Source organism: Hippoglossus stenolepis, chromosome 7 (genome assembly GCF_022539355.2).
Source record: "Hippoglossus stenolepis isolate QCI-W04-F060 chromosome 7, HSTE1.2, whole genome shotgun sequence".
NCBI lineage: Eukaryota > Metazoa > Chordata > Actinopteri > Pleuronectiformes > Pleuronectidae > Hippoglossus > Hippoglossus stenolepis.
In genome coordinates, this window is record NC_061489.1 from 25,390,682 (window position 1) to 25,462,770 (window position 72,089).

Below are 72,089 nucleotides of genomic sequence, written 5' to 3' on the forward strand. Positions count from 1 at the left end.
CAGAGCAGATATTGTTTATATATTCTTATCCCTCCATAAATGAGAAAATACTGCCAACAGCCATAACATTTTTTGCATATGTGCCATAAATGATATATAACACAGTTATTTTCTTTGGAATGAATGAGTAAGTTGTGTATGGGGGGGGGGACTGTCACACCGACATGCAGGGTCCAGTCGTCCCCAGGCAACGGGAACACGTCACGGCTGGAGACGGACGACAGGTGACAGAAGAAGGTGGGAAGGTCCGAGGGGCATCTGGTGGACAGGTTGTAAACAACAAGAGAAATGCATCAACCTGAGGGAAATCACAAACGTGTGACAGGAGCAGAAATGAACAGGGCTGAGGCCGGTGACACAAAGTGTTGGTAAGTACGACATAACAGCAGCTTTACAGAGAGGTTACAGAAAGTAAAGTGAGTCAGCTTTCAAGGCATTTAGCATATTCAGTATTTAACTAATTAAGCAAATCAATTAACTTGCCTCAAAGAGACAGAGGGACAGGAGAGGATGGGGGGGGGGGGACGTCTCTGAATAGTGAATGATGTGGTTCTTGGATTGAAAATATCAGAGAGACACAGTCTGGGCTGAATTTACATTGATTTGATATCAAACTTCACGGTTTGTACTCGATTGGATCAACTTGAGGGATGCTTGTGTGATTTTAGGGCTCCAGTGCTGCGAATGTAACATCTCTAGTTCCAGGATTCTGCAGCTCTTGGTTAATCCCAGTGGTTTTATTTCCCTTCCCCTTTTCCATATCCCAATTATAAGCCCTCACGCCGCTCCTTCTTGCCACCATTTTGTTGACAGTTAAGGAACTGGAGCATATCTTCTCCTACACCACCCCCCCCCTTCCCAATGTAAGCTCAGCTCACATGTAACATGGCAGCTCACTTAATAATTCGGTGCTCGCCCGGTCAACCTCCTGCTTCTGCTTCAGATCAGGTCTGAACCGTGAGAGTCACTGATGCTGCTGAGAAATTATAACAATCTACATTTATGCATTAAACACGACCAAGTGTTCCAGATGTTTCTACGTCTTGACATATATATTGATATGTATAATAAAGCCAACACCCAATGATTACAGGCGGGTGGCCCCTCCCCAACAGCCGACACTTGTGGGTGAGAATCTACAAAGCTGAGCTCATTTTCAAATCTACGCAAAACTAAACTTCCAAAGGCTCTGGACCGTCTCACTCCTCAGACTCGGGTGCTTCATCCCACGCTGACTCAGCGCTGGACGTCTGTGTCGGAGGGTCGAAGGGTTCAGAGGGAAACTCTGGAGACCTGAAGCCTTTATGCCATTCGACGATTGTGTCGCAAAAGTGTGTGTGTGCTCCCGGAGTCAAGAAAGCTACTTGGTGTGTCGTGTGTGTGTGGGAGGTGGCAAGTAGGTGTTTCCTATTTTTGAAAAAGGTATTTTGAATTTCCAGGGAGGGCCACTTCAGCCAAAACTTAGGAGTGAAGTGAAACTTTCAAGTTGCTCTGCCGTGTCCCTCTAAGTCGGTTTTTAATTAAAATAAAACTTTGTTTTTGTCGACCTTTGTGTTGTGATGTAATTTTCAGGACTTCATGCTGTAGCTGTGAACTGGGATTGATCTGATCTTTCATTTCTGGATCAGAAAATCCCCCCTGATCAATAACCAGTGTGTCGAATAAATAAAAACATCCCTCTGTCCCATTTTAATCTCCAACGTGACTCATCTAACGAGACGCGTCTCTTCATACTTCAAAAAGCAGAGCATGAGTGAATTCAGGTAACTTTACCAAACTTCTGCATTTTAACTTTTTTTAATGATCCAGATAATGATTTTTCCCAGCGGATGTTGAGCTCTCTGGAGATGTGCCGTGCATCAAAAGGTATTTTCTTCTTTGCTCCTCGTCGATGGACTTTGAAAATATCCATTAATGCCGAGCTCCATCAGAGCGTACAAATGAAACGCTGTGTTTGAACACTAAACTTCACTGGGGTTACCGGCACATTAAACTACTGGAAGTAAGTGGAAAATCTGCATTTGAAGCCCACAGATCTCTGACGGTGTCGTGCATCGACAAGGATCTTGGATTAAATGACCTTCTCTTTAACCACTGACTTCAGATTGAACATCTCGAGTTGCTCGGCGCCTCTTCTCACACAAAAGCCAGCGTTTCAACATCAAAGCTGCCCGTTTGCTTGAAGCGGCCCGAGCCCCCTCTGCATAAATCCTGGCTCATCTCTTGACTGTGGAACAAATGAGGCTCTTAAATTAAATTTGCGACAATTAGGCCGCCTGCTTTGTGTAATCAGTTTTCTGGACGGATCAAACGGTCACAGCTCCGGCTGGATGAGAGGAGACGTGGGCGGACTGAAGACACAACAGGGGAAGTCGGGACTGTTGGTTTCATCAAACGCTTCAGTAATAAGATATCACAGAGTTTCACTGGGGACCAGTACAGTCGTTTTATTCAGACTTGCTTTTCCTCCTTTGCTCTTTCCTCCTCTTCACATCACGGCCGAGGCTTTTTTAACCTGCATCTCGAAGCTGATCTGTCTTTTCTGGTCTTCATGGTGGAGAGGAGGTTTTATGTCTGGTTACCAGGACCTGGAAGTCGCCTGATTTACTCCCTGATGATTTTCTTTATTAATGTTTTACAAATCCCGACCTGATTATACTTTAATCTTCTTTGTTGCTGTATTCTCTCCATGAAGACGTTTATTACACATCTGTCCATCCTGTTAGAAACGTTCCTACTCTGACTGATAAGCTCCTTGAGGAAAACTTGTGCTTTTAGACATTGGGCTACATACATACAATTTGCTTTGACTTGTCATAAGGAGAATTATTTACTCCCCACCACTCTCTGTCTGGACTGCTTCAGATGTCAGGCTCAGGGCTTCAGAGTCTATGTTATCAAATATCCATAGAGATGCCTTGCGGTTGAATTCTGCAGCTCAGCAGAGCTTAATGTAAAGAAGTAAAGCTCCAGATTTAGTCCAGTGTGCTGCAATATTCAGAGCATCACAAGACGATGGAGAGGAGAGGATCCAAACCAAGCCTGAGATGCCTTAAGCAGTCACCATGATAAAACTCCCGAACCCCCACAAACAAACAAAGACATTTCTGCTCCACGTTATTTAAATGTGCAGCTCAGCCACTTTCCCAGTGAGCGCACCGGTTGATGGAACGTGAGGCGAGGTCTTTTTTCGCAGACAGGAGGAGCAGCACATCAGCACAGCGTGCGAGTGACATCTTCCCCCGAAGGAAACATTATTGAAGCGCAGCCGTATTTATAGACGGAGCAAAACATCCTGTTTACGGAGGAACATGCAGTATTCATGCTCCCAGTCTGTGTCTTCTGCTCATGGTTTTATATATATAATGCAGGCCTCTGCAGCGGATTAGATGGTTTAGAGGTCGTGTGGCATAGACTTGGCATCATCATATGCCAGCTAGCACCTCAGACTCAGAGGAGAAATGCTCACTAATTGAGGTCAGGAGTTGCTCTATAACCGAACTTTAAAAAAAGAAATCCTTTTCCGCCCATTTGTCTGCTCCCTTTAACACGATGAAATGGAGGAATGTCCCCTCGGAGTCCTGTGCTGAAATTAAATGCCTCATAATACGTGGGACCTCTTGCCACTGAGGTGGATGGAAAAAGCAGGCGGCACGTCCGCTGCTAATACGGTTCGCCGAGGTCTCAGGGCCACTTTATTCATTAAACAGACCTATTAGAGCTTCATTCGCCGCCGCCGCCGCTGTGATCTCGTGTCAATGGACTTGTCAATCAGAGCCGCTCCAGGATGGTGTGATACTTATCGAGGTCCGCTGGATTCAGAGCTGACTGGTGAAGGGTGAGACCTTCCCCGGTGTAACGGGAGTCAGATTGTGGTTCTGACGGGTTTAAAACCACGCTCACCTCCGAGCAAATCATTTGCATACAATCAAAATATGCAGAGCAGTAGTAGAATCTGCATGCACGCATCGGTCTGGAGCCTTTGTGTGCGTCCACTGGATGATGTGAGATGGGGGGGGGGGAAATAAACAAATCTTTTTCAGGATGGTTGATTGTCTGTGTGCATTAGACTTGCTAAATAGAAATCCAGCGCTCTGGTTCATGCACCGCTGGTCACGCTGCACATTTCCATCTACAGCTGAGAACCTGTCGTGTTTCACCCTGCACCCATGCACAGCTACTGGGAGATGTGGAAACACACTGTATGGATACTGGTTACTTGTCTAAAGACCACAGTTTCTTTTACACCTTTAAGAGTAACAATTATGCTACTAGGGAAAAAAGGTTCATTAGGAAAACACCATACAAAACCATTTCCAATAGCTAACACCACTAAATGCACTATTTCAATAAAGCTGCACTTACCCAGTTTGAAGTCAGATGATTTGCTTCTTCTTCTCCTGTTTTGTACCATGTTTGTATTTGCACACAGAATCGACTTCTTTCTTTTGCTTCATGTGATGCAAGGCACCATGTTACGAAGCATTTTCAAAACTTGGTGTGTTCAGAAATACAAGAAGAAGAGGAAGTTATTTCACGATTCGAGGTTCGATCCAGAGTCCTGATTAATATTTACACTAAAATGTTCTCATAGGGGGAAACATCTCCACATCATCCACCTTCCAAATGAGTTAAATAAAAACCTTTCCCAGATTTCAGCTCCCACTCTGCTCACCCTGCTTATTCCATGGGGTCGAAGCCCAGTGGAGCGTTTATTGACACCGACTGCAGCGTGTCTACAGGACACCGATAAAGCTGCGTCTCCCCTGCAGCCCGAGCGCTGCTCAGGGAGCACGAAGGCAGCTCGGTCTGAAAGGCTTCCTCAGAGCATGAATGCTAATGGCATTGATTAATACCTCCATTTGCTTCAGGGAAACTTGCGGACTTCTATTGCAAAAGAGCAGCCGGGACCCTGGAGTGTGCTCGACAGCCCGAAGTGGAGAACAGGCGGCTGCACAGTGAAACCTTCAGAGGCTCGATCGCAAAGTGAGCAGCTAGGAGCCATAATGGAAGTCCAGTGGAGAAATGACAGCGTGAATATAATGACACACGAAAAGGCTGAAGACAAAGAAGATTCCCGACGGCATCACTCAGCTGAAGGTTCAGTGAAGGTGAATGTGATAATAAGGTAGATTTGATCCAAACGTTTTTATTCCTTGGGCAAAGAAAAGTCATCTTTAGTTTTGGTCTCATTTGTAGCTTGAGAACAGTTCAGTTATTAAATGATGAATTATCTCAAGCAGCTGGATGAGGTGAGTATCTACTCATATATCACTTATTTGTATTTTGAGCTCAAACCTTTAGATTTAGTTACATTACGTTTGTAGCCCTGTGATGTCAAGAAGAACAATGTTGTTAACAGTTATAACGCATCGGCTAACGACTTTTTAATTTATCTCTAATCAGATGCAGGCAGCTGTTCGTAGAGATTAGCCAACATGCCACTGTTTGTTTTGTGTGGAGAAACGTTCGACTTGTGATTAAAGAAACTAGTCGGATTGTAAACAGTGTAAACTGTCGACTCTCGACCTGGATGTTTGCTAGTTGCCCCAAAATATAGTCTGTTGCCCCCAGTGACTCAGTAACAAACTTCCTGCACCATCCTGAGGTGGTGGAGACGTCCATTAAAGGTCTTTAACATAATTATTCTGCTGTCGGGGTAATTTAAGGTTGATGATCTTGCCCAGGAGCACTTTGGCACCATGCACCACCGACCTTTGAGTTAGTGAATCATCAGCTTTACCTCTTGAGCCCCCAGTTTTACACATGTAAATTGAAGGAATAATTACATAGAAATCTCCTCCCTGTTGTAGCTCTGTAGGTTTAATGCTCAGATGAAACCTATAAAAGCTAGAGTGGGAGATTGTGAATTTTTTATTAACGCAGTGAAACCTAATAGTCTCATTTCACACACATGGCGTCTACTATCTACAGCAGGCGCCATCCTGACAACGTGTCCAGGATGATGGTGTTGACGAACCGGTGGAGCGTCACTCAACATCTGCCGCAGCGACAGCGAGATTTAGTTTTCTCCGGTGCTCTGAAATCCACACGTGGCTTTTGAAGCAAGACGGCGTAGAACCAGGACGTCTGATGAAAACACTGATTTATGTACCAACCAGTTAATAAAGAAATGTGTTCAATTATCTTTTTTACCAAAAGATTACAAGCTGCACTGCAGGTAAAAATTACAAGTGTGTCAACCTTTAGAAGTGACATTTTCTAGCAAATGCTTTTGCACTGTGTTTGTTGAATAACCTAAAAACAACCAAACTTGAAATCCAAACCTCTGACAACCAATTAAAAAACATGTCAAAGGGTCACAATCGATTAATTTAGTTTGAATGTCGCCCTCCTTCTCCTGCTGGGATTAAAACCAAGTCCCCTAATCCTGGTTTTGAGGATTGGTCTGATGTGAAAGGTTCGCTGATGCCCACATCACACCCCCACTTAGGACCAACACACTGCGTCACTTTGACGCCCCGGCCGAGTCCTCGCCGTGACGCGACCGCCGGTCACAAACCCCTCCAATCACGATTTGAACGACACAGTGCATTCTGTTTACAGCCCTTTTTGCTTTTATTGAAGAGATGTTGAAAGAAACAGTCACATGTGATATAGATACATCGAAGGTCTTTGCACATAACTCCCGTAACGAGCGCCATGCAAGGGTTTGACACGACTGCAGGTTCACGTGTCAGGATGTGACGTGGCCTCCTCAAACCAGAGATACACTGCACGTCTGCTTCCAGATATATATTTTACCAGAACTCAGTTCCTCCTCTATGTTACACACAGAGGCAGCAGCGGCCGCTCGGAAGTGTCTTTGAATGCAGAAACACAAGGACGATGAAAAAAATTATATGAAATCACTTTATTCTCAGTGTGTTCGGTGATTCCATTTTTTGCAGGAAAGTTACAGACTGAAATATCTGTCTAGAATGGCATGCAGTGAGGCTAACAGGTGGAGCTTTGAAAACACACAGAGGACACGCAACGAGTATATCAACAACCTTGCCTACATCGCACACCATAAGCATGCATACATTTTTGTCAACAAATAGGAAGATAGAGAGAGGGGCAGAGAAGGGGGGGGGGGGGAGAGAGAAGATTTCGCAGTAGAAAAAAATGCACCAAATCAACATTGTTTAGTTTTTTTGTGTGTTTTCGTTTTTTTTTTTTCCTCAAAATACCAAACCAGACAGAAACGAGACCGGCTACGGACGAGAAGGAGAAAACCACTGCACCAGCGTAAGAATCTTCTCAACACGCACAGAACAGAGAACAGACGGACGCGAGGGGAGAGAGAGAGAGAGAAACATCGGACAGTTACATTCAAGTCACATCGAAAGGAGTATTTTCTCGTAAAGAGGTGTATTTTTCAGGCAGTATTATTTTTTTTGAAATCACATCAAACGTGTGACTCCGAACTGAAAGTGGGCGGCGTTCTACGAGACGACACGCTAGTGATTACGCACGACTTGGGCAGTGTTGGTTCGGGGCAGTGGTCTCTGAAGCCATTTGGAGCGCGACCAATTGGCGTTTACGAGGTGATGATGAAGGGGGTTTGCGATGGCGTCGGCTGGATGGGATGCGGAGGATGATCTGGGGGTTTTTCAGCGCACGACGGGTTTGGAAAAAAGACTCGCTTGGACACACACGCTGATGAAGTCCTATACAGGGGCAGTAATTGTAGCTTTCTGGAGTATTCTTGGACCAAAACGATAGATATGACATTCGTGGATTAAAGTTGGTTCAAGGAAAACTGCCTAAATATGGTTTAAACGTCTGTTTCAACTTAAAGCTCGATTACCTGAGAACTCTAAAATAAATACGATGCAGAGATTAAATGAGAATGAAACTACTCGCCTACGTCTACCAGCACTATTCTTTGGTTTGATTGGATAATGCTCTGATGCTGTTGATGAATGGTCCGTAATCCTCGAATGCAAAACTAAGTGCTAACACGCCGTTTTAAACTAGCGAAGGCAGCTCATTAAAAGCACAGGACGGTCAGTAAACGTGCTCTACAGGCGACCCTACCACACTCGGTCACCGGAAGTCTTTTTAAATATACACTCATCGTGATTACAGAGGTCACAAAGAAGCCGGGAAAAACAAGCTAAACCTCCCTCGTCTACGCCGCGGGGGAACGCACACGCTCTGGATAAGTGTAACTTCGTGTTTGTCTAGATCAGTAAAAACAGTCAGAATGTGGCAAAAGAGTTTAGAAAACCTTAAATACACGTACAGCTACTGTGCGGATCACAAAGACGTTTCATAACAAAATTCATCACAAGGCAAACTGATCACGGCTAGTGTAGCACATTTAGCTTTGACTCAGTGTGGGGGTTCGTCTCTTTTGAATCACTGTCGTGGTCATGTGATGAATCTCTGTGTATATTTGATTCACTCTAGTGTTCTATTTTTCACACAACATCAAATTTTATATTCTTCATTGTTTTTCTACTCGTAGGCTAACACGGCATCGAGTGTGTTACCAGCTCAAGTCTGGTGGAATGTCTGAAATATCTGGAATGTTTTAACAAGACACTGTGGAATGAAGGAGAGAGAGAGAAACAAGGCAAATGGAGAGAAACGAGATTTTATCCTCCGATGACCCTCCTTTTAAATTTGTGCCATTACACGTGTCCACCTGCGGGACAAGCTGGACGCCGTCCAACAGGTGGACAGTTTGTGTGTCTCGCGGTCATGGAGCATGTTCATGTTGATGTCTGCCTCTGGAAACCTGCAGTTTGATTCACCTTTGGGTTTGTGATTCCGAAAACACAAATCTGCTTTGCGCTCGCTGTTCTGTGACGTGACTGAATTTTTGACAACATGAAACAAACGGTCCCACCTTCCCCCTTTTCTCTGTTATAACCAAACATGTGGGAGCCACACACACTTCACCGTCACTATGCAGACACACGTGTGTGTCCTTCACATCGACTAACACATTAAGGAGTAAGTTTAAACACACAACAATGAAGATTGTCTGTTATTGCTGATTCAGTTAAACCAACGGACACAGGACAACCTCATTTTCTGAACAATATATTGCACTATTGTCACTGTCTGTTCACATAGTGTGTTCACAACGTAGTTGTGTTTGTGAAGTTTCTTTTTTCTTTTACAGAAGAATCATGAAAACGTCAACACAAACGTCCTATTGCAAAAGCAGAGTGAGCGACACCCGCCACAGGACAAAACTGAACTTTTAAAACCACAAACATTTAGAGCAAGTGAATTTGTAGAAAGATTTTCATCTGACGGGTTTGAGACGAACTCTGGAGAACTATGGAGAACATGTATTTGTAGTTTTCCCCATGGAAGAACATTTCAGACACAGAGTCAGTTATCACCAACTGTACGTGCTGGACAAGACGTCGTTCAATTAAAAATGGAAAACCAGTTATTGCCTCAAATATCAATGTGTTTTGCTTCGTCATAATAAATCAAATGGTATCCACGTGTGCACTTCACTTCACCAGTTTACTGCATGCTCAAAACAAGTTTAAATCAATAAAATAATAGGAAGTCCTTCACTTTCTGGTTTTCCAGATGTTTCCAGATGTTTGTGTTCACCAGCGCTCATCGCACACGTTCACAGTAAACCAATGAGAACATGAATGACAGCTTATGGGGTGAATCCTCACAATGGAGAACCAATAAAAATGTATTTATATACATCGTATGTATCAAATATTAGCAAACACAAAACAGGAAAATTCAATCAAATTTTGATATGATTTGGATAATTTCTTAAAAGTTAAAAATATGGCTTATACTCTCAGTCATCTTGTTATACGTCATATTTCACTCATATATAGTTCTCTTTTTTTTATAACCCGAGTCTATTTACAAACAAAAGTGATGGTGGATGACGGATGATGTCTGGTCTTCTTCTAAGTGCCGGACGTTTAGAGAACACAGAGTTTGCCTCGAGGTAAAGACGCTGGATCTGTGGGGGTGTTACGAACTTTTTAAATCTGTGATTATCAATAAAGGATTCTCTGTACGAGAGATTCAAAAGTAGGTACCACCCCTCCGAGATCAGATACTTGAACTCAAAGGCAAAGTCATGACGTGTTGTAATATTCCAGGACACTTAGAAGTCGGGCTGAATGGGTCGGGAGGTGGGGGGGGCTGAAGAAAAGTGTGACTGCAGGTTTGGGCGTGTGGGGGAGGGGCGGTACAGCATTGGTTAGATGAATTGTCGTAGGAAGTTATTCATATTTCACGCCAAAACACTGTTTACTTTTTATTGAACATATCCATGAGCGGGGCCGGGATGAACTTCATGACCGTGTCCACGATGCTCTCCTCCTCCTCCTCGTCGCCGCAGCCGGTGGGCACCGCCTTCTTCGGGCGGGTGAGGCTGCCCTCGGAGGCCTGCTCCATCGCAGCCGCCGCCTCGGCCTCCTTCTCCTCCTTCTTCTTGATGCCATACTGCACACGGGACACATCAGGGAAACCACGTTATTACAGAGACGCTGCACATCTGTCTATTGAGCGAATGCTGGCGCTCAATATCTCATTTATTGCCAAGAATCTACATATGTGGGTTGAACATGACTCATAGCACCACCCACAACCGTGATAACTTCAACATCACTGCGTTCGAAAGGCAAAACTTTGGGATGAAGATACACTCTGAGGGATTTATTGGTTTAAACGCATGTTTAGGAGTCAGGTTTGACATTTGGGGGAAATACACTCATTTCCATTTCTTGCTGAGATTTAGATAAAACGATTAAAACCACTTGTTTATGTCAACGACCTGAAGAGCCAGGAGGATGTTAACCTGAGATAGAGCCGGCCGGGCTATTTCTCCCACTTCTACACTTAATCACCTCCTGATGCACAATCAGTGCATTAACGTGTGAGTGGTATTTAATCATCCATCTCTCTGCAGTAAAGCAAACAAGCACATGATCACCTCGGCTCTTTCTTTTACTGTGGAAATAAGAGTTTTATCTTTATTACATTTATTTAACTTGTGTCTGTGCTGAAGCTCGTTACTTTTATGCTTCGTTATTGCTTTAAAGCCACAGTTACATGTCTCTGCTGAACGAACCCTGAAACTGACTCGAGCCTTTCAAAGCTGTGCCCTTTTTCAACCACTTTCCAATTTCCCGATTTGACGAGAAGCTTTGTGATGTGCGGCGTCTTAAATAATGTCACTTCCTTGTGCCTTAAACAACTTCGCCTCTCAATTCACAAGCAAACAGGAAGCTGAGCGTTCCCCTGAAGAAACCTCCTGTGAAAGACGTGACTTGAGTGACAGTTTGAAGTCTATAGATAGAAACGTGCGTGAGGCGTGACATGATCGTTTCATGCAAATCGGGTGGAAGTGATTTGCAAACGTAAATCAGATCTCTTCACTTCACACAGATTATCCTCAGGCTGCTCGCACGAGAAGATGGTGCAAAACTTTGGGTCCTGCAAGAACAGCAATTACAGATTTCTCTGCAATTAGACGTCGAGGTGGAAACCGCACAGAAAGAGTTTGTGAGCGTGAACACAGGGGCTGTAACTGCTGCTGCCTCTAATTTCACCTTGCTGGATATTTTATGTACCAATTACCGGCAGAGGCACTCGGCAGGCGAGCTGGACAATGCTGAAGATTACCTTACAAATCCCTGGGCCCCGGCAGACTTTTATTAAATCAAGAGCGTGTTTAGAGGAGAAAGAGCACGAAATTGCAATTTAAAACATTAAAGGGAACGGGAACTGCTGGGGGAATCTCTTTCTCCTGCACCTTGATTGTGATTCTCCCTTATTTTCTCCTCACTTGTTCAGTAAATGAGAACGAAAGAAGATTAAATAAATAAATGTAGAACTGCAGGATCGGGTAAAAAGCCAATACTTCATCTGTTGATGATTTTACTCTGCTGGTGTCAAATGGAACCTGTATAAAATGTCTAGATTCGTTTTATTGTTAACTCAACCAGCGGATGATGACTGTGAGAGGTAGTTCAGAGTCCTGATGCTTCTGTAAGCAGTGTTTCAGTCTACAGACATCTTCTTTAAAAGGTTTCCATTTCCTTTGACCACTAAATTGGATCAGAATTTGAAAAATTATCTTTTTCAAGAGGCCAAAGACATGTTTTTTGTGAGGCCGTTGTAACCTTCACCTTTGACCACCTGAATCGGTTCAGTTAATCCATGTGAACGTTTCCTGATGAATTAGAAAGGAACAGAGATCTTCAGATAATCCATTTAAGAGGCAACAAAGGGTTTTGTGAGATAACGGGGACAAGGAGATGGGATCACTTTGACCTTTGACCACCATCATCTAACCAGTTTATCTGTGAGTCCGAGTGAACCTTTGTATCACATTTGAAGGAATTCCTTCTACAGCCACTGGTTTTATCGTTAGGCTCTGGACTCTTGAGACCATTGTCCCAACTCCACCACTAACGCAGCGTGTCAGTTTAAACACTGCTGCCGTAATTGAACCTGAAGCTTTTATGAATCTCAACAAATGAAGAATGGAACGATATTAACTCCGATCTGAACCCAGGATCTTGCAGCTTCTGCTCAGTTTGTGCTCAGTTTGTTCCTTAAAGTGTATTTTGTGCATGTGAGGTCCTTGTTCGAGCAAAATCAATAAGTCTGCGGAGCACGGGAAGGTCAACGGGCTGAGTGATGGCTGATCTTGAGGCAGAGATGTGGAAAATGAGCCAGACTCCTCTGTGACCTCTTTGCTTGCTCTCTCAGGCTCGAGCTAATGTGATTCTGGAGCAATAAATATCTTAAAGGAGGACGAGTAGCGTCCAATTCTGCTGTGAGGATGTGTGTGGGGGGGCAGTGGCAGCATACGGGTGTGTTTTAACCTTTATTTGTCATCCTATATATGTGTCCTCCATTCATTAAAGTCTGCATATAGCTGCGACTGACAAAGATTAGCTCCTGGTTGTTATATTCTAACGTTTTGCTCCTGATTTGAAGGATCCATTCTGCAGCCGATGAAACCGTTGGGGATCCATCTTCTCTGCTAACTTCCCTCGTCAGTTTAAAAGATGCTTTATTCTGATCCTCAGTCTTATAACATGATGTTTTATTCCTCAAACGTTATTGACAAATCCATGTGTGTGTCTGCATATTTCCCCGAGGAGAACACAATGATCCGACTCAATCCAAAAAACATAAAAGAACTCATTTCCAATTCAGGAGTTTTAGTCCGTTCCAAAGAACAAGCTTTTTAACATGTGTTTTCTTCTGCATTTGTTTGGTTGTTAGCAGGATTTGGCAAAAATTACGGGTTTTGGTGCAGATCCAGGAACTTTTATCTTGATGATCTTGATGAAAATATGAGGACATATTTAGGGGTTTGTATCAAACAGTGCAATTTCGTGCGGAAACAAGTAAAAATCTGTATCTAGTGGATTTAAATGTGGTTTCAGGATGGAAATAGATATTAATAAAACATGTAACTATACCATTAATGTGTATCTGAGACACGTAATGCAGCCTGAGTTATAAGGCTTGTTTTAATTTGACTGTTGGGGCCTTGGCTGAGGTTCGTGCTCTCGAGAGCGATTCTAGAAATGCTGACGATAATAACCAAGTCATTAATATCTATACTTCAACTTCCACATTTCAATCTGCCTGGACGTCATATTTCATTATTAACCGGTTACCTCTGAGCACAGGAGACACGGCTGATGATTGTCCACTAAACTACATCAAACCAATTTGCCTGGATTATTAATTGGAAAATCAAAAGTCTGAGTTCACCACCGGAGAAATGTTCCTCCCTGACTTTAGACGATAGAAAACATCGGAGTGCCTGGTCGATGAGTGTCTCCTCCCGCTCGCTTGTTTGTTCTGTGCTTTCCTCTCATGCTTCTCCGTCTTGTTCTCACTGCAATCTGCTTTATTCAGTCTCCCCGTCACTCTCAAAGACTCGCTCCACGGCAACAAAAGCTTGCGTCAGTTGAAGCGAAGACAGTCTCGCTTAGTCAGCCCCTCTCCACTCGCTATAATCAAACACTTTCCAAAGATATGCTGTCATATCGCTCTCGCTCGCCGCCGCTTCTCTTCTGTCAGAACGGTTGCAGAACTAAACTAAAGAATCGGTGGAGTGCGGAGCCACAAACTCTGAGGATGGTTTCACAAGAGCTTCACATGCAGCTCAGCCCGAAGGCCCTTCACAGAGCACAGTCAAGTATTCAATGGACTTTTAGAAATGTCAAGACCGACTTTTCACTGCAGGCTGCGGATACTTTGATATCGTCGATTAACATTTTAGTGCAGATTAATTCATCATCAAGCATGAATCAGAGATGAGACAAAACAGAGTCAGTCAGACCCAAATTCCATTTGAAGTCAAATCTTGTTCACGGATGAGGTCATGAATTAAACTTTATTCATGTTACGCAGCAAACAGAAATTAATAATCAGGACCCAGAAGTCTAAAACTCAAAATGAAAACAAAGAGTGACGAAACGATAATAACACCTTTATTCACTGTACCAAGTATTTAACGGATGTATTCACCTTGTCCCTGATGCCCTGTCGGATGTTTTCTCTCTCTGACTCCATTTTTGCATATTTGGCCTTCCTCTCATCCTCCTGTTGCCTCAGCGCCTCTTGTCTTTCTTCCTCCTTCTTGGATGCGTCCGGGTCCTTCTCCTCTTCCCCACCGAGCATCTTGCCCATGTCTTTGGTGGCCCCTGTGGTGACAGAGAAACAAAAGTGATGAGTGAAACAAGTGTCAAGTGGAAATCTTTAAACCAGCAACTCACAGCATTTCACAGTAATATCGCATGTGACAGATCTCAGCCACTGGGCTGTTTCTAAGCATTTGGTGAGCGCAGTGCTACATCTAAGATTTAGATAATTCAGCAGACGCTGCTTTGTACTTTAATCCTCTTTCAGGCCAGAGAAAGAGCAGCTCAATGTGTCCCCAGCTGAACCAGAGACAAAAGTGTCTGACAATAGAGGGAACAAGAGGTGAGCGCCACGAACAAGAGCCGGAGATAAAAGACACCGCAATAAATTATTAGCAATTCTCTTGATTGCCGTTGTGCTGCTCGCTGTGGCCTCTGCTGTCCCGAGCAGGAATTTACATCCTCATGCAAAGCGTCCACTTGGACCTCGGGTCAACACCTGAGGACAAAAGGTTTGCAGTGCTGTTGAAAGGAGTAAACAGACACTGGGGCTCGTTCTGCCACTGATCTCTCATCTCCCGCCTGTTGAATATGATCTGATTTTTGAGTTTCGTGTTTGATCGCTTGTATTGCTAATTGTCTTGGATGCTACAAGCATGTAAATACTGTGAATAAAAGGTTTTATTTGATAAAGCCTGCATGTAATTACAGAAGTCTTCAATTCTGACATTTCAGGATGGTAAAGCAAGATTCTACAAAGTTGCCACAATATTGTTTTGAAGTTCTCTCCTTGGTTAAAAGGTTAGCATGTTCCAGCAAAGCTATGTCGGACAACATCATCCCAATGTATCTTAGCTTTGTCTATTATTTATATATTTATACATGGCTGGTGTATTTAGCTCCACAGTGCCAATAGGAATTGTTAATATTAGACAATTCTGATGTTGCTCTCCACTGGAATCTGGAAACAAGTTTGTATAGACGCAGAGTAAGTTTTGATGTTACTCACTACCCAACATTAACCATAACGTTCCAAATACATGTACATTCATGCTGGTGTGTGCAGCAGGTCAACACTGCTGTGTCTGTCAGGACTCAGACGAAGACAGACTCGTGTTCAACATGTAAACAACTTCCACAGACGGAGGTAGAATGTACACGACGCTGCACAGTGGACGTTTTGTTTTGACAGTTCCTGTTCCAGGGACATTTGATTGTCTCCTCTCAACACAGTGTCTCTTACTTCTTAGGTGGTTAGTGTGATTGTAAGCGAGACTGAACATAAACAACAGAAGGGACTTCCCATAAAAACTTGGAGGAAGGATGTGTCAGGGAATAACTCAGGGAACTGACATACAGAAATTTGGTGCAACATGATGGAGATGTGCACTCTGCTCTTCTAGCTGAGGCCTTAATGCTTTACTTTGATTATTAGAAAATGTAAGGCATTTATGAAAAGCCTTCTGCTAATGGGAAATGTAGGCCTGCAGCTGGTATTCTTCTTTATATGGAGAGTTACGTGACATTACTGTGAATCATCCTCACACATAACATCTGTACAGCACCACTAGGAGAATAGAGCTCATTCCACACATACTCCCTTCTCTCTCTGAGCAACACCCAAGGTCAGGTTATAGATAAAGAGCCACATAGCAAAACACTGTAGTGTCAACAGGATTTAGGAATACAGGCTTTACTCTGTGGATGTTTGCAAATTGTTCCACCTTCTCCTTGAGTCCACATTCTCTTCTGCGTCAAACATCAGCTTCTACCTGAGTTCTCCTTTCACCAGCGTCCAGAGAACTTCCATCACAAATATTATCATCATCTCTCTCTTCTCTCCGCAGTAAGATCTTTATGGGTTTTACTTCTGAACTCATGCTTGTGTAATTCTTTAGAGCAGTAAACCTGGAAGGGCATAGTTCAGATCAGGATGTTGCACAGACTAATATTGAGTGTCAGCCTGCATGATGAGCTGCTCCCTGGGTTTGCACAGGGCTCTGGCTGAGCGTTCTCACTCCACAGGCATTAGCTTTCCTTTCCAGCTCAGTGACTGGAATCAAACCAGTGCTCTAACAGTGGCCCCGGTGCTCCCTGAACCAGTGGCTCTCTGCTCACTTCCAACTCGCGGGAAAGAAATTGATTTTAATGAGAAGCCGACCTGCTGAACCACACCGGGCGAATTTTGAAATACACCCGACCATCTCTCCCTGCCCCTGAGGTCAGGACACTTCCTTTCTCTATCAGCGCCTCTGTGCTGTCCTGATCGGTGCTTCACCTCACAGGCTGCGTGGAGTGAAAACTCAAAGGCACAGCCATCTGCCGCTGCTGTGAAACCGATGAGACAGAGTTGACCTTGGGGTTCTTGGCTGCAGTCCGAACTCGCTGTGCTGATGGACCAGGACAAGCCCCGGTCCGTGGTCACATGGTGGAGGGTGGCTGCTAATTACAGACATGTTGATGTTTTAACTTGAACCCGTTGACATGTTGACAGTCTCAGTGTTCTCGTGTCAGTGTGACGTGTGTAGATAATTAAGAAACACGATGGGCAGTAAGTAGCCATTGGGGTGGAGGTAGGAGTCAAACCTCTGTACATGAAATGCAGCCAGTGACTATAAACAATCAAATTAATATGTCTATTGCTGCTTTGAATGAGTTGTTACTTTCTGTATCTGTACAATTGATTTTTATAAGAAATTGAGTCAGGGCCAAACCTCATTCCTGACATTCGAAGTAGAGACTGTCCTGCTCTTAAACTAAGATAACACTTTCTTTACAAGCGCCGAGAAACATTTGGTTTTATTATTAATAACTCGTTTGTAGAGCAGAACTTTGTAAAGTTTATTTCTTGCTGCAACTCTCACAAGAAAATGTCTCAGATATTAATTCTGTTCTTTGCTGCCGGCTTAATTAGAACTGCGGGAACTGTGGGATTGTAAACTTTCCTCCCAACTTTGTTGCCAGCGGCGAGAGGAGATTTCCAAAGTCTTGCATGAGTAGAAGTCCTCACAGAAGCTGAGGAGACTCTGAGGAGAATATCCATCACTGCAGGGGGGATGTTTTCTTCTTCGGCCCGGGAGAAAGTTTTGAAATTGGAACTTGTCCAACTTTAGACTCTGCAGCTACAAATGAAAACCAGCAGGACAGACTTGATACCTTGTTTGAGCTCAGACTTTATTATATGAATCTTTCACACTTTCCGGTTCTATCATGACCTCCTGCCAACTTCTCATTAGCCCTGCCACAGATACTGCAATGCTAACTCGAGCTTGCAGAGTCTATAAAATTGGGTTACATTATATATATTATATTTAACTTGTACCCAAAGTTTGTTTCTGGATTTTCCCTGAAACTCATTTTCAGAAAGGAGTCGTTTGCAGTGCCCTAGTTTTTGTCTGGAAACCACAATGTTCAGGTTTATAAACTTATACATGTACAACTTCTAAACTGTTGATTTCTACCTCCTTGCAGCTTGTGCCCCTTCGTCTCCTCCACATGCTGCAGAGCCGCTCCTCAGCTTCCACACGACTAATCTCGATGCTTAAGGCTAATTAGCTTGTTTGATTGTGACAAAGTTGCTGAGCAGCGGCGTGAGACCGTCGCCGTTTTCCCCAAAACCCTCGGTGTCATCAAACGCCGCCAGCTGTGGCGTCTGGGAGCGGCGAGCAAAACAACAAAGCTCCAGAGGAGGAGTGTAGAAACTCGGCTACGCTTAGAAAGACACTGAAACACAGTCTGACGCATCTAATTAGAAGACACGATGAATAAGTCATTCCTCATCACAATTCTACTTTGCACAGAACAAAGCGTTGTTTGCTATGATTGGCAGGAAAATGCAAATATGGTTTTAACTGGAGCTCTGAAATTCCTCTCATGAAACATTAATATGATTTGTAATGTTTGTTATCATGTTTTTAATATTAAGGTCTCAACATTGTTTCGATTAAAAACAGTAATATTATATGATCAATAAATACAGTTTATATAATTAAATAATACTTTCATTACACACATTCAGGTAAACAAGTATTTGACACCACTTGTGAATATAGCGAGATGAAGAAAAATCTCCTCGAGTGTGTCAATGGTGTCAAAAGACGTGAAAAGAGATGAGTAAAGAAACAGATGATTCATCCATATTTCTTCACATCATCACAACAACCACACTAGTATTCACATTTTTGTTGTTATTGATCGTACAGAGGACGGAATCATCACACAAGTACAATAATTAAGATAAAGAGTCAACGGTCACGTGAGCAGTTGTGATGGTGCCGGAAGTAAATCAGTGCATCAGCAAAGTTCACAAAGATCACGTCAGTTTTCACGCTTTACAAAAGTCAGTTTGCGGAGGGGCTACAAAACGTAACCACGGATATCTGTCTGCAAGTTCCAGTCAATCCACTCCAAACACACTGATATTCCCATTCCCAGTTCCATGGAGCCTAAAGCCACGTTTCCAGTCACTCGGGTCCCTATGGTGACGTCCGTGCCAGCAGCGTGCGGAGCTGGCTGTCCATGCTACAGTAACTCATTACAGCTTTATAGGGACTTTTTAGGTCAGCTGAGGCCTGAGGGCTAATTTTAAAGTAGAAGGAGGCTTCGCCTGCTTAGCGGGAGGAAGAGGAGGAGGAGGAGGAGGAGGTGAAATTGAAAAGGGATCAGTGAAAGGCTGGAAGTTGTAGATGGTCGTGGCAAACACTGGATTGGACTTTGCAGAGTTATATAAAGGCTGGTATTAGTTTTGGCTGTTTGAAGACATGAGGACAGAGTGTTTAAAAAGTATCCATCATAGTGTGTGTGTGTGTCTGTAGATTGGGAACAAATTGTCCAGCTCTTAATTCCCACAATATGAATGTGCACATATAGTTTGTGTGTGTGTGTGTGTTTATGTGTCTGCACTTGTTTCAGCGAGCTGTTAGAGTAAGATTGAGTGTGTGTCCTCCAGGCGCATTGTAACGTTAACATTGTGTGTGTCTGTGTGTGTGTGTGTGTGTGCACGATTTACGATTTGCTTGCTCGTTTCGTGCTGTGAAGGTTCCCCATGTGGAGCCCGAAGGCAGAGAAAGAAGGACGGAGAGAGAGAGAGAGAGACGGAGAAAGGGAAGAAAATCAAGATAGAACCAGGAGCAAGGACGGAGGAATAAGGTTCCACTACAACACAGCAAATTAGAGATTTAATAAGAGCGACAGAGTAAATGTGTTGTGGACAGATTAAAGAGCTGAGAGTGAGACACAAAATGAACAACAAGTACTAGAGGGGAGAAGAGACCACATTTGGAAAAGATGGCCTGAGAGAAAGGACACTCAAGGGGACCTGGGAAAGAACGATTTAGAGGAGAAGATGGAATAAGAGACCGAGGGTATTGGAGACTGCAGGGAACAAACGAGTGAAAGCGCGAGAGAGAGAGGAAACAGCAGGGCCAGCTCAAGGACTGTGTGTTCCTGCTCTTCCATCTGTCAGCAGTCCCACGGCTGCAGACCGACGGGTCTCTGCTTCAGCCCCCCCGGTCCACACCAGCCGGGCGGACCATCATCATCAGCCTCCTGCCCCGGGCTGTGAAGGACGGTGGTCTCAGAAAACACCCAGAGGAAAGACCACCGAGGGAAGCTCAGGGTGTAAAGCAGAACACTGTTCACGGCTGTGAGGAGAGACGGAGAGCAGAACGCTGTTTTCTTCTGCTGTCAGTCGATATCCTCCATGAGTGGTATCCCACGTTCTTCAGCTGCTGTAGCTGGTGCCCCTTGGATCACGAGACCACACAGTGATTAAGCTTTATAACACATTTACTGTATTATTCCTTCTTAGTATTATAATCAACCCAGCGTCAAACGACCAAGTGGTAAAAATTTGCCTTAACGTGAATATTGGATACACTTTTATTCACGTTTAGAAAGAACCACGACTCCAATGGAGGACAACTGTTTGCTCAAATGTCGACCATATAACAACTTAATAATAAGATAATATATATGAATTGTTTTTTTTTTGTTGAGAGCTCTTTTCAACAACTGGAACACCATTAAACACCTGCACGGGACGATGCACACAACACAAGTCTTACTGAGGTAGCAGGAACCAATCAGGTCTTAAAACTCGTTCACATCCACATCTTCCCAACTTCTTAAAGGTCACGTAGAAGTCGCGGTTGCATCGTGATACTTTTAAAGATCTGTGGCTGCTTTTCAACTCCGTCACAAAGTCATACCGGTGTCAGACCTCGGGAGGATGAAAACCCTTTTTGTCAAAGCGGCGCTGAGTCACTTTTCTCACTGAGCTGCCAGTGACGCTCCTCATTGGGATTCCGCTCGTGTTTTTGGGAGACAGTTGTCCTTGGAGAGCTCTGACAAAGAAAGAGGTTTGAAGAATGTTGCTTTATATTTCTAAATGTAAAAAGCGTATCTGGGTGGGTTGAATGATTCTTTCATGGCTGGATGGTGAAGTTCAATCTGCTAAATGCCCTGAAGCAAGACACAAGTGTGCCCTTAGTGGCCAAATTGAATCACAGCATCTTTTGTGTTGTTTCAATCAGTTTATCATAAAAATTAAATAATGTAAAATGAGGAGAAATACTGGAAATAGAGAAAATATTGTAAGTGGTGGAAGGACTTGTGGAAAAGAAGGAAGGACACTTGTTGGTTTGTGGTTGTTCTCCCTCTCCCTGATCCACACCTCAGTGAATCTGTGGGTTCACGGGAAACAGGGGCTTCACTCCTGTGCTTCATCACCCGGTCACCACCATTATCATTCGAAGACAGCCTCACGGGGTCCGGCCTTGGTGATGAGTGAACAGGAACAGGCCACATTTATCATCCCTGAGGTTTTTCAACGAGGACGAGACACACCATCCATCCACACACACACACACACACACACACACACACACACACACACACACACACACACACACACAGCAGAAGGTAGGTCACCAAAACATGCATTAGGCTACTGGAGGATTTCTCAGTTTATCTTGGTTAAATGTGCCGACAAAAGCAAATTAAGCGAGATGAATAGCACCATGACTCACGGAAATGGAAAACAATAAATCAGAGAAGTGCATCAGAGCCAGATCACAGGACTTCACACCAGACCACCACTGGATATGAGGATGTATTTGATGTAATTTAAAGATACAAGAAAAATTATCTGGAGCCATGAATCACATCTATCAAAGGTTTAATTTAAAAAACAAGATTAAAGTAACAGACAAAAAACACTTTAGTTTCACTTTGATGATGAGCTTCATCTCTGTGTTCATAAGGACTTCAGGTCTGACGGCGTCCTCTGATTCTTTAGATGATCACTTCCTGTGTGGGAACGAGCTCTGACATCGCTCGGCAGCTCTGTGGTGACACGTCCGGTCGCGTGCCGGAGATCATGGAGAGCAATCGCAGAACTTCACAAGCAATTACTGCGGAGTCACTGCAGTAATGAGTCATGGAGGTGACACTGCATCAGACTCACCCTCCACCGAGGCACCGACCGACCACAGAGTCACAGAGGAGGTGAAACACCAGAACCAGAAAAGTCCGCTGCTTGATTTACTGTAAATCCACATGGAACGACCCAGTTTTTAATGGAAGTTTCACATCCTGAGTTGCAAATCAAACAAAAACTGCATTTTAAAGGATCTAAAGGATATTTTACTCTATGTTATGTTCAACTATCCGTCCGTTTTCTGCCATATTGCTCAAATTCCTAGTAAATCATTCTGTAAACCTAACTTTACTATATTATATTAAGGAAGTGGCGACATTTATGAAGTTGGTGAACCATTGAGTTAAATACACTATACAATATATTAAATCACTATTATTTCAACGTCATTAAAATCCTTTGTATCAATTAAAAACCACTTTTATGTTTTATCATTGATCAGAGTTGATGACACATTAACTAACCCACATACTCTGTTTTATACTTTTCTCATTTAAGGATCTGACCTAGTAGATGATATATTTTTACATATTTTGACCCAATTTGTGCTCCAGTAAAAAAGTTTGGTCGAACAGTAGGGACACTTAAATAATTTGAATAGTTGCAGGCTCACTTTATGAATTAGGTAGATGCGCTTTTCGGGGGTGAGGAGTACAATTGTAAAAAGCTGACTAACTTACAATATGAACAGGAACATTAGAAGACGAATGACCTCAGGCTGCGTCGCAACAGGAATAAATAGAACATTTAATTGCTTTTGAAATAATGAACCGTGCACTGAGCTCTTACATCTCAGTATTTTTTATGAAAATATTGAACCCTAATGTGGGGGGGGCCCACGCTACCAGGTGAGGAGAAGTCGAACCAAAGAGAAGTATAAATACTGAGCTGGTGAGAAATATGACTCTGGTGGGTGGATTTACTGGTTCTCTTGATTTATAGGAAGTATTAGTCATAATACCTTGATAAGTATAGCAGGGCTGTGATTGGTTTCAGTTTAGTATGTATGTATTATTACTATAAGTAATAGTCATAATCACAGTTTCCCTCACACATTTGATCGAAAGGAAACTACCACATGAGCAAATGCAAAAAATATTGTGAACAAGTAGAATTCGAAGCAGCTGCAGCCGACGCCCGTCAGTGAATTTAACTGATTTATTATAAAAGAATAAAAACTAATCAAATATGTTTGTGTAAATACCAATAACCGATCGATTCAGAGAATTCAAACGTGGATTTAATGCATGAGCTTTACTTGTTGTTCAAGTAATAGAAATCGATCCAGGCCTGGGGGGGGTAATCAATACAGGTAAATAGCCTTTAGGCATGGGTGGTTGCTGTTGGTGAGAATTAACCCTCAGCCCAACAGGAAGCTTTATGGCTGAGGTCACAACATCAATTCAAAGGTTCAGCTGCTGATTGTGGTTTGTGGAAATGTTGTTATACGACAGAACGAACAAAAACAAAAACATTACCTGGCAGTGTTCCTATGTTCCTGTTGTTCTAAGTTATCAGAGAAAACTGGTAGAACATCAAAACTTCTCACTCTAAGTTTATTTCGGTGATACGTTGTTATTTCCATGTCAATCAATCCAGTCCCTCAGGTTATATTCTCTCATTCTCACTTATTATTCAAGGCCAACGTACAATGATCTTGTTGTGAGCGGCTGCTGTTCGCTTTGTTCTGCAGGTAAGAGACCTGAAATCATTTCAGTCCCAGTTACATGTGACAGGTTAGTTCATCTCTTTGTGGAGCTCGGTAACTGCTGCTGGTATTTGCCTGAGTTGATCAAAGTACGAGGAATTTAAAAATAGATGAATGGACAAAACAAGTGAAACAACAAATATACCGAATGTTTTGGATTGTTTGTCTTTTCAAATGTTGCATTTAAAAGTAGTCGGAAGTTTATATATTTAATAGCAATGAGGCAGCAATCATGATTCTAAATGAGATATTTTAAAATGTGATGTTTCACTGCGGAGCCATTTAAAGTATGATTGAAAAGAACCGTTTGTTATCTGTTTTCGTTGCTTTGTGATTTATTGTGTCGCACATTTTACCTGAAAATCGTCACTTTATTTTCATGTCCTATTTATACACTTCTTACAAACCTGGGCTGTGACTTCTAACAAGTTTAATTCAATTAACAGTTTGACTAATTAACAGCTTCGACTCACTGTTATTCCTCCGCAGGCAGTTAGTTTTAAAAATAAACATTAAGAATCTAAACTTTTATTCCTCCTCATTAACAGAGATATGCAGTTTTTATCTGTTGTGGAAAACTGAGATGAACTTTTGTGTTTTCTACAGACAGATGTGAACTATGTGTCTGTTTTGGCTCCACAAACACGATACTGTATTTTATTCTCCACAGAAAGAGCTGTTAAAAGTTTCTTCCAGCTGAGATCCCTGAAGTTAAAAGGCTGAGTTCCTCCACACGCATGAATGGAAAAAGGATTTAGTTTAATCTGGCAACCAGCAGCTACAGTATGTTTAGGTGAATCCATCATTTGCTTTTCCAGAGATGGTATTTCCCACATGAATAAAGATGCTAATGTGGCTCACGCTCCAGTTGTGCAGGAAAATTCTCAATCATCCGTGCGGCTGAGAGACTTTCACATTAAGAAACGAGAGCAGCTTCTGACGAGGCCGTTGTTCTGCAAACATTTCCAGATCTGTCATCTAAAACAATCAATGAGCCGAGCGCCCATGATGATGATGATGATGATGATGACATCCGACCCACGCTTGAAAAAGTGCTGCATGTAAAGGCTGAAACCGAAAGAAAAATATCTCTTGATGTTCATTTAAAATACATGAAGTCATGAAGCAAGCAGAGAGTTTGAGGCTTCAGCATTTACATATTTCTGAGCCGTCGAACGAGGGAGGAGAAGAATGTGGTTCACAGCAGATGCAAAGTGAATATTTAGTGAAAGGAGATTCCATAAAAAGTCAAAGCAAAGATGCCAATAGATGGAAATTTGACACGATGCATTAGATGCCTGATTCACATCAATCCTCTCGAGTTGAGATATTTGAACTCAAGCAACAATTTGCGTTGAGAAGGAAACAAGACAAATCGTGACACTGACCCGAGCTAGCAGCTCATCAAACTGGCCTGGTCAACCTCGGGTCACGCTGGAGATCGTCCGGACAGCTCCTTGAGAAGACGGTGAAATTCCCCAAGCTGTGTGTTCCTCCCCTCTGGCCCGGAGGAGAACGGGTGGGGTTGTTTAAAAAGACACAAATGATCCTGTAGCCAAAAGTATTTGCTTGGGATTTGGTGTCTGAGCTTAAAGGCTGAAGCATTTCCTCTGTTTTGTACTTTGAAGTTCTTCAACTTCCTAAATCAGCCGAGTTGTTTACTTCATTAACCAGGAATTGGGACACTGCAGAAAAAGCCAGTTCTCTGACACGTGGATTTAAAGGAAAAACATTTAACCAACAACTGACTGCACACGAGTTTTAAATATGTAATGTAAAATCTGAACTGAAATTCACGAGCCAAGCCAAGTGGGGAATCTAAAACTCCAGACTGCAGTTTGACCTTTGAGGGCCTCTCATCTTCTCAGGGAGCGCTGCCATTCTGCCGTCACCTCCTGAAATAAGCAGCACCATGAAAACCCTGCAGAGCTAAGCTGGCTGCGATCCTCCTCGGGTGGGTACCCTCAGCATTATGCACGCACATTGATCCCCGAGACCCAGGGCTCTGCTTCCCTCTTACCCCCACAGTTATGCTTTTAGCTCCCATTTTGTGTCCTGCCTCTATGCTAATATCAGGACCTATGATTCAATCCTCCGCGCCTCCTGATGGCTTTTAGAGGCTGCGTCTGTGAATTAGCTCGACGGAGCCGCGGCTCCCCGCTTCGCATAATCACCCGCGCCTCATCCTCTCCTGCCACTCTCCCAGTATCCTCATCAATCACGTGGGGGAGATCTGATTTGGGTGATAACTAACACCATCGCTCAGACATGAGATCGCGCCGACCTCCACGCCGTCGCCCGTGGCTTGGATTTCTGTGGCTTTGGAGCTTCTTTTTCTCGAGCGTGTGAAATATGCAAATGCTAAACCATGACAATCCCCCTCACAGCATGTGTGGTCATGCACGAGCAAAGACAGTGCGTACATGCAAAGCAGGACTGTGGAGCTCTGCATGGTTTGGATTAGGTTTCAGTTTCCAGATAGAGCAGCAACACCTGCCACCGGGTTTCCATCAGTCCACATGTGTTAAATTATCCGCTGTTTGATTCCGAAAGTGATTTACACATCCATGTTGCATCATGATGCCGCCAATGCTAACACCATAAATAAAGACGAATCAATGGAGCTGACAGGTATTAGATAACAGATGACAGATAAAACCTGCATTCATGAAACTGGAAAAAGTAAAAACTGAAAGACACAGGATTTTGAAATGTTTAAACCTAAATGGGATCATATCTGGCACAGTTTCCTTGAACTCTACTCTGTTTCTTTCTCCTGTTTCTCAAAGAGACACCAGGTGTCCCTCATCTTTTAAACATGCAGCGAGTCCAGTTGCGAACACAAAAAAGAAAGTTAAAAAGATTTCCACTTCAAAGCCAAACTGTCCTCAATGCACAAGTCTGACTCCGAGAGGCGATGAATAAAGATACAGCTTCAAAATCTTCTGAAGACTCGTCATTGAACGGACAATAAACCCTGATGTGAAGTTCCACTTCTGGAAGCACAATGACGACTGGTGCTCGAACGCAGCTCGGCTGATTCTGTGAATCAGAGCCTGATGGATAATTACAGCCTCTTTCTTCCGCTCTATGACACCCTCCATTTAAATGATCTGAAACTGTATAATAACACATTTCATATTCCTTCATAAAGGACTGAACCATTCACCCTCAGCCTAATCACTTTACCACTGGTAGTGATGTAAGAGCTTTGTTTGAGTAGTTTGATTAAAGGTATGTATGGCTACATTATGAACTGTATACGAATGGATAATACGTCTGTAGCAGAGCCAACATATCTCGGTTACTGGTGATGTAACGATCGCGGTGCTGAGACGCCATATTGAGATCCAACCGAGCTATGTTCTCGACCAATCGTGAAGCAGTCTCAGCTGTCAATCACGACATCTCAGAACTAACCCTAGCATCAAATAACTAATAATCTAATTGGAAACATGAACTTGAACATTCATACGTCTGAACAGAACTTCCTAGAATGACAGAAACCTTCTGTGAACTTTCCACTAACATGGAGTAGGCGGGGTTTAAGACCTGTACTGCCGCCAGCCACCAGGGGGATCCGGATGTTTCGGCTTCACTTCAGGTAACTGTTGTGTCGTCCATCTTTATTTAAAGTCTATGTGGAGCGTTATCTTCAGCTCTTCACCTGTTTTACATCTTGTTTGATTTTACCCATCATCCCCTGCAACAGCTTTAGGTTCCACCACGACAAAGATGTCAGTACGGAGACTAGTCACTAACGAGCTCAGCACAAACAGCACATTTTCTAACACGGGAAGAGAGGGTTTCACAACTCGTGCTGCTCTGTGCACGTCCTCTCACTCTGCCAGATGTTGCACTGGAACAAAAGTTCAATTTCTACGTCAGATGACCTTCAGTTGTTTGCCAGAGCGCCGTGTGTCGGCTGTGCCAGCGCCGGCGTCTCAAACGTATCAGGGGGCTGCAGCCGTGATGTCTGTCCAAACACAGCCAAGGTCTGAAGTTCATGAGCTGCTCACGGCCGCCAGGAAGTAAAGGAGCAGCTCGAAAAATACACTTATTCATCACACTCATCTGTTCTCTATTATATATTAACTTTCTCCAAACACACGACCTTTGTTCTACATAAAATCTCGATAAAGTCCACATCAACAATCCATTAAATACCAATTAGTGATGCTACATTTAGCTGCAAACGTGTAATTAGACTTAGCAGTGAGAACAAAGTGTAGAGAAACCAGTATATAGCCGCCATTGTTGTGATTGGCACATGCTCCGTTTACACACGGATAGAAACCAGAGTTTTGAAAATGCACTTTGGACGGTGTTTTTAAAACTCATAGTTTTAAGTGACTTCAAATGCTGTTTGCTTGTAGACGAGAGGTCAAACAAATCCTCTTCGGTGTGGACAGGACGTTGAAACACTTGTCCGTCACATAACATCCTGTAAAAGGGTGAGATAATTGTTTTCAGTTGTTATTTCCTCTGCCGCTGGTGGCAGTTATATAATGAATTTTACATGAACTGTCCAATTATATATATTTTTGAAATTCAGACCAAAACAAATGCTCCAAAAAACACAACTCCTACTTGTCACCCATGTGCAAGTAGGCGTCGTGGAGAGGAATCAGACCTGAACATTCCACACCACACAGTTTTTTGATTCCACTCTTCAGGCTGTGCCGCACGATGGATCCTCGGAGGAAGCCGCACATATCGTTTTAGAAACTGAAGCTTTGCCAATGTATTAGCTTTACTTTATTCAAATGTCCTTGTTTCCCCCTGAAACTGCTCTCGACCTCCGGTTTAACAAGCGCCGCTGTGGCACATCCAGCCACTTCGGTGTGAGAAGTGTGACTGACTACAGCAGAAAAAATCCCATCATGCCTTTCCCCTGACTGGTTTTCTTTTTTCACAGCACACGCTGGCACAGTTTCAGCGGTGTGGGTGGGAGTTGGAGTGTTTCTTGATGTCCTCTGATGTTCACCAGGCGACCAGACCCCCGCTTCTCCCACAGCGCTTTGAAGTTCTTCTCGGACGAAGAAAAGAGCAAAAGAAAAGTGTAAGAAGCGAGCTGAGAATTGAGGTCAGCGTTGGCTTCTCTGAGAGTTCTCCGTGGCGGCGAGGCAGATCTGCCCAGGCCGCCGTTTTATTTCTGAATTTTCAAGAAATATAATCCCTGGTGTGATGGAGGAGGGAGTGAGACGGGAAGGAGGGTGGGAGAAGGTGAGAATTCAGAGAGACAGGCGGAAAGAAAGGAGATAAATTGAAAAATAGAAGGCGAGGGGCTGGAAAGTGATTGTCGCCAAGGACAAAGAGGAAGTAAAGTGTGACGGGTTTGTGATGCTGACTCATGCATGTCAGTGACCTTGTCCAGAGGAAGAGAAGCAGCTCAGAATATCAATGTTCCTCCTGTAAAGTGGAGCCGAGGCAGGTTTACGTGGTTTTAATGTGGTCGGTTCCATAAGATTTAAGAACATCAGGGTTCTTTGTGATCACACATCCTCTGCTCAGTCTTATCATGGAGGTACGTTGGTGACATTAATATTATAAATGGTATAAATGTCTAATGAGGTCGATTTGTTTCCTTATGTAGGTCACAGTGAACTCTGTCCACTCTCATTGTCCCCACACCAACTCTTACAGAAAACATGAGGCTTTTATTTCATTTTCCTCTGGTGTGTTTTCTTGTACGTTAAAGGGTTTTCAAGTAATAACACAAGTTTATTTTTTTACGAGATTTATGAGAGACTTTGAGTTTGGACTTTTGATTTAATATGTGTTTGGGGTTTTAGATTTTTGGGATTTGTTTTTTTTTTCCCCCTTTGGAGTTTTTAATGTCCTGTTTTATTTTGAAAGTGTGTTGCTTGTGTGTCTCTTGCTGTTTCCTGCCCTTGTGATTGTGTCCACGTGTCCTGATGTGTTTCACCTGTGTTCACTTCCCCTGCCTCCTCACAGTCGCTGTGTTTGTGTCGGTCAGGTCGTCTGTTCAGTTTCCAGTTTCACTTTTGTGTGACCTGAGTTCTTTTACCTTCCAGACGACTAAATCTGTTTTTCTTTGTCTGTGTTTGTGTCCAGTTCAGCAAAGACTGTGACTGAGGCCGTAATGAGACTAACTAAAGATGTCTTCATGACATTATAGGGTCTTTATTTAGGGAGCTTCATTACACAACCCTCTGTTTAATGATGGTTCGTGTGTCTCCAGCTCGGTGTACTAAATATATTTAGTTGTGCTATTTGTGCAGTGGGCGGATGTGACTTTTTTAAAGAGACGGCACTTCAGGTCCATTATGTGTGAGGGCAGTTGTGTTGTCGAGCATCTGTCGTGTTAAAAGCGTCCTCCAGCGAGACGCACAAATCGCCTGCTGCTGTTTTTTATGGCGTCTGAGCTCTGGGTGGACGAAGGGGCGGAAAACTAAACTCTGCTTCAGCTTCATTACGATAGATTCTGTGTCAGAGAGTTTGTTTCTCTGTCTCTGACCCTTGCAAACAACAGTCTCCTCCACTGTAAATGGATTTCTGCTCCAGCACGGGGAGACTGTGAAGGTGAGGTCAGCGAGGACGCCGTGAGGTTTAATTACACCGAGAACAAAGATGGACGCTCTATTCCTCTCAGGGAGAATCATTAATACTACTTTGCTGTGTCTTCACGATCAGCCTTGATCAAATTATCACGTAAAGCTGGAGATTATTGACGCGTGTTTCCGGAATCCTGCATCTTCCCAGTGGGGAGGGTCAGACGGAGGGCCTGAGTATTTATAGCAGCGTGGTTGTGTTTGTTTCTAACAACTTGCTGCTCAGGTACTTTAGAAAGTAAAACTGAACAAAGACAGAAAAGGAAAATGAGTGGAAGTAGGAAGTAAAGTCACAGAAAGAGAAAGCGGCTCTGAGACGTGTTTTTATTTGAACTGACAGTTCGACTCGTACGGAGGATTATCACAGGAGCAGGAAGCTGTTTTGTTTATAGACTAACAATTAATATGACATGTTCATATCGCCGTCTCTTATCCAAACACCTTCGTCTTGCTCCCGCGAATCTGCCACCACGTTCTGCAAGCAGGAACAAATCCTTTGGCAGAATAAACAGGAAGACAAAGGGAAGAATCCAAGTCGTCTCCACGCTGAATGTCTGAATGTCGTTAGCATCCGTTGTTCCACAGTTAACTCACCGACACTTTCATCGAACACAAACCGTCCAACTCTTCTCAATCCATTTATACCTCTGATAAATCTAAAATAATCCTCTTCCAGGAAATTTACAACATAAAAAACACTTTGCATAATGCCCTTCGATAATAAATGCAACTTTTCCCCAGAAACTAAACACAGTGTGAGTCAGCGTTGTTGACCACAGTTTAATTGTTTTACTACTAAGCTCCTTTTGTGTGTGTGGTCTGTTTAAAAACTGCTTGTATTTGCTTTGTAGAAAAACTTTCTTTTAATCTCCTCTGCTTCCCTGCCTGTGTTCACATGGTGTGTCAGCACTTAGCTGGTCGCTGGCTGCCAGCGGCTCCGCTCTTTATCGTGGGTTTGACTGAAGCAGCATCGGAGACGATATGAAACACCTTCCTGTGCCTTTTGTGCTGGTTCTGGATCAGACTCGAGATGAAACACACACATGAATCCCTCACCTTGATGCTAACAGCTAATTGACACTACTAACAATGGACTTTGAGTGAATTGCGAACGTGGTGTGAAAGGGACATCGGAGTGTGATGATGACGAATCCAGGGACTGTTCTCAACCAGCTCTTTTCACACCACTGCACTCGGAAACCCATTGAATTCAATGGCATGTGTTGTGCAAGGATGTTTTTTGTTTGCTGTGCCAAACTAGTTGTGAGTCCAATAGAAATGAAGCATCCAGCCAGGCATGGAGTGCACGATGGAGGAACATGTTGTCGTTGTGTTAGTTCACCACATTGTGAGTTTATCTGCATATCGAGACCTTGGTAGGAAAACTGTGTCATGGAAACATATTTCAAGTCAAGTAGTTTTGTCGGGTGTGTTTTTTTACTCGTCAGGTACCTTGTTGTAGGTCAGGGAACAGAAACAGAAAAACAAAAAAATAGAAAACGTTGCCTATTTTTGCTCTGAACCCAGCAGCCAGTGTGCAAAACCAATACAAACCACTGATAGAGCCAGATATGCTCCATTGGAGCTGGTGGAGAACAGAAAATGGCAAAAGAGAGAGAGTGTATTGGACTTCAGGGCATGTTGAACGTCTAAATAGGCAACTGTTTACTAGAATATTACCAAAAGTATTATGTTTACACCTTATTCCATCAACCCTTACTGGGCAAAAAGTGAGCAATTGAAAAGAAAATGTCTCTGTCGACCGTACAAGAAACCAAAAGGCCAACTTCCCTTCTACCAAACGTGTTTACTATCAAAGTTTAACATTCAACCCTCATTTAAAAGAGGCAGATTTACCATTTAAATCCCAGAACAGATCTTATGTTGACACACAAACACGACTGATAATCACACTCTACTGCCTGGTAAAGCCGGGGGGGGATTTCTCTAGATGCTTTCTGGAGTCAGCGGCCTTGTGAGAGTCATCGTGGGCAAGAAGCATCCACCGCCCAGACGCTGTGTGCATTCCAACACACACTGTATGAATCACAACATTAATGCATGTGACAGGAGCAGCTCACTCGGAAAATCAACCTTTTTATTCCTTGGGGGTTGAGTCGGGGGAATGCCGGTCAGCGGCGGACGATGTTTAAACCCCCGAGAGGAGAAGTTGTGTGTGTCAGGATCCGGGAGGATAACTGGACCTGGGAGGTATCAGATGGGGAGCGAGCGGGTGTCAGAGCAGCTTAGATCGCTCAGCTGATAAAAGCCTGGAAAGGAACTTTGGCCCCGGACACCACATTGTCAAAATATGAGAGCACGGCTGCTCGTGTACGGTGTCACACGGTCAAGAGGCTGGAAATCACTGGTCATAAAAGCATTTTATCGTTTTATACAGTAATTTACAGTTGTTCTGTGCTCCAGCTAATTGGACTGGAGCTGTAACACCCACTGAGGTTAACGTGCTGAAATGCAACTGGAGACTGTTTATGTCTATATTTTGTGAGGGACACAGAAGTGGAGGAACTTCTTTTACTGGCTCTGCTGATGCTGGAACAAAAAGCAGCAGGGCCCAGTGACTCTGCTCTGAGTGACTGATCTCGATGTTAACGCCGTCAAATTAAAGAATCCTCACGCTTGGGAAGATTCAATAACTTTCTGACGACGGGACATTGTGCAGCAGCAGGGTTCTTCTCTGCTTGACGTTTTCAGAAAATCCCTTTGAAATCTTTGTTAGAAACAGACTGAAATATAAATACTGAAAGATTTGTTTTTAAGACAAATTTGACATAATGACAGAAATGACTCGAAGCTTCACTTCCCCTCGAGGGCGAAGAACGACGAAGAGGAAACTCATTAATCATCTCTTCTCCTGTCACATGACTTGATATCGTTGCTTTTTTCACTCCGGCAGAATCTTTACTCATTAGCAGCTTTACCATTAGCATACCATCACCGCCACCGCATCGTAAATGAGCTTCTGTCTCATTTGTAATCTCCTCGTCATGTCTCCTCACTCTCATTTGGGTTTTCTACTCACACACATCTAGGATTCCTGCTGAGGAAACGTTCAGCAGCCTTCAGCCTTTGCAAATATATCTTGACAGTTTTATGTCAATTTAACCTAATGTCAACCTCATGTTTAACACAGGTCTTCAATGATTCAACTATTAAACGCAGCCTCCGGACGTATGGAACTGTTGGTGTATTCATATTCATATATTATATATCTGCAAATATAGTTTTTCTCTTTCCGGAATTTCACAAAGCAGCATTGTCTTTACTCGTCCAGGAGATTAATATTTAACTTCTTATGTTAAAGGCCAAAATGCTGTTTGTCCGCAAAAATTGAAGTTACTGTCGAGGCAGTTATCTTTAATATAAAGAGGTACAAAATGGAGGAGGAGATATTGGGATATTTGGAGGTCATTTACTTTCCATAGCAGATATTTAATCTTAATTCAAGGTTTTTGTAATGTCCCCATTAGCTGGCTGATGAATTAACTGACCTAATTGCTAAAGTTGCTCGCAATCGTTGCTAATCTGTCATAAGAAAGATATGATGTTAAACATTGCTTCTGTATTGTATTTGATTTCCTGACACCCTCCCTCTGTGTCTCCAACCCCCAATGGGTCCCGACCCTTTGTTTAGAACACTTAACAATTTAAATGTCTCCTTTGATCCAAAGATTATCGTCTCTGAACTTTGGTCCAAACCCCGATCTCCAGTGACAAATGGTCTTCAGCGAACAGACTCTGTGATATTCTCAGGCTAATAGGTTTTGGAAGACTATGAATAAAACCGAGCCATTGTAGTCAGAAGTGTCCATTGTTCAGAGTGTATAATGTGTGTGAGAGTCATTTCCCCCCTGAATGTGTTGGAGCACTCAAGCATCCTCCGGTGTCGGGCTGCCGCTGCTTTCTCCGTCGCCTCCATCAATACTTTTCAATCTGCGCAGTCGGCTGTGCTGCTGTGCGGCTCTGTCTGGCCGGTGGGACACGTCCCTTTGTGGAAGCCCCGTACAGTAGATATGGATTGAGGAGATATCTCCTCTCTTTTGTGTTGGAAGACAAAAACTGGCAGTGATGTCTGAACCGTGCACCGCCGCGATAACGAAGCTGCCAATTCACTCTCATAATCACTCTGGCAGTAGAAAGAGTAAAGCTCCTCTCCAGCGTGACCCTCCGGCTGCTATCGATTCCATCACGCTTTACCTCCGGGGAACTACGGAGGTGACGCGACCTCAGCGATGTCACACAAACTGTTAATGCATGTGAGGTGTTAGCACTGACGTCAGGGCATCGGCGGTTGGATTAAACGTCTGGCGGAAGGTCGTCATCCTTGACCCGGGTCCCGACCCTGTGACAATGAACGATTACATTACCGATCCCTTGAAAAGCTGTAAAACCCACCTGCCCGGCACCGTCTGCATCAGGTTACATTCCACTGCTCCGCATGAGAAGCACAACCCACGGACCCACGTGCACCACAAGCTGTGCTCATGCTAGTCAGTACGATCAATACTCATTTTCTTTTCAATTTGCTCACTTGAAATCAATGTAAGCTCTTGATTTCTGATTGAGAGCGAAATGTGAAGGTTGACTGCGACTCTCCAGCCATCTGCTCCATTCACCTCTGGTTAGGAGGGTTTCAACCCCGTCAGTTTGTTTAGTGTAAGAAAGACGACTTAAAGATTTACACGTGTTCACAGTTTGGTGCAACTTGATTGAATTTAAGGGAACGTTTGGATCTTGGCAGAGGTTTGCGTTCTACTGCCACCCATTATTTTTTACCTCTGCCAAGGAGGTTATGGTTTCCTTGCTGTCTATCTGTCAGCAGGATTATTAAAAAAATACAAAACCAAGGGATTTTCTCATTTAACGGTGAGATAGGATGTTAGCCTTGGAATCTGAGGTAATCTAGTTATTTTGCTCCAAGCTGGCAAAGAAACAGGCGAATTGTTAATTTATTATTCAGTTTTGTTAGGATTTAACAATTAAACATGTTAATTAATGAGCTTTTCAAACTAATCTGACTGTTAAAGCTTTAGAGTTTTTTATCCTGCGTGACTTTGGGTCGCCCCAACGTTCAAATTAACTTTTAATTTCAAATGATTCATTTAAAATAATATGCATTGCACTGAATGCAAAGATAAACCTGAGATTCATCATCAAAAAACAACAACTTGATTTCATCCTTTTATTTCTATCAACTTGCATCTGAGGAGATTTCTTTTTTCCTCTGTTTGATGTCAGAGTTTCTACTTTGGTCGAGGTGTTTGAAAACGTGGGAGTTGTGTTAAACCTGCACCTTGATGTTGTTGCAGATGGTCGTCTGTGAGTCATCCAGGCAGCGACGTGGGATTCCAGTTAAATAGACTAATTTCATGCAGCGCTCCTTCACTGCGTGTGACACATTTAACCGTCCCCAAAATCAAGACGCTTGGCGTCCAATTCACATCTGCAAACTAATTAGAGCAGCATTGTGCCACTTGGCTTCGGCTCCACGTCTCAGTTTTCTTTTATTTCAGTGGCTCTTTCAAGCCTCTTGAATACTCGCTCGGTTCCATACAACTGGTTTTCAGTGACTGAGCTTCCCTATTTGTTTTCAGCTACATACGCACTGTTAAACTGAGAAAATACGATTTGCAAAGACACAAATCCTCAGACTATATGGGTAAGAGTAGTGCAGGAACGAGCCCCCGTGCCGCAGCAGAGAGATGCAGTCCGAGTGCGTGGACCCCTGTTTCACCGTGAAAGGTTTGACCTGGTTTGTCAGAAACCCACTGCTGCTCTTCAGGTTGAATGCTCCTGGAAGCTCCACAAAGCTTTTTAGCAGTCAGCAGAAGTTCACACTCCCACTCGTCAGGGCAGCTCGGCATCTCAACACCCACGTCGCCTGTGCACCTTCACAAAAGGTTCGTACAACGTGCAGAGCAAACTGCTGCAGCTCCAAGACCCCGCAGCTCTGCTCATGTTCCACACGGAGAGGAAAGCAGTCCTCGTTTCCAGCCCCTGCAGAGAAAGAGCTGATAGCTGATCTATTTTAGTTCCTTTCTAAATTGCTTGTTGTGCAAAAAAATAAATACTTTTCTGCCATCACACAATTCAGAATCCATTTTTCAGCATCTCAACGATAAATTGGAATCATTGGTTCCTTCTCCTGTCTCCATGGTTTCCTGAAACATCTGCTTGATCAAACCTCAAACCGGTTGACAGGAGCAACTCCAGATTTGTCTTTTTTTGAGTTTTGTTTTTTGAATTTGAGGCTGTGCTTTTAATGATCCAGTGCAGGGCTCCATCTAAACTGTTTGGAATGGGTTTGTTTGTTTGGCCTGTGGTGAGGCTGGTTGCAGCTCTGTCCCTAAAACTGTAAAAGTAATTGAGCTGTGGTGAGTAAAGATCTGCTGCGGATCCCCGGACTGAAAAATCTGCTGTGGTTGTGATCGTCGTCTTTATTCAAATCTTATTCATATTGAATGTATCACGTTCCAAAACAGATATTCAACACTGCACTTGCCTGTGAAGCTGATATCATGAATGGTTCTCTAGATAATTTAGATATTATCTTCAACAAACCAACTCTATAAAATTCTGTCGCACTTCTGCAGCATAAGTGAAGGGAAGGAGGATTTTGGTGCTAATACAAGAAATAACACATTTTCTATCAGTGACCACAGCTAACTTCACTGAGACGAATGCCCCCGGCAGGCTGTGTCTGTGTGGGTGTCCACACGGTGCATGTGTGCTTCACCACACAGCAGCGATGTGTTAAAGCCTGCAGACCGCAGACCTGCTGTGGACAGCACATTCAGCCTTTTGAAAGCTCAGAATCAGCATCAGGTTTGGTGAATTGATTCCCCGGAGTCTCCACCTGAGCAGGGAGACAGATGCACTGTGGTATGACTCAGCACTGAAGGGATGTGCATGAAAAGCCTCCAGCTACAAAACAACCAAAACTGAAAATGCCCCCGTGAGGGATTCCAGCCTAAACTGCATTTTATCTCCATCTGAAAGAATTCAAACTTGGTAAATCTGTTCCTCGGCTGTGAGAGCAGAGATCTGGCCTGTTGTCAGGACAGAGTTACGGACGCTGCACTTTTGGAGGCCTCGGGCGAAATGGACCAGGCTCCTGCATCCAACCAAACCCAAACCAGCCCCACAAGAAATGCATGATACCACATCGTTAAGGTTTTCATGCGGTTCTTTTCAATTGCTTGCTGTGCAAACACATAAATAATAAAAGTAGTAAAGTTTAAATGCAAACCACCATCTCAGACAGACATTTAGACGTTCTAGCTGCTACACTCTGCACAGAGATTTGGTATTTCAGTTATTTCAAGTGTATAAATGCAGCTATTTGTATTCGCTATGATCGAACTTGAAAGCCAGATCCAAATCTCCTAAGTGCAACGCGCACAACTTTATAAACTTCAGCCAAAGTTTGAATGTAGCTTCGTCTGTATGTGTCATTATTTCATGCCATGAAATTAATAAAATCATAATTTCCACACCTCTCTGGTAACTCGATCTCCTGCTCCTGTTGCTCCAGAGCAGCGTACAGGAGGAGTTTCCCTGAGACAGATGGTCTCCATCTTATCAGCAGAGTCAGGGTGGGGTTGTGTTCTCTCGACCCCCCGCCTGAACCACCCCCCCCTCGTCCACATGTCCCTCTCTCTTGCACCTCAACCGCGATGAATACGAGAAGCTGTTAGTCCACGGAACCATACAATGTCGTGAGTGGATATATTTTCAGCTTGGCTTGACCCAGTCGGACTCAAACCACAGAGACCTTGGCGGTGTTCGGGTTCGAGGATTTTTCAGGACACGAAAACATATGACGACCAGCGGGACACAAAGTTTGTCCTGAACGGAATTGAAAAAGAGAATGTGAACCTTGTAGAGAAACATATAGAAAATAACAGTTTTATGATTCTGACAGATATATTTGTGTGTTGTTCCATGTAAAGCACTCGTGTTTGTCCCTGTGGACTGAAGACGTCCCTGAGCACAGTCCCCGGGCTCCAGAGTCCTGCTGACTTTGACTCCTGCCCACTAATCAGAAATTGATTTACACCGGGAGGCCAGGTTGAATTCCTTTCACACCAATTAACGAGTAAAGTGGGAAAACCAGCAGTGGTCTTATCTGAGCGTGAAGGACAGGAGGAGAGATATCAAAGAGGAGCTGACTCAAACATTAATGTGTTTTGTCTCCAGCCGGTTAAAACCACATTTGAACACAGCAGGATGAAAAGAGAAGTTTAATGGATCCGCAGGAGCTCAGCCAGTGAAAGTAAATTAGTTATTCGTGCAACTTTAAGGGAATCACTTCTAATCCTCCTGCGATGACGGCATAGCTTCGGTCGAGGAGTGGACGCTCGTTTTATGCCAACGTGACATATTGGAGAGGGCGGCCATTTTGGAAGCTGGTCAAGAAGGCGCAGGGGAGGTCAGCTGTTGCTTTTTGCCGTCGCCAAAGAATTAGCATCGTGGTCACTGGGCAGAGCCACGTGGAGGAAAAGAGGATTTCTAGACGTCAGCAGAGGTTCCTTTAATAAATAATCAGCTTCAAGGGTGAAATAAATAGACTTAAAAAACATGTGAATCTTTTGTAGTGCAAAAAAACCATTAAAGACAAGTTGACAATACTGAAAAGGAAATAAATTTTACTTTTTGTTAAATCTTTTGCCGTTTAACCTGGTATTTCGAGTTTGAGCTCTACTAGCCTGCAGTTCTCCTGGTGGTGCTTTGAGGATCATGAGTGCTTTGATCCTACATTAATACATCTTTATAAATACACTTGTATGTTGAGTTCTGTATTTGCTACAGAGTAGGAGGTGAAGAAGAAAGGAGAGAAGAAAGGATGATGCCCTTAAACAGGAATAATCCAATCACAGCTTTGAGTTATGGGTATTGTAGTATTTAGTTATTTCTTTTTTAATTAGAGTTTGAATGAATATTGACAGAAAACCAAAAAACCTAAATGAATATTGGTGCGAACATATTTCTCCTTCCACCTGCTAACTTAGTTAAAGTTTGATTGTTTGCACTTTATAAACCAGTCGACTCCCAGCTCCATCTGTGGTGTTTAAGTTTACCAATCAGAATATTTTACGTCTCCAGTGCAGCTCCACTTAAAAAGGTTTTATGTAACTAAATAAAAAATCCATCTTGCAGATTTCTCCACATCAGCTCCAGAGAGAGTCCCTTTAAAAAAAAGGAGCCTCTTAGAAACCGTCACACCTCCTGAGGCTGAGCTGATTAACTATGTCTTTATATTTTCACTTGACCCCGAAAAACTGCTTCAGTATTTTATCTTCTCAACTCCCCCGACCCGGAACGAGGCCGTGATGGTTTGATGTTGAATCACCGTAGAGGAACAGCGATGTTGCGTAATGTCGGTGAAAATATTCAGGCCAAACACACGAGTATCTTTCTGATTCTTGTTGGCTGAACTTGCAGATACACATATGTCCTTCTTGGTGGACCAGCATGTGTATGAGTGTGTGTTTCATCACAAACAAGAGTAAGAAGTAGGATTTCTTCTCTCCTGCGTCTGCAGGGTTCACGAAGGTTGTTGAGCAGCAACAGTGACTCAGTCGTCTCTTGGCCCCGTGTTGGAGAAATTCCGCTTCACAGGCCAACTTGTGACGGAGGAAACAAACTGCGGTTTGTACGGCTCCTGCGGCGTCGCTGATAACTTCACGCCCCTTCGGGTGTCACAGCAGCAGGTGGCGTCTCCTTGCATCAGTATCCTCAGCAGGCCGCAGCACATCAAGGAGGCCTCCTGCCCTCAGCTCAGACAGACCGGCCACCGTGTGTGTGTGTGTGTGGGTGTGTGTGTGTGGGTGTGTGTGTGCAGCTGCTGACCCTTGCACAAAGTTCTGGATCCTGTCGGGGGTCAAAGCTTCGCCTCAAACTACAAACTATTGCAAACTATGATCAAAAGGACAGTCAGGGTCTGCGTCTAATTCCAGGCTGCTTGTGAGGATGTGGAAATCCAATCATGTGCACAGCTCCATGTCTATGTTAGTCTGTGAATTGCCAGTGATCTACAGCAACATTGTGCCAAAGGAGAATGCAGCAGCTTCGTCCATTATCAGTCTGAGGTGGTGACTCATGTCGTACCTGCATGACAGAAACCTTGGCAGCGCTGTCTGGAATCCATTAGCATGTCCTCTGCACTACTTACTATTGTTCAGTGCCAATGGGAGGCCGGTGGAGCCAGATTTCTTTCTCCATTAAATATCAAAAAAGTTTTCAATGGCACTTTAAAAGCTCTGTGTTGCTTTCAAGGAGTCAGAAAATGTTTCTTGGCCGTTCAGCTGTGAAGGAGCCATATTTTGGAGTCACATGTTCTGGGAAGTGAGCGAGTGAACGAGGTTGTGAATGCACGTGGTGGAAATGAGTTTTCCCACTGCTCTGTCAGGTGGCCGGGCTCAGCCCTAGAGATTACATTTTGGAAACCTTGGGATTCTCCAGAAAAGAGCTGGAAGGCCCGGCTCGGGAGAGGGGACGTTTGGGATACCTCTTGAACCTGATAAGATGATTGATGGATGGATGTGTTTGCGCAGTTTTTGCCTTATTTCAATAACAACTAGTGCAACAAAGCAAACATCATGTTTCCTCGAAATACACAAACTCATTTGAAAGAAATAAACCCAAGGCAGAAACTAAACTAAAATATGTATCTGTCAGATTTTACAAACCATAATCCTTTGTTTATATGCAAATTGTTTATAAAACAGACATTCTAGATTTGCTTATTCTCACTTTCACTGTGACAACCGGCTTTGTTTCATTGTCCTGACATGTTAAAGTAAAAAAAAAATTCCCTTAATGTGATTTTCATGGAGTTGGGGTAGACGTCTTTTCTTTATTTACAAGTGGCTGTGACTTCCCCTCTCTGCCGTCTGGATGAGGCTGGAGTGATGCCAGCTGGTTGTTATAGATTCTTGACATCGATCACATAAAAGCTGTCAGTGTTCGGCCTCGTAAAACCTGTAGGATACAACACGTTTCCTGTCCGATACAAACAGGTTTACGATTACAAGTCAACACCACTCACTGCTCTGCAAAATGCCTTTACACCTATACAGCCAACACGCTACATCACATCTGAAAGCCATAAAAACTCGGATCATAAAACAATACCAGCAGCCAGAGCACGGAGTCAACTGCATATTTCGGTAAAACTAGCGGCGACACTCCTGTAGAATAACGATGGATGTACAGTTCACCGTATACACTCACATGCACACGAATACACACGCTCACAACCGAGAGGCTGCTCCGTAACGCTAATGTGTGCCATCCCACTCGTCCCTCTCACCGCGGCGTACAGTCGAGCGTCACGCAGCCTCAGCGTACGCTATTAACCACTTTCTAGGTCAGAGCGTGAATCAGTAATAAGCATCAGCGTATCTCCTGCAGCACGGTGTCTCTCGGCTCCGCGGCGACGCAGGTAGAGGGTTTGATTCCCCCGAACTCTTCGCCGAGATCAGGAGGAGGAGAGGAGAAATCAATTTGGAGACGTAATTAGCGCCGAGAAGCTAAAGAACCGATGTGTTGTATTGTGTGTTTTTGGCTCCGAGAGGCTCATTTGTCTGCACGGATGACTGCGCAAGGTTGTGGTTTTATTGTGTGTGTAACTGAGAGTGTGTATGTGTGTGTGTGTGTAGTGAAGCCATTTGTATTATTTAGTAAATATGGATTAAGTTGGTAACATGAAATCACTCACTGGGTCAGAGGCTGTTGTCATTAAAAGCCTTTAAAAAACTAACTCTACATTACTGAGGAATTTGCATAATATAAGTACAATAAACCTGTTCTGTAAAAGCTGAATCATAATGAAAACATCTGATACTTTCAGTTGTACCGAACAGCCGATAGAGAAAGACCGAGGCAGCCGGGCCTGTTTCTTCACCATTAATATTTCATGGAGCGGATAACGGAGGGTGGAGCGAGTTTGAGTTTTTCCTCTGAAGTCTTTGTGATTCACCACAGGTGTTGGGAGGAGCAGTCGGGTTTCCACTTGTTGCTCACGCTGTCAGGAGCAGGTGGCAGAGGGAGGCGTCCATTTCTGTCTGGTGGCCAAACGCTGCACGGTTGCTACGAGTCACTGATTTATGTGACAGCAAACAATTTATGCATTTCCACAGGAATCTACATTGCACAGATGCTTTATGGAAATATTATTGCTGTACACAGTCAGCTTGAACGAATACTAATAAGACCTGCATATTTTCTATTGACCGTCTTTTTACTTATTCCAGAAATCTCTCTCTCTGTCTGTGAAACGTATATATTGAAAATGTTAAGGGCCAGAGGAAGTGCAGTGTTGAATTTGAAGCGAATTGGACAGAGCTCGATATCAGTCAATCGAGTGAATCTAGTGTTACACACAAAAACCACAACAAGGGGTTCTCCAGTTCAGGTTCTGAGACGAGCTTCATTATATCATTTGAGATGGTGAATCTTCAGGTTTCTGTGGATTGAGTCCAGCAGCAGATACTTTCCTGCAGGTCACTTGTCCAGTTTGAGAAAGAAAAGCTGCCTCCAGCTTCACCACAGTCCAAACAAACAGGTTTAAAACAATCACTGCACGAGTCACTCGGTCAAATTTGACCAAACAAAACAGCCACAATCATCTCAACAAGCTCCCTTGATCTCTTTCCCTTTCATCAGCCTGATTTCCAACAGCAGCAGGCAGCTGTTTTTAGTGATAAAGTTCACAAACCCACTGCACAACCAAGAACCAAGTCTCACTGACAAATCTCCTGTTTTAGCTGATAAACACCAGATATTTCCCTCAGGAGGTGGTGGAGACCTAAACGGAGCTAAAAGGAGTGTTGGGAAAACTAGTATTTAAATATCCTCTGTGATGCTTTATACTTTCCTGATGTTCTGGAAGTCACAAGCAAACTATTACTGGTTAGACGTCAACGTGTCTGTGTCAAGTCACCGTGATCACAGACTGATAGAGTGAACATCCCAGAAACGATCATATCTCAGTCGCAGTAGGTTTATCAGATCATACTTTGGATCATTAGCTATAAGAGAGTGGGTCTGAAACCAGCTGTACGTGGAGAGTGCTGACATGTTGGTGAAACCTTAAAGGAACCGAATGAACATCTGTCACTCAAGCAGCTCGTGTGTGTTTCCTGTGCATTCAGCTGCGTAGGTGACTTTCTGCCCATTCCACTTATATCCGTGCTAATGTTTCCCCACAGAGGAGAAAAGGAAAAGCTGTGATTGACAGCCACGTCGCCCCCATGGGGATTTCCCTCTGCAGTCGTTGGAACGGCTGCCCCCCCGGCAGGCTGTTGCAGGGCAGAAACCCCCACAGACTGTAGAGTGTCAATCCATTGTCATTAGTACATGAGGGAGAAATATGCTCCTGCAGTGCACAGAGGGGATGTGGGTGGTGGGTGACGGCTGCAGCCGAGAGAACCCGACAAACCTGAGACATGAAGTGTTGAAGTGTTTCTGACCATCCTCACACATCTGTACAGTACTGGGAGAGAGGGACCTGTCTGGTTCCTCAGACCTTCTGGTCTCCTTCTATCATCAAGTCTACGTCGCCTGAGTTCTCCTCTCAACAGCTTCCACAAACCTTCCATCACATCAAGGAAGACTGTGGATCCATTTTGAGAAACACACACTTATATTTTCAGCGATCCTGTCATTTCTCCCGTCGAAATATGATCAATAATTATGGTTCGCAAAGACTTGAAGAGTTGACGGGCTGTGAAAGTGCATCTCAGGTGTAGACAGAGTGTGGAGCATTCTGCAGTTTGGGCCTTTTCACACCTCTGGGCATGAAAAACATCCTCCAGTACTGTGAAGTAGAAAATAAACAGTCTGCTTCATTAACTTGGTAAAATATTAAACTTCCGGCTACATAACTGGAATCGAGACGCGTCTTTCCTTCCTGGATATAACTGCATTAATGATGTGTGGGTATTTTTTTTTACAGCAGATAAACAAACTGCTACAGCTAATATTATATCATGAGGAGAAATAGAAAAATGAACCAAATCAGATCAGAATGAGAAAAAAAACCCAGCTGCTGCAAAAAGGGCATGTGCTCCTCAAATAGAGCCGGAGCCAAATAAGGTTAAAGAGAAGGCTTTCCCGTTTTAATTGCTGACAACGGTCCAGACTGTCGGAGCCACCGGCGCCGTCACAAGCTGTAGAACCAGATCCTTTGGAACATGGCTGCAGTGGTCAGCGAGTCGCAGTTCAGAAAACACCCTCAGGTCGGTCACTGTCACTTCAGCGTGATTGTAACACAGACGCCACACAGAGTGTGACATGAAGACCTTCGGGGTGAGAAGCTGCACCGTGGTGACAAGTGAAATATCAATACATCAATCATCTGCAGTCGGACATTGTTTTTAAAGCCGTCCCCTTCAGGAGGGAGAGGTGGGGGGGGGGTTTGTGTTGAGCGTTTCTGCTTTTCAGAGCGATATAGAAACATAATTCACACACAAACATGCAGTTAGCTCTGAGTGGGCTGGACTGAAAAGGCAAAGCAGGCGTGTGGTATAAATAACATCTGTGAAATACGATACAGGACACGAAGTGATATGGAAAAAGCTGCTCTGCATTCGTTCCACCAAATTGAGTGAGTGTCACTGAGTGTTTACTGGAAATGACATTGAGAAGAGCCACGTTCAAAAGAGACGGTAAAAAAAGAGGATGAACCAGAGGTTTACTGAATATGTTTGATATTTTAATTGTTTTATTTATAACGTTGTTTATTTGTGGTATAAAAAACGTACTTCCTGTCATAACCTGATAACAGCAAGACACTGGTGGAAAAGAAAGATGTACCACCTGGTACAAGGAGCTAATTTAACTTTAATTAAAAAATCCATTATTTAAAGTTTCATTCAATTCAAGTACTTTTTTAACTTGGGCTCAGTGAAACATTTTAAAAAACCTCCTCAGCTGCAAATGTTTCATATCTTCAATGTCTCAAGCTCATCGCAGGTGTTAACTCTGTTTCTTGTTAGATAATAATGATCCATGTCTCCCGCTCATAATTTCACACATAAATCTTATTACAATATTAGCACATTTATAAGCGTTTCACCATCGAGCGGCTTATTATCAGGTGAGATATGTGAACTTTGAGACGTCAGGTGTTCGCTGACTTAAAAAGTGTCAGAGTTATTCAGGGTGAAATGTCGCTGGGGATAATGATATGAAATGAGAATTCTTATTAAAATTAAAGCTGAACATTTCAGTCCAGATTTGTATTTTAATGCTGTTGTTCCAAACGGTGGCTCTGCAGCAGGAGCCATAAAAGCCACTGAGCTGTGCAGAGGAGGTGTCTATCGAGTTCAGATATCATTACCGCACATCAATTTATCAGATTACACAGCCTCCTTCTCTGAATTGCATTAAAATGGGTTGATATCCCCCATAAAACATTATTCCAACATGCCACGTCAGCCAGAAGCCAGTTAAGTGTGAAGGAACTCATTTGAATTGCTCACGGACTCTGCCCACCCATGCGCAAAGGTTTCTAAATGAAATCCAGCAGGAAGCATGTGTTGTTACATGTCATGTTATCTAAGCTTGTGGGTAAGTGGTCCGCTCCTGAATAAGGTACGACACACGTTACTGGTTCAAACTAAGAGTGCACACGATTTGCATTTTTGGGAACATTTGGGAACCCTCCTCTCTGCAGAGCTGAGGGGCTTTAAAACATCTCGTAATATCACCGTCACGTTGAGTCTGCAGCTGCATAAAAAATCCACTTAAGCTTCACGTGGCCATGTTTCCATAGTTTGAACCAAAGCTTAATATAAAAAGGAAAATTATTACGCTTTTACAATCAGCTCTAACGGCTCCGTGGTTATGAATCTGTCCCGCAGCTCTTTTAAAGACAGCAGGAGGACGGAGTCCGAGCCTGAATCTCATAAAGACCCAGCACATATAACCCTCATTAGCCGAGAGGGGACAGAACAGGATTCATAGATGGGAAGGAGGATGAAAAAGGAATAATAAGAGGGAGGACATGAAGAAGAGGGAGGACATGAAGAAGAGGGCTTGTAAAAGTCCCTGATTTACAGATGCTGCTTTGTTTAAGCATGTTAACGTTAAAAAAACACAAAATATGTCCCCACACTTTCACACAACACAGATTTCTCTCCGTGAAGGAGCAAACAGAGAACAGCCCAGATACCAGAGGGGGTTGTGAGCTCACAGGAGTTATACATCTTCATATACTTCTACTCTCCTGGGCTCTTCAGCTTATTCTAATTAATCCTTAAGGATAATTATGTTTTATCTCCTGTGTGACCACACGACCACAACACAGGGAATCACCTCCAACAGTAAAGACCCGCATTATATTACTGTGTTGCACTATTAATATCGGTGATGACACTTTACAGTTAATGCACGTTTTAGATGTAACCATGACGACCACATTAGCTGATTTGCATGGAAGTGTTCAATGGTGTTCAGTGTCATGATGATTCTGTTGATTATAACACAACATTAGTACACGATCATTAATTCTACTTGGTCTAAGAGACAAATATCTTGTTAAAATACATGTACAACTTTATACTGAAATACAAATCAATACCAAAGCCCAGACAGATTTTGGTCCAAAAAATTATCCAAATGTCTGTTTTCCTTGTTTTTTTAAAAATAAACTGAAATCTCTTAAAGGGCCCCGGTGGCCTCAGGTTAGAGAAATGGTTTCTGACGGTTACCGTGGATTCCTGGTTCAGTTCCATGACTTTCATTACCACAGTGGAAGTAAAGTTGCTCAAATGGGCAACGGATCAGTTTGACAGAAACGTTTGTGCTCAGTAAACATGTCCTGAATAAACACAGGACTAGCAAGGACCACGTTCCAACAAAATCTGATTCATTTGTTTGTTGAAAGTGAATGGACGCCAAGTGGAAGGGGGTTGAGGTGAAGATCTTATCGGCTGGTGCCGGAGGGAGACTCCATGTGGGGGTGATAAGAAGGGATGAGGAGGTGGGTATGGATGAGGGACAAGGGTAGGGAGGAGGGAAGGAGGATTGAGGGATGAGGGTAGGGAGGAGGGAAGGAGGATTGAGGGATGAGGGTAGGGAGGAGGGAGGAGGAAAGAGGATGAAGGGGTGAGGGTAGGGAGGAGGGAAGGAGGATGAAGGGGTGAGGGTAGGGAGGAGGGAGGAGGGAAGGAGGGAGGAGGGTAGGGAGGAGCAAAAGAGGATTGAGGGATGAGGGTAGGGAGGAGGATTGAGGGATGAGGGTAGGGAGGAGGGAAGGAGGATGAAGGGATGAGGGTAGGGAGGAGGGAGGAGGGAAGGAAGGAGGAGGGTAGAGTTGGGCCGATGAGCAGAGGTTGGGAAGTGGTAGAAGGGTGAATGGATGAATAGAAGCGGATGGATGGGTCGAAGAATCTGAGACAAAGGGATCGTGATGGGTTCACCGGTTGGGGAGTAATCACCTAAATCAACTAGTTAACTTTGTTTTAGATGATGTCGTTGTGAGAAGAAACAATCATATTAAAACCTGCACCTTCCAGGAGTAGACAGATTTACAAGGAGGCTCATAGCTGCTCCACATTGTCTGTGTATTTTGGATTTAAAAAGTTCTTCCATCACTCTGCTGCTAAAGATTCCTCTGTGAATTGCTTCTCCTGACAGGAAATGAAGCTATGAGTCATAAAGAGGAACTCAAATGTAAAAACTTCAACTCCCTGACCCCTGGTGTGTATGTCTCTGTATATACATTCTGCCCGAGTGCTCTGTGCTGCAGCCACTGTTATTATCCAGTGTTGTTTTCTGTGTACACACTGAAGTTTGTCTTCTTACAGAGTGTTTACACGTTTGTGCAGTCGATGTGTGTACAAGGCTTCGGTGCTGCTGCTGCTCCGTCTGTGCTGTGACACGCTTCCCTCGGCGTTCCCCTGCTGAGGATTTCAACCGGGGGGAGGTTAGTCGCATCCCACTGATTACGACCCCCTCTGTGTGTGTGTGTGTGTGTGTGTGTGTGTGTGTGTGTGTCTGTGTCTGTGTGTGGGATTGTTTATCAGCTTGTTGGTAGGTTTCGATTTTTTTCATGTTTTTGTCCTCGATTTGTGTTTCTGTTGTCGTTCATTTGTGTGTTGCTCAACAATTTTCTATATATGTCTTTATGTTTTTGTCAGCAACACACACACCTGCACACACACTTACTACTGAGACCCACCCCAGTCCTTCTTCTCTGCCACACACGAGCAGAACACAGAATCACACACACACACACACACATCCCTGTTTCCCCTGTGGCTGCCCAATTGAGGTTTCCTTGCCTCGCCCTTTAGATTTACTGTAATCGCTGAAGGGAGGGAAGGAGGGAGGGAGAGAGAGAGGGAGGGACGGAGGAAGGGAGGGAGGAAAGACAGCAAGGAAAAGTCAAAGTGAAGGATGGAGGAGCAAAGACAGGAGAGAGAGAGAGAGCGATGATACAAAAGGAGAGAGGGGGTTTTGGAAGCTGTACGGGGTGAGAGGGGGAAGTGAGAAAGGTGTTGAAAGGTGGGAGGAAACGTGACTGAGAAAAGAAGTAGGTGAGGAAGGGAGTGTTCGAGGAAGAAAGGCGTCAATGAAAAGGATGAAGAAGGAAGGAATGATGAGAAGTAGGGTGAGGGAGGAAGAGTAAGAGGGGATCTCCGTGGCTGACGAGGACAGGAAACATCTCCCATTAAACCGAGATTACAGCCTCTGCTGGTCCAGAGTGCGGCGCGACTGTACAACCTCTGCCGCTGATGATATAACACCCAGTTTTAAAGATCAATTTGTCACTTTTCATCTCCTCCTACACCTCGTTCTCCTCCTCGTCTTCCTCCGAGGGCAGAGATTCCAGAGGAGGAGGAGGAGGAGGAGGGTGTTGTAGCTGCGTCGAGTCGAGAGAGAGAGCTGAGTTCTGTTTACGAGCACTTTTGATGATGTCATCTGCAATAAAACCTCCACTCTCCCTTGTGCACTGCTTCCAGTTACACACACACACACACACACACACACACACACACACACAATGCTCTAACTGCCCGGCAGATTGAATCAATTCCTCATTTGCCCTTGCTTTCCTCGCTACACTGATAAGCTTCGGCCAGAGCTTCCCAATCTGCGGTCTGGGGACGGCAGGCGTCCTCTCAGTGTTTCCATGAGGGTCCCAATCAAAAGCATGAAAAGTTCAGGTTCCCTTTTGAATTCTTGGCAGCATGAATTTCCTTGACAGACTCACTTCTCTCTTTAAATGAGGGAATTCCTGGTGTGGTCGGCTGCAGGAAGAACAAGTTGTGACCACTAGTTGGCAGCACTTGCCAGGTTGTTTACATATGTGTAGTTACTCTTAAATACAAATGTGTGGTGGCTAATGGACTAACAAACAACCTGCATGGTCTTTAGCCACATCGGAGTAAAGGGTACGAATGGATGAGCCTCCTTCTCTTCTGGGGGTCGGTAACGTCTCATGCATTTTAAAGACTGTAAAGGTCACGGGAGACAGAGACGAGTGCCATCTCGGTGCAAAGCGAGGCGACTCGCTCCTCGCTGCAGAAAACAGAATACGAATCACGGCCTGGATGTGTGAGCAGATGGAGTGTGAGTTTCTCCTCGGAGCGTGGAGAGAAAGCGAGACGTGAGATAATGGCCCACAGCTAATCCACTGCACACTGAAAACTCATTACTCCTTAAAGAGGAACCAAAAAAAACTGCTCCCCGAGATGGAAAGAAAAACTGAGCCTCAGGTGAAGACCTCGGCGAAAACAGTCTGGTTTTTCCTCATGTGTGAAATTTCTTTTATGCAAAGTTCAGCGGATTTGACTCGTTGTCTTTATTGATGTGGAGCTTTGCAGGAGCCCGGCGGTGGACACCTGCCGCTCCCCAGGACTCCCACTAAAACTCTCACCAGCAGCGAAAATACAGTTTTAATGTTTCTGAAACAAGGAGGTTCAACAAACCACGTACAGTAGCTGTTTACTGAATTAGATCCTGTTCCACCCCCACATGCTGTAACGTCTGCGCTGTGCAGATCCAGTCTGACGTGATCTCCGATCCGTCGTCACCTTGTGAGCGTGTGCAGCGAGGAGTCATGTGAGGAAGTGGGGACTCTTCCCTACACCACCATTATTCCATCACTGAGGATTTTATCTCACTGGCAACAAATCAACATTTTCCTCACTCCACTCTTTACTATTTAAGTATCAAATGTTCCCTGTAAACCCGCAGCACTGACCTGACGTCAGTTCTTAGCTTGATGAAATGTTTTCACAGATTTTTGTGCTGAAATCTACACCTGATAAAACTTTACTCATTTTATCCCATGTGACAAAATCAGGCAGAAATGTAAATGTTATTTAAACGGAATTATCATTTGTGTTCTTATTAGTGATGACATTAAGCAGGTACCATCTCATGAGCTCTCATTGTTGTCTTTTACTGAACATCAGGTTTTATTATGATATGTGAACCGCTCTCTAGTGTCACAGTTACATCATCCCACGGCTCCAATGACGCAACAGTTGCTGCAGCCTCGTAGATTTTAATGAAGTCATTTCGGAAACAATCTCGAACCAGTAAAATGAAAGTGTCGAAGGTCATAAAACATGTTGTGGATCAGCTTCTTAGTTCGGACCAAAGGTTCGAACCCTTTTAAATATTCCACCTGAGAGATTTATGTCTTTGCTGGTTTTGACTCTGCTGTTCGCAGTGATTTTAAGTGGGCGTGGCTCCGATGAATAAAGTAGTTGTCACATGCACCAATCAGGGTTTAGCAACATATGACTGAAAAGCAATGACAGATGAGAGGTTGTTTCCTTAGATATTACCGATCAAACTTAAATAAGTTGGAGAAGTACAAAGAAACATCAGTGCAGATTCTTCAGAGTCTGATCAGCTCACAAAGATACAAACGTCAGAGCAGGGTCGTGTTTCCACTCTGCTCCGTGCAAACACCGACTCCAAGAACCCGCTACAGACAAATCTCCACTCAGCATCTCTGCCACTGAAAACCCTCAGGTCCTTTCACCTTCCACTGCACCATCTGCATATTCATTCATGATAACAAGTCCGTATTCCTTCAAAATCCATTACTCTGTTATGATAATCTCATGTCCAGGGAGTTGTCGCAGCAAAAGCAATTAAATAATCATCCACGTGCCTGCATAGAGGAATGGAATGATGGAAGATTAGATTATGCCTTGATTGTCTTTGTTCCCCCTTCAGGTGGAATATGTGTACTCAGCAGCGTGGAGATGAGAGTCACTGTCAAGGGGCAACACAGTCTTGATTAATGGTATAAGACTGAGACCTGTTTTAACACCTCCGGCTAAGCAGGTCGCACTCACTGGAACATGAAATGTCCTTTTGCCACGACGGTTCAGTCTATATTACAAATTACCATCCTGTTGCAGTAAACTGTACTCAGTGCGCCCCGGGGGTCAACTGCGCCATGTGTGCAGCGAGCCAGCAGCAGATGTGGAAAAAAAACACAACAACCTGATTTCCAACACTGCATCTGTCCAGGATCGAACAGTAATAATGATGATGTGTGAATCTGTGCAGCAAGACATGAAATTGGAAATGCACTGGATATCAAACAGTGCGAGAGAAGTTCAGGAGGAGAAACACAACCCCCCCCCCCAAGGAAGAGGCATCATTAGACTTAGCAACGCAAATATGGAAAAAATATATAAAGTCAAACTTACCTCCCAACGCTTGTTTCATAACGAAATTCATGATGATGGCTTTTAATTCCCTGCCTTCTTTATCCGAGCAATGTTACATTCAATAGTTGCAGGAAAAGTGGAAGTCCTTTGTTGTCAGATCTGGGAAGAAGAAAGAGACGTTTGCTTCATGAGAAGGATCAAGAGTAAAAAGCTTTAAATACACTAGGACAGGGAGAAAAAACACATATTGGGATACAGGTGATTCTTAAATGCCATTAAGTACAAACTTATTTTATTAAATAATACAAAGGAGAAAATAATCTAAGCATAATCTGTTAAATGTCTCCACACGCACGGAGCCAAACGGTCACACATCAGCTCATTGAGTCTGCATCTGTGCGTCGGGCTCGTTTCTTCGATGCGACGACTGAAGGACACCGAGGTCAATGGTTCAATCTCGACCGGAGCCCAACGGAAAACACAGGAAAACACCGAACCTGTCGAATGTACGGAGCGAATCGGCGGCTACGGCTCAACGTCTCCCTGCGACTGTGCGAATGAACCCGGACACTTGTGTGTTGTGGTGTCAGGCGGTGGCGGGACTGAGTGTCACGACAATCAGCAATAACCTCTACGTGCCCGGAGCCACTTTGGGGGAAAGTGCACGGTGCAAGTGCTCAGCCCGGCAGGACAGTCCACTGTCTCCCCTGCTGCACCGAACCCCTGACGTGTCCTCGTCATGTGGTCAAACTTCTCAATTAGAGACATTGGACACAGAAATCCCATAAAAAAAAAACCAAACCTGTAACGTTAATTAAGCAGCAACGCAGACTCACACTCGTTACGTGCACGTTTACACCTACACGTGCGGGCAATTGCGGGAAATATATGCTCAGCGTCGACCCGATCGTGCGTGTGCGGGGTCTTGTGAAACGCAGAGAAACGCGTGCACTTCCTCGTTTTGATTCCGAGGCTTCTGGTTTCAGCACCGCCGCGACTGGACAGCTCCCCAAACCCCCGCACCGAGCGTCGATTTACCTCCGTCCCGGCGACAGGCTCCGAAATCCGGCTTCACTCTGTGACACGCACCGGGCGAGGATCGTGGGGGGGTGGTGGGGGAGCGGAGCTTCAGCTGCAGCAGCCTCCGGAGCGAAGTTATCCCGCAGCAGGCACAAGGCAGCACAGGCGAATCTAACTGCTCTTCCCTCGCATCTCCAGCTGGATCCCGGGGCTGGAAAAAGGACGTCCTTGGTGCTTCCTGCTGCCTGCCGCCTCGTCTTCCTGCACACACACACACACTCACACTCACACTCACACACACATACACACGCTCACACACACACGCTCACACGTAGAGAGAAAGAGGAGGAGTAGAAAAGGGGGGGTGGTTGGTGGTGGTGAAGCAGCTGCCGTTCACACCGTGATGGGAAGGAAGGACTGAATCACACGGAGGGACGCGGAGACAAACGTCCCACCAACGTCTCCCCTGACCGATAGATGAGAGATCAAGTCTGCAGCCCTGTCTCTGGCAGCCCCCCCACCTCCTCCACACCCCTTCTTCCCGAAGGGACTCGGCTCGCAGAATGTACCGGGGACGTGATGGATGTGGAGGGAAGAAGATGTCGCTTGATCTCCCCTGGTTGGTCTGTGTCTGCGTGCAGGTGGAGGGATGTGCAGAATCACAAAATGTTCCAGTGGGGTTCCCATCATGTTGCTATGGGGAATAGTAGAGTGGGAGCTGAATAGCGTCTGGTGATCGTTATCGCTCATGTTCCATTGCAACATGATAACATTCACCCACTGTATCAGTGGTGTGCACAGGATCTGCCAGGGACAGGGGCGGCAATGGAAAGAGGGAACCTTTTCTGCGGGGTCAGATTATTTATCTTCTCTGTGGCACATCAGAGAGGCACTGATGGGGAAAAACGAAACGTGTGCTGCCGGGGCCCCGACATAACCTCGAAGAAGATGAGGCCCCAGATTATAGATGGTGGCCCCCCATGTGCAAGCCATCATATTACAAACAGCAAGGCATTTCAGTTGCATTAAAAACTAGAATCTATAGCACATACTATACACCAAGGCCCAACAGCCTCTTTAAATTCAATCAAGCGCTCGATACTGTGATGTTGAAGAAAACGTCCTGGTTGTGCCACTTTGTCCAGATCCACCCGAGCAGCAACATAAATCAAATAATCTGATTTACACAAGAGAAAACTGTGCATCAAGTGATTCTACTTTAAAATCCATCCTGATCTTTTGACCTGTTGTTTCCTTTCCGCCTCAAGTCTGCATGTTGGGTCAATGACTCTTTAGTGAGCTAATTTACTATGGATCTGTAATGTGATTGCTTTGATTGTCCTTCGATGTTTTCTATTGCTACGATGCTCAGTATTCAGTCTAGTATCTATGTTATTATTTGATTTAAAGGAAATTGTCATTGCATTTCTACAAATTGTAGATTTAATGGATGAAATACTTTTCCTCACCCAACAGGTCCTTTTTTTAAATCTGTTAATCTTGGGTTTTACTACTGAACTTATCTTGTGGTACATATGTTGTATTAATAGAAGTTTTACTTTAATTATTCCTGTCAAGGCTTTTATCTATGATGTACTGTAAGGTAAAATAAATGTATTACTATCATAATGACGACAGATTGAGAAAGTGTAGATTAGTATCAGTGAATGGAGGATTTGAGTGGTTGGGAGAAGGAGACCCTCCTCTGAAGCTAATCGTAGTGTTTGTCAAACTCGTCTTTAAGTGTCGTCTCAGATATGGAACAGACTTGCTCGTGCACAGGGACATTGATTTTGTTATCACTACAGCTGCTTTGAATGAGTAACCTCAGCATTCATCAAGAGGAACAACACTTATTACACATCTCTTTGTCTATGAGCAACCTTCATTCGACCTTCTATTGAGCAGTAATGAGTTTTTTCTCTTGTCATGCGGCTTGATAGAGAAATAATGAGCCTCCATTGAATCATGGAACATTATGTTCAGAGTCTGAATGCTTGAATCACTGGTCAAACCAATGTCACATCCATATTTTGTCTTTCTGCCCACGGTCCATTTCAGAGGTAAAGGTTTTGAGCATCTATGAAATCAGAGCAGGCACCGAACAGAAATTCATCTTCTCTGCTGCTGATTTAAAAGCGGCCTGGTTCCTCCCCAGCTCTGCGAGGACCTCAGACTCCTGCACATGTCTTTCTGCAGTCTTGAATCCAGCTGCAGATCTGAGCGCCGGCAGAGACACATTCATCCATAGTGTATGACACTGTCACATACTTGTTTCAGTGCACTGACTATATATATATATATATATAAATATCCATATACAGTGTATTTTCTGCTCAGACTTTTCAGCCACACTGTATCACGCTTCAAACCCATCACATATCGCTGCTGCAAAATAACTTGTATTTAAGCTATTTTATTAAGCTTAGATTCAAAGATTTAAACCTAAAGAGGTTTAAATAAAAACATTTGATATTGATTCATGTTTTGATGATTATTTCATGTTAGCTTGATATTCATTGTGATCTAGTATCAATGGATTAATTAGATTTATATACTCAGATGAAGTGGATGTAGAAATCACGTCTGCTTCAAGCAACCAGATCGTAAAAGAAGAACATATATGCAAGTTATTTGTCATCCAAACCTGCAATAATAGAATTATAATAATAATATTAGCTACTGTCGAGAGAATCTTAGTTATGAGGTTTATTCCCTGACGTTGTTGGAACATCTGATATTTTGCACATCATGTTTATTTGATCACATTGAGCTATTTAATGTGTTCGATAGAAATGAGCAAAGAAATATTATTTGGCACCTAAATAAAAACCTGGTGGGTGATGGTTTGAGTCTGTGGCTGCTCTTCATCCACTTCTATCACAGAATCACACAGATCACAGTAGTGATTGCTCCGTCAGGCTGTTTCCTGCCATGATGCTTATTGGTCGAGGCAGAGGTCATTTGCATCCACCCACCATCCGCATGCTTCCACTCCATCAGCCTCTGAGATGAGTATTGATCAGGAATTTAAAACCAATAGTAACTGACATTCAGTGATTTTTTTTCCCCTAAGCCATTTGTGTCCCGGCAGAACTGAACGTCCAGTGGGACTTTGAGTTTGGTTGATTTGCAGAATGTGTTGAGATTCATTTCACAGAGCGATAAACACACACAGGCTCAAGTGACCCAGCAGAATTCACACTGGACAGATGTTTGTGTATATCATTTCTTCATCATTTATTAGACACTGTTGTTTATCCTGCAGCTTGAAAACAAATATAAAAATTACCATTTTCTTTCTCTTCTGTGAGAAATTAATACAAATTTATTGTTTGAAATCGTAAATGATTCAGCAAGAAAATGTCCCTCAGGCAGCTCAGGTGTCGGATTTACTGAAACAATCACAGGTACAAAAACAAGCTCATTATTTTCTTATTGCATTTATTGTCAGCTGAGGTCAGTCGTTACCCAATTTATATGTAAATTAGAGTTTAGCAAACAATCTGCCAGTCATGAAGCAAATCGATTCTGAGCTTTACTTAACCAGTGTTTCCTTCAGTGGTTTTTAAAGGTTTAATAGAACAGAAAGAAATCAGGACGTCTGCAGATCTTTAAGTGCTTCCTTTGTCTTTCAGTTCATATTCTACTCTTCGTATTCTTTTATGGTCAACAAAAGTATTTTAACACAAAATAGAGTTTGCACAGTTGTTTTCTGTGTATTCCTGAAGAATACATTGTGTTCATTAATAAAGGATTCAACAGATTCCAGTACAAGAAGCTGTCTGAGGACATTTAAAACAACACAGAGACTAAATTAAATTCAAATTAATTTTTAAAAAGCCAAATGAAAGAGGTAATGAAGTTAGAAGAGGAAAATTAAAAAAGATAAATCTGTATAACACATTTTAAATAAGTTCAAATAGTACCAATAAAAAAAGATAGAAATATGTAAAATAATAAAATATATTGAAATACAATGATATTATGACCATCAGACAGTTGGTTCCATCTTCTAATGGTTTCATAAAACCTCTGTCTTTGGGCTGAACTTCACACAGCCCTACAGAGGTGAAGTATTTGATCAGGTGAGTTGACGCTCCACCGATTCTCCAAATCCAATTCTTATTCCCAACCTTAACTCCGACCTTTACCTCCAAGTGAACCTCATCCAACAACCCTGGGAATTCTCTCTGCCAAAGGAGCAACAACAGGAACTCTCCACCTTCTCCTGGAAGCACAGACCATCTGACTCTCTCCCCTCTGTCTCACACTTGCTCCCCTGACGTCTTGTTAATGCAACTCAAACCCACTCCAACGCTCTGTATATGCTCCCGTCTCACTCTCACAGCCTCGTCTCTTATGAAACACACACAGAAAGTGGAGCGATACATCTTTGTTTCCCAGGCAGAACAGGAGCGCTGGCTCTGAGTCACAGACATCGCAGGTTCCCCACTGACTCTCCAAAGCTGATCTGGGCATGTCAGTGGCGAGGTGGTCTGTTAATCAGCCCGAGGAGCCGGTGAGACGGCAGTGACGTGTTCGGTTTATTCCCCAGTGTGGACGCTGATCTCTGCTCAGCCCACAGATTTCCCCAGAGGACGAGTCGTGTGACCTGGACGCTGGAGGATGATGGTGAATGCTAGTTACTGCCGGTGTTTGGTTGTTCTGCGTTTCAACCAAATTTCCTCCTCAGCTTCTAACCTCAAAACCAAGTCTGAACCCTAAATGTAACTACATGAGGGTCAGATGTGTCCACATGATGGATAGTTACACACACATCGGCATTTCCCTGCAGGTAAATCAAATTCATCAACTCTGTGGAGCTGCGAGTCACAGAAGTCACATTAAAGAGTCAATATTCAATACAACTTGACACGTTGAGCAGATATAATCACTGACGGATGATCCCTGCTGCCTCCGTCCCCTTTGTGTCGTTTCTGTTTAGCGTGTGTTCCCCAGGAGAATTGAACCTTTTGTTGGGATGAAGTCCCATTGACTGAGCTTACATCATTAAATCGCTCACAATGAAGAGTCTACGTTGGACCTGTTTCAAGGGTGTTTCTCATCTCAGCAGATTCACTGGGGAGGATGAAGTCGATAGAGATTGAAGCGTTGTAGCTATGTTCATGCAGCCTCCTCTGGATTTAACGGTGATGTACGAGAAGGAGCCTGAAAAGCCTGTTGCTCCTCGTCCTCATTCAGATTTGGTTAAGTTGGATCGTTTTGTGTTGCTCGGCTGCAACATGGAGCTGCAGCAGCTTAACCCGTCGATGCTTGCGTGTGCAGGAGTCAATAAATCAATCCTACATACTCCAGAAATTGAAGTCAGGGTGGATATGGGCTCTGGAACCGGAGCCGCAGCACTCCATCACCTCTTAAGTCTGACAGCTCACTGCGGCCAAAGGGAAAGTTGCAGAATGATGCAGACGAATGTGCTTCCAGCTGTTTTGGAACAAGCTCCGTCGTCTCCCTGGGATCAGACGATTGGTCCAGTGCAGAATCATTTTCACAATGATTCTGCAGAAGAGAAGAAACAAGAAACAACAGCGAACCTTTATATCTAATTTATTTGCTGATTCAATAGATGCAGTGAACGATTCCCTTGACCTTTCAAAAGTTATGGCCCTATTTATTTAGATTGGAGCCAGGTCCTGTCAGCTTTACCTAATTTCCCAGGGGGCTTTGCTAAGATGGCTACGGTTCTTTCTTATCGGAGCAGCTCTAAATCTTAGTCTGAGCATTTTGTCATGAACTGTTACATCTGATATATATTTTAAACTAATCAGGCAAAACACACGAGTGAAAGCTTCATTGCTACATCTGTTATCCGTAGAGACGTCTCACATCAGGGGAGATAAACACGTAATCGAAGAAATCTCTTCAACGGGCTGGTTTTCTTTTCAGAGCTTCTCTCAGGAACAAACCTGCTGCTGTGGTCTCTGTCCTCTTCAGTCCTGTAAACTGGAGCCGCCACAGGTCAAACTTTCTTCCAGCACATCCTCCGACACCCTGTCAGCCTCCATGTTGACATCCTCCCTGGACTTCAGTCAGCTTGAGCCCACCGCTGCCGACTGGGAGCTCCCCACCAGTCCTGCCCTTTCGGAGACGCTCCAGCTCAGTCGTCTGGTCATAACACATTTTGTCAACATCACTCGGGTCTTTACACCAAACTTTTGAACAAACTTGCCATTGCCATAAACACATTGTTTATGTAAGTTCACTTTATGAACTTACATAAACCTCCTCAGAGCTCCTGTGAGTTTATCATCTTGAGTTGCTCCTGTTAACGGCACCTCTCCATCCTGTCCAGGGTTCATACATCCATTCGTCCTCTTTCCTTATATCACGTTGGTTATATTATCATAAATTTTACAATCAAATTCTCTATAATCCCTCTTCTACGTGGGTTATTACACTATTAGACAATCTATAAACAGATGTGTGGAAGTTAATCTAACTCATGTGTATCAGCTGATTTATTTTTCCCATTATCATCTCATTTCTAATATTCTGTTCTGCAGCCGCAGCTCTAATGACGAGGAAATGAATCGTGGGTGATGATGTTCATGTGGAAGGAAATGAGCTGCTGGGATGAATCTCTGTCATGATGTTGAACGGGTTCAGAGTCGAGAGGGTGTCACTTTAATTCTCTCGTGTGAATGGACGTCTGATGTGCTGATGCATCGTGACACAGAGCAAAGGAGTCGGCTGGAATCAGAAGATACAACATCAACGGTTTACATGTGGTGACTGACATGTGCCGGTGGATGATCCCCGGAAATCCTCGTTATTTCAGAGACGATGATCGTATCAGAGCAAGAAACACGAGTTGACTCCAGACGACATAAATTTAATATCACGACACGAACCTGAGCCTCTGCAGCTGATGATCAGAGAAGATTGAGTTTCCTTTTTACACTAATAGTTCAGGGCCGACTCTGATAAATGACATTTTTACAGATTTATAATCATGTTTCCAGTCAAACATCATTTAGTTTAATGGGGGGTGGAAAGCAGAAGTTAATTCAGCAGCCAAAAACATTTTGAGGCCTCAAATATCAATAAAGTAGCACGAAGGCAAAATTGAGGAATAATATGCATCATCATTATTGTTCCAAACTAAGATTTAAACAATTCTTTATTATAGTTTTTGATTATTTGCACTTTCAGCCTTTGAGTGATCATCACATAGAGACTAGAAGAAAAGAATAATATTCAATACTTTGCACTTATGTGTAATATGGTCATTATCAGCAAGTTCCACTGCTTTGATTCAGCTCTTACAAAGTTTACAATAAGTATAAGATGCAAATACTTTGTCTTATTTATGGATTCATCATTGTATAAATGGAAATATCTTGTGCACTATTTGGTATTTGTGTTTTTGACACTAGGTAAAGTATTTCTCCAGCAAAAAGCATCTTATTTTAATCCCTTTACTTTACTAACTTTTAGAAACAAGAGAACAAGTGCATGATTATTCGGATCCATCTTTTCATCCTCCTCATCCTCCTCCTCCTCCTCTTCCTCTTTTCATCCTCCTCCTCCTCCCTCTCCACAGACTCAAGAGGCATTTGATAAACAACCGGTTTCTCTGTTGAGCACGGGGTGTGGTGCGGGGGTGTCGTTTATTAAAAGTGTACGGGGGTGGGAGGGTGCATTTGGCTCCTTGCCTCGACGTGGAACAGAGAGTTTGGTCAAATCAAATCCTCTTGAGGGAGCCTGTGAATACATTTTGCCGGAGCGATGACGAGTCATCAGTTATCGTGGGCTGCACAGGATCCTCGTTCCTCCCCGGAGCTTCACCAGGATGAGCAATTAGAGGCTGAAGAGATAAACTGGAGCTTGTTAATCCAAACAACCTGATAAACTTTGTCGTGGCAGCAGAACGAGAGCGCAGGTATTCGTCTGCTCAGCTCAACCATCGGGGAAGACAAAGGAATTCATAGGACAGATACGCAATTTGTCTGATGAGACTTTGTCCTCGTCTGTGCAAATATCTTATTATGACCCAGAGCACGCAGAGAAATGAAGTGTATTAAATCAAATAATCATTTCAGCTCTTTTCTTTCTAATTTTATTCTTTCATTCTTTTATTCTCTGTTCAACACTTTTCATTTCTTTGTAAATTCTCTTTTTGTGTTGTCTCATGTCACTCTTACAACTTGTCATGATGCTTTTTGTATTTTATGTGAAGCACTTTGAATTTCCTTGTTGCTGAAATGTGCTAAACAAATACAGCGAAGAAGCATGAAAGCCAGGGATGTGTTTCTCAGGGTGAAGCTGCTTGTGTTCACCGTGAGGTCCACACGGACGTGCCCGGTTGCAGCAGCAGCAGTTTGAGCCCAGTCAGGTTGAATCCACGTGGGCCAGCCCCCCCGAGGCCACAGACACCTGCAGCGGTGCCAATCCAGCAAAGGCAGCGGCCTCAAGGAGCTGACGCCTGCAAAAAACATGATGGGTTCAGCGGTGTTTTTCAACCGTTTCTGCCCCATGGACAGTTTGTGTGTTGTCTGAAAGGTTATTATGGTCTGTTTTTCATTGTGGGTACGATGAAGTAACAGCTGCAAAGCTCAGGTAGCAGCTTTAAAGCTACAGTTTGTTTTTCAGGGTGTATCATGTCTTTAAATCACATCACAACCAGTAAAATAAACTTTTTCCTGTGACCATACGACTCTTCTGTTCTTACCTTTACACTCTGTAATAATGTCTTCTTACATTAAGAGTGGCGTAAGGAATAATAATAATAAAATAGAAGAACTTTTCCTAACTTCACCAGCACGATTCTGAAAATCAAACCAAGATCTACAAGTTGGATCATTTTCACTCCCTTCATTTGACCTCTGACTTTCTTCTCTTATCTCCCGAAGAATGAAAAGAAAATGTGAAAAATGCAGTGGCGTAACATCAATCGTTCTTTTCCATGAATAAAATATCTCATTCTGTTAAAGTGATGCCGTATTAATATTGCACTGCTCAGAGACTTTCCTCATATCTCAGATTCCGTTGGAGATTCTCTCCTCTGGTTCACTCCGAGTTCACAAAGATCCCGTCGCTGTGTCACGGTGGATCAGACGTTTCAACTTGTGAGGGGGGAAACGCTCCGGGGACGGAGTCAGTGTGAGGCAGACACAACTGAACTGAGTGAACAAAAATAAACAGACGTGTTGGATGAATATATCTGCAGCTCATCTGCTCACAGTTATTTCACAGACACATTGAGAAACACAGCGTGAAAGTTTTTAACAAAGGTCTGCAGACGCTTCTCTGACTTGAAGAAGGGTAGAGAACTTTACTTTGTGGTTTACCTGTGAACTTTCTCTATAAATTAACTTAATCTACCATTATTACTTTCTTTTGCAACGGCAGCAAGATATTTACAATCTGACCGTCTAGTTCCAGCATTTTACATTTAAACTTCATAACACTAATGTTTTCTTTTCTGGATCTATCATTTCTAGATATTTGCTTTAACTACTTTCCTGGAATTGTGGTTTCATATAGTTATAGTTAGTATAGTTATATTATATTATAATATCCTGGCATTTACAGTTTAACATTTCCATTCCATCCTTTGCTTTTTTCAAAATTAAAGCATTTGCCAGGTTTATTTTCTTATATTTTTCATCATATGTTTCAGTCTTTTACTTCCAGAGAATCTCAAAGTGATTAATTACCGTTAGAGACGACACAGCAAAGAGCAGTTTTACTGTTTCACAATGAAATCATGATTCCATTATATCCCAAACTCCTCTCTACTATTAGTTGTTGTTTTCGAGCCTGTAAATTATTTCCTCAACTCCAGATTTCACTAACGATAAAAAGAAATCAGACCTGGTTCCTGACGAGTTCTCAGCTTCTGCCTCGTTAGCTTCTTGATTGTGAGAAAGGTTTCCCGGCTGCTCTCACACGTCAGTGGGAAACCAAAGAGTCTGTCTCGGCTCTGCAGTCGATCTCAGTCGGATACGAAGCCGCTGATGGTAAAAATAACGTGTTTGATCAGGGCCTGACTCATTTTGGCTGATTCACAGACGACAGAAATACTCCTGACTTTGCGTGAGAAGAAGCCAAACTAGTGACAAACTTTTTTAGGAATTTAAAATGTACTTTTTCGCAGATACGTTTTTTTAAAATATGACAAAGATAAAACACTGAATATGTAAAACTGTCCAGATTAGATTTATGTTTCCCAGTGCGTAGTGTTTTCCTGACAGATTCAGCGCTTTAACAAAAGGCAAAGCTCTCAGCGTGGATAACAAATCACCAGTTAGCACATGATGCATCGAGCTGCTCTTATCCCCCTGCCAGCTTAATTAAAATGATCAATCTGGGACACAGCAGCGTGTTTGCCTTTGTTTGCAGGCTAGTCCCTGATTAGGCATTAATAGTAATGATGTATGAATATTTGACGACAGCTTGTGTGGCCTTTCAGGAAACTGGTGTGTGGGCCTCAGGTGTGACGGAGAGAGTCGTAAACGTTACATTTATAAACTCAATACATCAAGTTTGAGAGAGAAATGTCTCGAGTCAATAAATGAGGAAAAGTTCTTAAAGGTCAGAGATGTTGTTGCTGTTGATGTTACTGAGGCAAGGACCTCAGGTTCTGCGAGGACACATGAACAACCTGATCCTGCCTCTGATTGAAAAAGGAAAATATGTCAGTATGAAGATATGGAAACTGTAATTACATCAGCAGTTAAATGATTAAAGTAGGAGCAGCGGTCCTCAGATGTTCTAGAGTATGAGCCAAATTCAGATAACATTTAATTTTTTACGAGTGATTTAGTAGAACTTGTCTGATTCACCAATTTGTTTTATTTTTTATTTTGTATTTTGTTCTTTTGAACAGAAATCAACAGAATAGTCCAAACCTGTGAAATAAATCTGCAGTTATTTAAATCAAGTTTTTCACTAATGGATTAGGATGCAGCGATTTGAAATAATTATACCGTTGACATTATTCTGTTATATCTGGAATGGCTTATTAGTACGCGACTTATCAGTTAATTGTCACCATGAAGCTATTTTCAGTTTTTCGCAGCATTTATATATCGAAACAGATCTTTTTTGCACGTTATTCACAAACGTTTCTGAAGACGGAAACATTTGTTAAATCTGATGTCATGTGTACGAACCAATGTCGGAGAAATTTAGGATAAGAATACGAAAACGTTCTTGCGCGAGGCTCATCGTGTTTTCTCAGTTCCAAAAATACACACAACACATGGATCCTGGTCAAAGTATGAAGCGCACTAGAACCATGAGAGAGAGAAGTGGACAAAGCATCGTGTGTGATACTCCAACACCTGCAGGTTTGACATTTCCAGGTGCAGAAACCCGATGAAGAGCGCGACAGTCGCGGCGTCACTTTGCAGAAGCTGATGATTCTGTCACTTCACCGAGTTCCACATCCAGTCGGAAACACGCGCCTGACACACAATGTGCAGCAAATGGGCTCATCACTTCGACCTAATTATGTCAAACCTGAAAAGGAAGCAGGGACGTGATGAGAGACGAGCAAACGTGGAGGAAAAACCAGATTCTGAGCAGGTCTCCATTGACAAAACAGTAAAAAATGAACAACCTGGATTGTGTGACCTCATTATTCCTCATTGATACACGTGGGTTGTGTGAATGTGTTCGAGGTAAAAGCACCGTAAGAAAAAGCTCTCTCCAAAAACAGCCAGAATGAAGTTAGGATATGATTTAATGTATCTTGCTACATGACAGAAGTGAATCCTGATGTTCTGCTGCCTGTGGAAACAATATTTTCCAATTAAAATTCAGCAAACAGGCCCCTTCACTTATTGAGGCTGATATTCAACAGGTTCCATTGACCACACGTGAAATGTATGAAGGGAGACGATGGAGACCGAGTGAGCAAACTCCATTTGCAGCTGAAGGTCATGAGAAGCAGCTGAAAGCTCCACGGTGACATTCACAGAGTTCAGTATCGATTCTGCAGCTGCACACAGTCTCTCCGGCCTCTTTCCTCTTGGAGATCTGTTTTCTCGACACATTACCTCTGTGCTTCAGTCTCAGGTTTCTTTATCAGACAGTAAATCCAGCAGCAGCAGCACAAACCTGCTCATTCTGAACCCAGGAGAAGTGAGAGGAGAGAGAAAGTGAGACGTGCACATACAAGGAGCCATTTGTGACTAAACTCAGTCTATTCTACAAATTAGACTGTGGGGGGGCGGGTGCGCCACAATCTACATGAATAATGGTAAACAGTGGAGGGGGAACATTTTATTCCCAAGAATTAATCACAAAACCCAGTCATGCTAGCAGCAGCAGCAGCAGCAGCGGAAAAGTTACATTCATACGATAATTATGAACTTTAAGAAGTTGAACTCAACTTCTGCATTTACAGGAATAATTTAACAGACCTATAAAAGTTTAATTGTCCCATTCAGACACATGGGAGGTGGAATCATAATGTGATTTAACAATGATGTAAAACATGTATAAATACTCAATAGACAATAGAAAATAAAACATTTCTTCCACAGAGCAAAGGATAAATACATAGAAACATAGATCTGCTAAATAACAGAATGTAATCAATGCCAGTGGATTTAAATTAAAAAGACAAAAAAGTTGTATTTGAAATGATCAATTCACTCATGAAATCAAACCATTGTGACAAATAAACATCATTTTCAAATCCACAGCTAATCAGGTCTAAGCTATTCATTTTATAACTGTAGCGATGAGCAGCTGTGAACATGCTAACAGACACGTTGTTGTCCTAGCTCGTGTTGACGTGACCCTCGACTTTGAGGACTTGAGGAACTCCTATGATATGTAGTGAGTATGTTGAGCTCACTAAATTGCTTCGTGATCACTGTAAAACTATTTGCGATGTGTCTTAGCAGCTCGAACTGTCCACTGGAACTTACATTACGACTTCTTCCCATCATCGGGCGATTGAGCAAATACAAACCCTGTTGGACAGCGAGTGGGGCCGAGGCAGGAGGGCTGTGCTGTCACATTCATTAAGAGTCTTAAGGTCACTGAGGCTGTCGTCACACAGCGTTTATTTGATTTGGGCAGAAGGGTGAAATCTTGTTATCCTCTCCTAATGAGCAGAAAACACTGCTCGGGATCTATGGAGACGGCGAAGGCCTGTCTGGCACCTTCAGTCGCTGACATTCTCTGTCCCTGCTCAGGACGAGGTTGGGGACGGAGGACGCGCGCGGGGACGCTCTCACCTCAGGATGAGTCTCCCTCGGCCTGTTTGTCCCCGGTGAGCGTGCAGGCAGCTAATGAGGGCGAAGCCGTGGCTCCTCAGCTCGCCGCTCGGGCGTCGTTGTTGTTGTTACCAGGGAAATAAGTGAGAGGAACGTGAAATGATTCGTTATCACACGGGGAGAAAGGCCTTTTTTTTTCTTCAAAAGACTGCAGCGAGGATGTAATAACCTGTTTCCAGCTCCTGCTCATTAGTGGACTCATAATAAAACAGCATCTATAGAGTAAAGGACCCTGTTTCTTTATGCTTGTTAATTATTTACCCTGCAGATGTGTTTTTCTTCTTATTTTTAACAGATAAAATGTGATGCTACCAACACCGAGTGGTGACTAAGCATCTTGAGGAGCGGTGCAGCCTAATGTTTCTCAGTATGAGGGAATTGAAAGGTTTTGCTTTGTCAGAGCGGCTGATGTTCTCCATTAGAGCTGAAAACGGAAAGCGAGAGCTCCGGATGAGACGAAGCATTAGACCTGAAAACACATGAAGCCACAACAAAAAGAGAGAGAGACCGAGAGTGGAAGTGCCACAGAACACACTCATTACTCAGCTCATGGACATAATCCACTGAGATACAGTCCTCTGAGACTTTTAGTACTTTTAAAACTTTTTTATTACAAAATTAGCGAGGAGCCAATTATACATTGAAAGATAGTAACGATAGTTTAAGTAGCAGCCATTTTTGTTTTTATTAGATCAATGTACCCATACTGAGGGATGACAGAGCATTCATTCATTTTTATTTATTTAGAACATGTAAATAAAAAAAGAGAAATTATACAAACAAATGAAAAAAGATAAACAGAAAATTAAGCTACATATTCGAAAAGGAGCGAGAAGAAGTTATTTAATTCCACCCCTTCTCCGTGAGTCATTAATCAATACTCGTGTGTTAAATCTACATTTATAGTTATAGTTACTGTTATTAGAGATGAGACCAAATGTTGTCTGGACCTGAAACACCAACGCAAAGTGTCGCTGTTTGTGTTTCGAGAAACGTTCGACTCGTGTGATAAAAGAAACTAGTCGGACTGTAGAAAGTGGACAGAGGACAGAGGACAGAGGACAGGGGACAGAGGACAGGGGACGGAGAGGTGCCGCAAAGGTTTGGCTGATTCCTTGTAAGACGATAGCCGATGAGAGGATAAGAAAGCGTTTGAATGTTACGATACAGATTTCACGTCCTCTCTTCAGAAACACCAGATCTCTGCCCTGTTGAATCCTCTGTGCTGACAGAGACGTCATCTTTCATTACGGGTCTGTGCATTTACTCTAAAGCTTTCTCACACATTGATAGAAAAATGAGTACGTTTAGACAAGCCAAGGCAAACATCCAATTTCATTACAGGGCGACACACACACACACACACACACACACACACACACACACACACACACACACACACACGGCTCATTCTCCGTGTAAAAGTAGGTTCCCATGGTGATGAATTCCATTATAAAGTATCTCCTCAATATGATGAATATTTATGGCTGGTGTGTTGTTTCCTTCTCTTCTCTTCTGTGTTAGAGCTGGTAGTGGGGAATAATTATGTGGGAATAAACATGTCATATAAAAATAATCATAATAGAATTATGTACAGTAATAAAATGTGTGCTTGTCTGTCAGGCGGCTTATTATTTCACTTTGGTTCTGGATTCACCTCCAAGTGTAAATGTCATGTTGACCTTAAACCTGGATTTGTGTGTTTACGTCATGGAGCGTCTTTCTTTCTATTTCCCATGTTCTCAGGTGAGAGCGTCAAACTGAGTGTGTGTGTGTGTGTGTGTGTGTGTGTGTGTGTGTGTGTGTGTGTGTGTCAGAACGTGTGGTTCACTGCAAATTGGAACTTAATCTTCACCACGGTTTCTTTATTGTGTTTTATTTATTCTTTTATTTGGAGTCACTTATTGTTAACACTCTACGCTGTCATCATCATTCTGGAATAACTAAAATAATAATAATAAGAGTACAATTAATAAGGGTACAATAATTTAAAAAGTATAATAATAATTAAAAAATATTAATATTAAATAAACAAAAAAGATATGTACATAAATGTTCCATTTCTCCCAAGTTTCCTCAAACTTGGTTTCTTGGAGCCTCATGGACTTTCACCACAGTTTCAATCTACATCTGTTGAATATGTCACACACGTAAACACTTCCCTTTCCTGTTCCTGTTTCAAAGTAAAAGCACTTGTGAAATACTTGCAGGACCAGAAGATGCACAGCTTCATACCGTAGAGTCCTGGCATTAAGTTGAGGTCTGGGTGTCGTTCACGTCAGATGATATCTGATGGGCTCCGTGATTGTGTCTCTGCAAACAGGAATGATGTTTGTGTTTGTGTGTTTTTCTAAATAACCTCAAGAGAAGCTTAAAAACTCAGTTTGTCCTTTTGCACAACACTGACACTGATGATGTGCTCAACTTCACACATTCAGTCCTCGGAGCAGGTCAAGAAATGCTAAGTATTATTATTATTATGCAAACACGACGTGCACGTCTGAGGCAGAAGAGGCTGCAGCACTCCCAGCACTCAGGCTAATGTAATATCACACAGTCGTCTGCAGGCAGCAGTTACATCCGAACCCCTAAAAGCCTCCGATGGACTCAATTATGCTTTCATCAGAAAGAGCGAATCACAACGTTATTTTCCTCTTCCCCTCAAGAAACAGACATTAAAGTCTCCCGGAGAGATTACATTCATCCAGGCCGGCTGCATTGACATGGACAGAGACGGAAATTAATACCAGCCAGCAGCCAAACGACGGAACAAGGAAAGTTACGGACCAGCCAGTGTCAGCAGCTGCTCTCAGCACAAAGACAAACCGTATGCAGGGATATCAGGAGATTACATGTGTGCTGCGGACATGTCCAGAGTCTTTAGTGGACAGTGGATGATCGACACCGACATGAACGTGTCCTTTTACCCTTGAGGCTGAAGACTGCAGCTGCTTCCTCTTCTTTATCTTCTTCTATTGTTTAACGCTGTCTCAAGATTATGTTTATTATATTAAGTTGTCACGCTGCAAACATCTGAACCCAGAACCACCTCTTATGGTCGGACTAGTCTTCGGTCCCTCGGTCCAGATCGTGTTTTGATTCAGACTAAACTGAAAAGTCTGAAGTTTTGGAACAAACGAGGCACAAAGGACATTCCTGCTGAACTGGAACTTTCCGTTGTATTTTGTCGAACGTATTTTGCAGCAAGAAGCTTTGTGCTCTGGGGATTTATCTGTTCAGATTCTAAAGCATAATCCAAAACACCATAATATCCTCAAAACCCTGTGTAATGACACATTTTACTTGAGCACCATCACGTTTGGCAGTAATCGTATTAATTAGTCTGTCAAATTAAGTATCACAATTAACTGTAATTACCATCATTTAAAATGGCTTATTCCAATAAAATAGGGGCGTTATTTGTCTCTCCTAGAACTGGTGGGCTGTGTCTAGTGGCTGGTGTGATTCAAATCCCTGAGGCACCTGGGAAACAAGTTATTTCATCTCAAGCTGCCAAAACAGTATAAATGACTCTGTGTTTGATTTATTACAATAAAGTGGTCGATCAAAACTCCACTTACCTCATCAGGGTTGATAACGGCGACAATGAGAGATCCAACATGAGCGTAACTAACTAATTACTGGATTTAAGTCAGCGAACACAGAAGGAGCTGCAGTGTTGTGATCGTTTTGCAGACACAAAACGAGTTGTTGTGTTTTTCTCCTCTCCAGCAGTCACCTGCCCCACCGTCACCTGCCCCACGTGGCAGCGTTCACACTGAATTCATATCATATCACGTCTCATACGATCCAGTGGAGAAGGTCACGTCATGGGAAGAGAGAGAGAGAGCGAGAGAGAGAGAGAGAGAGAGAGTAATCCCTGTCACGCTCCCTCTTTGCTCTGCAGGCAGTGCACGAGATGAAAACCCCGGCAGCTGTGTGAATATTGACGAGCGTTTCTTCCTCCGGCCTCGTTCAGTTCAGAACAAATCGTTGTGAGGGAAATTACAACCGTGCAATAAATCTGAGCAATAAAAAGTGTCATTACTCTGCCATCGTGCAGCAGCTTGAAAGTCTGCTGTGAAATTTCCTGGAAAAGTGGTCTTTGTTTGGTGAAATACATTTTTAACGGATTCACACCAGAATCCTCGACTCGAGATGAAAAGTGACGACTGTATCGTTGTTTCTTATAAAAGAAGAATCGTCTTCGTGAATGCGATTGTCTGGAATTTGTCAAATTACGATTTCTGCAGCTGTGTCTTCACTTAGAAATGCATCTTTTACAACAGATATGATTTGTATTCCTTTTCCGCTTCAACCTCTTCCCCTTTCATTCATTTGTTCCAGATGTAACGAAGCTGCTTGAAGTTCACCTCCCTCTGCCAGCGAGGCCGACTTCTCCTCCTGTTCTAATAATAATCCTGCCCTTGTTGCTGCCGGCCGGGCTTCCCTCCTACACCTCTGCATATTTAATACGATACCTGCTGTTGCTGCAGGGTGTTCCTGTTCCTCCTCTCCCTCACCACCAGGGAGGAAGAAACCATCTCTGGTTCCACCTCTCATCTTCTCATCCAGAGACCCTATAGATGCATTGTACTGATGCTGTTCTTGCAAATAAGCTAATACATGTATTTGTAAAAATGTAATGTAGAGCGGATACAGCTGTTTTAAATAGATCTTTGCCTTGTTGTTTTACCTGCTTTGCTCTAAAACCTGAATAAACTGGCTCCTCGCTGTGCTTTGATGATCACATTTCATATCTAAATCTTGTTTTAACTATGTTCTTTACTTAAACTCCAGCAAACACCTGCAGGTTTCCTGTAAAGTCTTTGTTTCTAAAACCTTAACGACGACACAGAGCAACGTATGTTTTGCTGTGAATCACTTTCTTTTGAATCCGTCCAGGGCTCAGTTAATAACGGAGCTATACTGAGCAATTTCATATTGATTAATTAAAAACCAATTTACTCAAACTCTGTGGGCGTTGAAACATAAATACAATATTAAAATCACCTGCGGGGGAGCACGTAATGAGCCAGCAGGTAGTCAATCTGTGCTCCGCTAATGGACTGATGAAAGACACTGGACACACACACACACACAACACACACAACACACACACACACACACACACACACACACACTGACACACCCTTAAACATAATTTACGTTGTACATTTCCAACATATTAAAGAAGCCTATTTTCAAATATATTCAACCAAGTACTGTTGAATTCATCTGAAAATGTATTAAATAGTATAATGTACTTGGAGTCTTTTTGTCTGTTGTGTATTTGTCAGTATATAACATTTATTGTGTGTACTTTTCTATCTCGTACAGTTTATATATGTTCGATATTTACATAACATGAAGAAAAACAGGTATTTTAATCACATCATCGTCATTTACTCAACAACTGAATATATATTTTAAAGCTAAATTAGAATAAATAATAAAATGTAAATCGAACACAAATTGGAGGTTTATTGTATCAATTAATTTAAGATAGTAAGACTGAACATCATATTGCACATTTATATACTAGAGTATTGGGAACATGTGTAAGATTTAATGAAATCAAATGCAGACAACCTGCAATATATCAAATCTTTGTGAAGCTTTTAATCTGTTTATTCAAATCTATAGAACATGTTGAGCCTGTAAGTGCTACTGTATTATATTATATATTATTTTATACTTAAATGTGGTTTAATATCGTGCAATACTGTGAATAAGACCTAATATTATGAAAATTAAAGGAAGTAATACTTTTAGGCTATGTGTCATTTCAGAGGAGTAAAAT

General features: G+C 43.2%; 1 protein-coding gene across 4 annotated transcripts; it reads right to left on the reverse strand.

Moving 5' to 3' along the window:
- Positions 1-6,855: 6,855 nt before the first annotated feature.
- Positions 6,856-53,544, reverse strand: LOC118111821 (complexin-1). Of its 4 annotated transcripts, none has more exons than XM_035160535.2 (4): positions 53,049-53,544; positions 52,050-52,169; positions 14,509-14,684; positions 6,856-10,452 (listed from the first exon to the last, which is right to left on the reverse strand). In XM_035160535.2, the coding sequence occupies exons 2-4, from the start codon at positions 52,078-52,080 to the stop codon at positions 10,258-10,260; spliced, it is 402 nt and encodes a 133-aa protein (XP_035016426.1). In that variant the 5' UTR covers positions 52,081-52,169; positions 53,049-53,544; the 3' UTR covers positions 6,856-10,257. The 4 variants fall into 4 exon arrangements, with proteins under 4 accessions (XP_035016426.1, XP_035016428.1, XP_035016427.1 ...); XM_035160537.2 differs by lacking the exon at positions 53,049-53,544 and adding an exon at positions 52,847-52,987; XM_035160536.2 differs by lacking the exon at positions 53,049-53,544 and adding an exon at positions 52,508-52,667.
- Positions 53,545-72,089: the final 18,545 nt, after the last annotated feature.

Coding starts and splice junctions, on each gene's coding strand:
- LOC118111821 (XM_035160535.2), bottom strand. CDS start 52,080: ATGAATTTCGTTATGAAACAAGCGTTGGGAG. Junction 14,685..52,049: donor TATGAAACAAGCGTTGGGAG/GTAAGTTTGACT, acceptor CTGTCACCACAG/GGGCCACCAAAGACATGGGC. Junction 10,453..14,508: donor GACAGGGCATCAGGGACAAG/GTGAATACATCC, acceptor TCCCGTGTGCAG/TATGGCATCAAGAAGAAGGA.